Source organism: Podarcis filfolensis (assembly GCF_964270895.1).
Source record: "Podarcis filfolensis genome assembly, chromosome: 11".
NCBI classification, from domain to species: domain Eukaryota; kingdom Metazoa; phylum Chordata; class Lepidosauria; order Squamata; family Lacertidae; genus Podarcis; species Podarcis filfolensis.
In genome coordinates, this window is record NC_139613.1 from 36,396,363 (window position 1) to 36,468,451 (window position 72,089).

Here is a 72,089-nt window from a genome sequence, read left to right on the forward strand (position 1 = left end):
AATAAGATAAAATGCCATGTCTGAGCATGAATCCTGAGCGGAGTGCATTTGCGTTTCTTTCCCTCTTTTTAAGAAGTAATGGTGACCATGATCATGTAGCAGTGAATGTTTACGCTCATGGCAGATGGACGTACTATAAACATTTGATTGATAACTTAAAGCCAATCCATTTTGTTGTTGCTGTTTAGTCGTTTAGTCGTGTCCGACTCTTCGTGACCCCATGGACCCGAGCACGCCAGGCACTTCTGTCTTCCACTGCCTCCTGCAGTTTGGTCAAACTCATGTTCGTAGCTTCGAGAACACTGTCCAACCATCTTGTCCTCTGTCGTCCCCTTCTTGTGCCCTCAATCTTTCCCAACATCAGGGTCTTTTCCAGGGAGTCTTCTCTTCTCATGAGGTGGCCAAAGTATTGGAGCTTCAGCTTCAGGATCTGTCCTTCCAGTGAGCACTGAGGGCTGATATTACATGGACAAATTGGGAACTCCTGGCCATCTCTTGCCTAGTCTGTTGTCTCATCTGGCTCCCTTCATGTCTATCTAGCACTCTGCTTACCAAATGAGCCACTTCTAATGTCTCTATGATTAAGTGACACCCTTCCTGAAATCCCTACGCTGATTTCCTGCCTGCTCCTGGATTCAGCATAATTTTTTTGTCCTTACCTTCAAAGTCCTTCATGGCTTTTCCTGCCCTCCAGCCTGTTATCTCTCTGCTCCTTTATCTCTCTGCCCATGTTCTTTGACCTTCCAGCTCCATCACCTTCAGCCGTCCAAAGGTGTTTTGCTTCCTCAAAAGATGGCACCAGTTCTCCCTTATTACACCATTTGCTTTCACCTACTTCTTAAAGCATCTCTGTGGACCTATCTCTCTTAGGAGCCATCCACACTATACATTTAAAGCAGTATCATACTTTAAGCAGTCATTGGTTCCCCCAGAGAATTCTGGGAACTGTGACCTGTTCAGGGTGCTGAGAGCTGTTCAGAGACCCCCTTCCCCCCTTGCAGAGCTACAATTCCCTGGGAACAAATTCCACAGTTTAAGAAGAAATGCCATGGTGTACCTGTAGCAGCACAACCAGATGTCTCCAGCTGCCCCAGCTGCAACAAAACATATCTCTCCCATATCAGTCCCCACAGCCAAAGCAGGTGCTGTAACCTTCCAACAGTTTGACTTCACCCCAAGGGGCACTTCTCCATTGTTTTCCAAGACAGACAGATGCCAATAGCTTCTGTGAGAAGCAGTCTTTCTTTTTGTCTAGACTGAATTGCTAAACAATGTAACTTAAACAAACACAGCATCCTTCCCTTTTCTACCCTTGCCTTCATCTTTCTACCCATCTACTTGTTTTTGTTTGTTTGTTTGCTTGCTTGCTTGCTTTGTGTCTATTTTCAGATTGCATGCTTCTCAGGGCAGAGATTTGTCCTATAATGTGTAAAATGCTAGGCACACCAGTGACATTACAACTACTACTATAATAATGGTTACAGATAGGTAGCCGTGTTGGTCTGCCATAGTCAAAACAAAAAAATTTTTCCCCTTCCAGTAGCACCTTAAAGACCAACTAAGTTAGTTCTTGGTATGAGCTTTCGTGTGCATGCACACTTCTTCAGATACTATAATAATGATAACAAAGGAACAAAGGAACAAAACAGCAGAATAAGAAGGAATGGGAATTTGAGTAGAAATGTGTATGTTGATATCTTAGTTGATAGCCTTTAATGGCATCTTGTGGAATGAAGCCACGTTAGTATTTCCTTTTCTTTCTTCTGAATTTCTTCCATTTGTTTCTGGTCCACTTTTCAGTGATGCTACTGATTCGTATCTGGTGAGCCGAACATGAAAGCAGATCAGTCATAAAAGTTAACAAGTGCATAGCAGGTTCAGCTGGTTATATGCCCCAAACTGGTTTTCAGAAATATATGCAACATAGTGAAGTATATAGTCTTTCTCTTACTTTTTAAATAGTTGCTCCTTTAGCTGAGTTGGCCCCATCTGTTGATCCTAGGAAAATGGATTGTGAATGTGGCCATTATTTATCATCTCCTATAGCAGAAGCCACAGACTGTTGGCCTGTAGAGATCCATCATCACTGCATTAATCTAAGACAAATTGTGCAGTTATAGCACCACTTGACCTGAAGCATTGAGCTGGGCACTACTTGTGCAAGTGCTTACCGGAGAATTTGAGGTGCATTGATTTATCACTGGGATTGACATGTGACAAGCTGGTGTGCAGTGGTAAATAAAAGTCTGTTTTGTGAGTTTATGAGTGGGGGGGAGTTGAGAGCATGCAGCGCAAAAGTAGTTACAAAGACTAGAATATTATCAGTCTCCTGCCACAGAAAGTTGAGAAATTATGGTTACATGAGAAAAAAAAATGCTTAAAATGTTTATGTTTGATATTTTCTTGTGCCCCAAGGTCCCAGTGTTGCTTCCTGCCACACTTCCTCTCTCTCTCTCTCTCTCTCTCTCTCTCTCTCTCTCTCTCTCTTCTTTCCTGACTGTGCAGTCAGAATTGAGTTTGGTTCACCTGGCGGGGAGGTTAGAACACTGAATGTGCACAAGCAGAAGTGCTGGGTTGGCTCTGGCAGTGCACCAGGGCTGCCCCAACCTCACCACCTCCCTGTCCTTCCCCATCCTGATAAGCGACAAGAGGGCTGGTCCACACATTAGGCAAGGTGAGGCAATTGCCTCAGACAGCAGGATGCACAGGGGCAGCAAATCCCAAGGTAGATCTTTTTTCCTCCTTGTTCCTAATCTACTTCCTGCTTTATCCCAACCCTTCCTATGAGCAGAAGAAAAAGGAGCTAGTGCTTTAGTAACCCAACAATACAAAACATTAATCTCTACCAAAAGAATAAAAAAAAAATGAAAAACATGTTAAAGTTCATGCTATTATAGTAATTTATTTATTTTTTAAAATGGAAGGATACCATACAGGAGCATAGATAACAATCCTTAATAAATGACCCAGTCTGTTAATAAATTAAATGTGTAAGGATGGAAAGAAGATTGACATTATATTACCTAATCTGCTTCAATAGTGGAGTTCTAGCCTTCTCCACCGAGAGACTGAAATACTATTTTTGTTTCATCAGGAATATGAACGCTGCTTGTGAAAATAATAATGATGATGATGAAGATGATGATGTTAATACCCCACCCACCTGACTGGGTGGCCCTCATCACTCTGGGCAGCTTTCAGCATATATAAAAACATAATAAAACATTAAACATTAAAACTTCCCTATACAAGGCTGCCTTCAGATATCCTCTAAAAGTCAGATGGTTGTTTATTTCCTTGACATCTGACGGGAGGGTGTTCTACAGGGCAGGTATGACTACCAGGAAGGCTCTTTGCCTGGTTCCCTGTAACTTTGGGGCCCTCAGGGTGGAGATGCTCCTTCAGGTATACAGGGTCAAGGCTATTTAGGGCTTTAAAGGTCAGCACCAATGCTTCAAATTGTGCTTGGAAATGTACTGGGAGCTAATGTAGGTCTTTCAGGACCGGTGTTATATGGTCCCAGCGGCAGTTCCCAGTCACCAGTTTAGCTGCCGCATTCTGGATTAGTTGTAGCTTCTGAGTCACTTTCAAAGGCAGCCCCAGGCAGAGTGCATTGCAGTAGTCCAAGTGGGAGATAACCAGGGGATGTACCACTCTGGCGAGACAGTGTGCAGGCAGGCAGGGTATCAGCCAATGTATCAGATGGAGCTTGTGGACAGCTGGCCTGGACACAGAATTAACCTGTGCCCCCATGGACAACTGTGAGTACAAAATGACCCCAAGGCTGAGCACTGTGTGAGGTTTAAGGTGTCTGGTACAAGAAGGCCACAAAGTGTTTAATCAATGCATATGCCTCATTAGACACTGTCTAAAAGCCAGTTTTCTTTTCTGGGTTTCATCTTAACTAAAGGTGTAATTAAATAAGAGATTGTTTTTACAGGCACATATTTTAACCCAAACCTTTAATCATTATCCTTATTGGAAATAATTTTGATTCCAGGTAGGACTTGCTTATTGCAGAAAAAACCCTTTTGATAGAGCCTCACAAGAAATAGCCTTGCACTCTCCGAGACCAGGGAGAAGAGATGGTGGAAGAAGATTGGAAGAAATTTAAAGACTATCTACAGAAATATTGTAAAATTGATGAATGTTAGAATGATGTTGGATAGAAATTAAGTGGTTTCCAGCTGTAATGCTTTAAGAATATGGAAGAAGGGTATAAATAGGTAAAAAAATAACTAAAAAGGTGTTGGATTGGAAATAAGTGGTATTAGCAACAAAGTTAATAAGAATATGCAAAAATGAATTGATAATGGATGAAAATATTGAGTTATAAAATGTTAAGTTATAGAGATAAGATAAATGAAAGAGGGTAAGGATTTGCTGATTTGATTATTTAAATGGGAATACAAGAAGGGGAGGTGTGAGGAAGTCAAAGAAACAAGCAAATGAGTTTTAAGTTAGGAAAAATAATTGTTTTTAATTTTTCTTATTTTTTCTGTATGTTTACTTATTTTTTTATTATGTGTTTTTGTATATTTGTCTTTGTAAAATCTTAATAAATATTTCTTAAAAAAAAAAAAGAAATAGCCTTGCACTCAACGTGATGAAGCATCTCTGCTTGGGAATACAGATGCTTAGTAATGTTCCATAAAGGCTTCCAACCTGTAACAATAAAGGCTTTCCAATAAATGAGACAGCATTGCCTGATTTCCTATGAACTTACAAAACAGCTATAAAGGATTTGCAGTCTGCAAAGCACTTACAATTAACTTGTCCAAGGAACAAAACAAAAAGAGAAAAGTGAGAGTCTTCTAGCTGAATCCTAAGAGATCAGAGCTATGCAGCATGCTATAAACAGCTCGATGGTATGACTGCTTACTTATGCCTTGCTGCCTCAGTTTCCCTTATTGAGTAATGCAAACTTCTGAAATGATGACGGGGAATACTTTTGGGGCATTGTAGTCTGCTTTTGCAATGTCTGATGTGAAGTAGATTACTAGATCATTTGGTCAATTACTGAGTAACAGATTGATTGACTCCATGGAGAAATGCCTTGGGAAAACAAAGAGGGTTTTCCTCTTGGATAAAAGTAAAGGTAAAGGGACCCCTGACCATTAGGTCCAGTCGTGACCGACTCTGGGGTTGCGGCGCTCATCTCGCTTTATTGGCCGAGGGAGCCGGCGTACAGGTTCCGGGTCATGTGGCCAGCATGACTAAGCTGCTTCTGGAGAACCAGAGCAGCGCATGGAAACACTGTTTACCTTCCCGCCGGAGCGGTACCTATTTATCTATTTGCACTTTGACGTGCTTTCGAACTGCTAGGTTGGCAGGAGCAGGGACCGAGCAACGGGAGCTCACCCCGTCGCGTGGATTCGAACCGCTGACCTTCTGATCGGCAAGTCCTAGGCTCTGTGGTTTAACCCACAGCGCCACCCGCATCCCTCTTGGATAGAACTGGCTAAAGTCAACTGAAGACTGGTGAAGGGACCACTGTAAGAGCCCATTGTGCTATCCTGGAATAACTATGAAGATTTGCCCATAGAAGAGCAGTTGTCAGCCCTCTGTGGTGAATTGTGGAGATCGCTAAACTGAGGGTGTGCTCAGATAGGAGCTTCCCATATTCATGACAGGGTTTAGTTCAGGGGTCGGCAAAGTTTTTGAGGCTTGGGTCAGTTTATTGTCCCGCAGATGCTGCGGTGGGCCGGAGTGCGTTTGTGCGTGCATGTGCACACATGCGCAAATGCTATTTTTGGCACTCCTTCTGGCGCGGAGGAGGCGTGCGCAGCTTCCCATTGACTGCAGGAACTTGAAGTTGCTTCCACCAATGCCCTTCCTGTGTTCTCTCAGCTTGAATCTCCTGTTCCTGCACCAGTCTGACAAATGAAATTGTTAGACAATACCTGTATACCTCACAGTTTTGTTGCACAAAGTTGGGCAATTCATATCAATAGGCACAATGGAAAGTATGGAATGGTTAAGCGGTGAGGCCCATAAATGAGAAAAGAGCTATCCTATGTCGCAGAATGGATTGTAGAAGAAGAAGAGAAGAGTTTGGATTTGATATCCCGCCTTTCACTCCCTTTAAGGAGTCTCAAAGCGGCTAACATTCTCCTTTCCCTTCCTCCCCCACAACAAACACTCTGTGAGGTGAGTGGGGCTGAGAGACTTCACAGAAGTGTGACTAGCCCAAGGTCACCCAGCAGCTGCATGTGGAGGAGCGGAGACGCGAACCTGGTCCCCCAGATTATGAGTCTACCGCTCTTAACCACTGCACCACACTGGCTCTCAATTGTGCACTGATATTCATTTTTGAAAACCATGCTAGAAATAGAAACAGCTAATTTGTTAACCCTCAAAAAATGTGAAGTAGCTGGATTTCATCTTATAGAACGTACATTGTTTCCTTCCTCTGCTTTATATAGGGAAATGTGTCCAACAATAGAATAATTGTGCTTAATACACGCCCCCCGCCCTGCCTCGGACTGAAGTGCTTGTTAACAGAGGGGTTACAATAGTACATGGGTTTAATTATTATTCATTCATTATTATTCATTCAGCTGCATAGTCCAGCCCTGCCATCTCAAAGGAAAGCAACAATCAAACAACCACAAATAATATAGCCAGTTAGCTTTAGGGAAACAAGAAAAATAAAACTTCAGTCTTTATTAAAAGCCAACCGAAACAGAATGATTTCACATTATTTTTAAAACTCCAGGTTTTGTGAGACTCCAGGTGTAGGAAACGTAACAGTCGCTGAGCTGCTACAGAGGATACTTTTGTGTTTCACCTGGAAGTGCATACAAAAGAGATGCACAAATGATTTGTACAGCTCCTAAATTTGCTTCTAGGTTGTGTGTGAAGCAGGAAATAGCAGGTGTTCCTTGTTGCAGACTTGCATGTTCTTCCAGAAGCACTGTGTGTGTCCCCCTTTTTCAGGACATGTAGGGAAGTGTGTTTAATTAAGTGTACAGCACCTGAAGATTTTTGCATTCTTTGAGGGGCTTGGGCAAAACCATAATATTTTTCATGGTTGGACTAGCTCATCATGAAGGAGAAGAGGTGACACAGGATGGCTGCATTATTATTTATTTTTATTTTGCAGGGGGCGGGGAAATGTCACCACTTTAAGCAGTGACAGAGCTGCAATAGCAACCCAGCGGTGTTTCTCGCTGAATCACAAACAGAATGGCCAAATGGGAGGGATACTATTCTGAGGAAAGCACCTATGAGAATACTTGGGAGGAGGGGGAAGTCTGTGCAGGTGCCTGCCTGGATCAGGGCTCAGCTGAGAGCCAGGAAGTGGAGGACCTCTGCCTCCCATTTAGCCTCTTGTCCTGAGTCAGATCATCACTGGAGCAACAGCTCCCTTGGGACTCTAAGCTCCTGTTTATTGCCGGCCAGCTGCCTGTCTCTCCAGAACTGGGCAAATGCATACTGACTAGGTCATTCCATGCTCTGAGCCCCTAAGCAGCAAGGGCCTTTCATTCCTGCTAAATGAATGTCTGTCAGCATGCGGGCCGCAGGAAAGATAACCTCTAGGAGCACAAAAATGTGATTTATTAGGCCCAACACTTTTTGGTCAAGTTCTTCAACCTTGACACTATAAAATATATAAAAAAATACCTTGCCATTTGAATAGTTTTATTGATAAAACGTAGGTAAAATACTGCCAAGTATTACAAAGACAACGGTTGTCAATGAGATTTACCTCTTAAGATTCTGCAACAAGATGGAATCTAGGATTTCCTGATTTCCTCATGAATTGCACATAACTTGAGCTGTGACTGATACTTCTATAACTGCAAGGCTTTAATCTTCGCATGGTTCTCCAACTTGCCAACATGCATTTTGTGCAGAGTTAGTGTTGCTCGCCTCCCGAAATGCTCCAGATGTCAGTGTGGAAAATTAGTTTCAGGGTCTCTTTGTTTTCTTGCTAGAGGACCCATTGATCCTGCTCTCTAGTTGAGATGGACTTCGCTTCTTACAAAGCGAACGCAACCACTTCACCATACCCCAGATTCTGTGAGACAACACGTAACAATCTGAGCCTAAACAACAATGCAACAGAGTACTGAGAAACAAAAATAATTATTTTTGAATCCAGTTGAACTGTGTGTTGAATTGGTTTGGGTGTTAATTAAATTCAAAAAACACCCAAAGGCATCATAACTAATTTACATTAAAGGCTCTTTTATATCAATGGAGTAAACACAGGCAGCTTGGTCTACACACCCAGAGGTGCATTTTAAAACAACTGTTCTTTAATCACTTCAGACGCCTCCAAGGACTCACTTGGTGCTTAAAACTGGCTCATTCAGGTCAAAACTTTAAACCAGCAATGCTTTGCAAGTATCACTGCTCTAGTGCACACCTGGAGCTCCTCTGGTACATTTATTTATATCTCTGTGTATTTATCTAATTAAGGTCTATACTATTGTTTGTAATAAATAATTTCAAGGCAGTTTACACATGTAATGTTGTTAAAATTAAAACTATTATAAAATGATTAAATATAATAAAAAGGTGAGCCATCTACCGACAGCACTTCAATCCCCCCTCCAGATTCAGTCTTAAGTTTATTGCCCATGAACTTGCACACCTTCTTTTTTGAGCTTCTGAGTAACAGCTGAAGCTGCCCATGGTTATTGTTCTTTCTGCATATTGAAGTTTGTGTGTGCAGAAAAGTGAAAATGGTTTTAGGGCCTCCCGGTTTATGGCATCATGGTTTTCCAGCATAAATGCCATTGAAGGTCTGGTTCAATGAGGCCAGCATGCCACCTTAAAATATTCTTAGTGCAAAACCATTAGAGAGTCTCTTCTGCTCTGCCTGCACAGTCAGATGCACAATGCAAAAGGTTTTCCAGCATGTGTGCATTAGTATTCTTCATGCTCATACACAGCATGATATTCCCCACTCAGTCTGCTGTTCTGTGAAAGCACATTTAAAGTCACACAGACCATACTACGGATCCAAAAACTAACTGCCAGGAAGAAATGAACTTACAATTTTAGGTGGTCAAATCTGTCCATTTTAATGCTAATTTTAGGCACAATCCATGCCCCCTTGAAATATCGCTTTCTCCCCAGTCCCTATCCCTATCTGTCTCTCAGTTGGTAACAAGTATAGCTGAGCAAAAAACCTCCCACAGCTCCCATACAGAGATCATGAGCTGACAGTGTGGTCAGACTCACCTGACATCTCTCTGGTTGCATTTGTTGCATATTGAGATGGACAGGGGGCAGTAAGAGGAGGTGATGAGGTTGATACAGTGCAACTGCACCAGCAGAGCCAATACAGTGCACTTGCTGGCGTGTTTGTACCTCACCACCCTCACCGCCCTCTCCCACTCTCCATCCTGGTATGCAGCAGCGACTTAGCCCAAAGGAGATCAGGTGAGCAGTGTGGTTCCACCACGCCACCCACTACTGACTGATGCAGATTCAGTGGTTTGACTGTTCTCCAGGACTATGCATGCAGGCTACTGTACTTAACGGTGTGAGCATGTCTAGGCTGTATGAATGGCCCCAGGAAGGAGCAAGATAGTAGAATCTGCATGTGGGTGGTGTGCATGGGCCTTCCTGTTCCAGGAAATGACCAGGTGCATTGCAATGTGTCCAGCAGGAAGTGATGTCAACAAAGGAGGAATAGTTAGAGCCACATGAGGATCCTGTGCATTTTGCTGCGTGAGCATGGGAGAATCTGGATTGTGGCCTTTCTTTGGGGATAATTTTGTTTTAGTCCCTGTGGAGAAGTCATATTTTAAAATGTGTCTAATGAGACGGTGTTTGCGTTATATATGCAATGTCTAGGAGTTCACTATGTGTGTGTAGTTATGTGATGGATTAAGTTTAAAATACAAAGGATCCACTGGTGGCTGGCAGTTAGTTGGTACTGAGTTATATTCTTCTTTCTTTGGCAATCACTCGTAGCTGAGTAAGATTGTCTTCCATGAACACAGTCTTAACAGTGAGTCGTAAGTGACTGTGGAGGCCAATTCTGGCTCTACACGTCCTTCCACAGTGGGGACATAGGTTTCCAGGCAGGAGTTCATCACAGTGAGGGTTTGCCAAACATGCCTTCCTCTTAGCTCATTTCTCCTTTTCGCCCTGAGTTTGTGCTTCTTCAAAGTCCGTGACACCTTTGGTAAAGGCTGTTCTCCAGTTGGAGCACTCGAAGGCCAGTGTTTCCCAGTTACCAGTGCTTATGTTACTTTTAAGTTTTTTTTAATTTGCCTTGAGACCGTCTTTAAACCTCTTTTGTTGTCCCCTGCTATTTTGCTTTCCATTCTTGTGTTGGGAATAGAGTAGTTGCTTTGGAAGACGATAATCAGGCACCCGAACAACAGGACCAGTCCAATGAAGTTGATGTTGAAAAATCATTGCTTTGACACTGGTGATCTTTGCTTCAAAATGTACATTGACATTCGTTCACCTGTCTTTCCAAGTGATGTATATTTTTTTCTGGAGACAACATTGATGGAATCTTTTGAGGAGTTGGAGATGGCGTTTATAAATGGTCCATGTTTCACAAGCATATAGTAAAGTTGGTAGGACGATAGCTTTGTAAACGAGCATTTTGGTTTCCCTGCAAATCTTTACTGAGTTATATAAGACTGGTCTGGGAACAGCAAGGTTCTTTTTATACTGAGTTAGAGAATGGTAAAATTGCACTTCTGATTGGCTCGTTGGATTGAAATTCTTGGTCACTCATAGGACAGGATTCTCTGCCACTGAAATCTGATTGGTCAAAGGGTAGGCTGGCTGGAATATAAATAGGCTAGTTCAGGGAAGCAGCATGACAGATTGAGACTGCTGACAAAAAGCGGAAGCAGAGGAAGAACCTGGAAGAGATGGCTGAAGGCAGGAATCTTACATCTGCTGCTGGAGCTGAAACAAGACAGGCAAGAGGCTATTGAGATTAGGGAAAGCCTGGTAATATTGTCTGTCCCCCCAGATGCTAAATCATTGACTTAAGCCAAATATTGGCAGAGAGGCCATCTAAGAGTGGTGAGCAGTGAGGAAGAATTTTACAAGGACCTTCTGGAGCAGACCAGAGAAAAGAACTGCCTGCGAGACTGAATTATAAGACAACTAGCAGAAATCCTTAGTACTAAGAGGGACTAAGGGTAATTGGCATATACATTAACTTTAGGCTAAGAACAGAGCTTTGCAAATCTGTCTCATGTAGGTGTCTGTATTTGAAAGCAGCTATCATTTAAAATATCAACCTCCTTTTAAAAGCCAGCATAACCCTTAAAGAGACAGCAACCAATTAAGTATAGTATTTATGTTACCTTATAGCTAATAATAAAGAAAGAACATCTCTTTTTTTTTTTTACTTATGAAGTGTGTCTGGCTGGTTTTGCACCATATCTAAAGTACCACAGCTACTGGGTTATACATTAAATGCACAGTATAACTATTTGATGGCAGTGCTTTGAAGATGAATCAGCAGCAGTAAATAAAAGCTGATTCTCCACACATTAAAGAAAACTAAATTTCTACAGTCCCAAGGTGCATATTACAATCCATGTGTGCCTAACTCTAGGGATGGGTGGATCTGTCAGTTTTGGTTTCTCTCAGCTTCTCATTTCCTTTACGTTCAGTTCTCCACGATTCCGCATCACTTTGCTATTTTTGTTGTTGATGCATTTGCTCTTCAGGTAGAGCTACAACATACATTTAAACCATATGAGTCTTGCAAAGAATAATGGAATAATGGGAACTATAGTTGCTGCCTCATGGAGCTACAATTCCCAGCATCCTTAAACTACAGGTCCCAAAATTCCTTGAGAAATCATATGCTTTATATGTACATTGGATGTGCTTTCTGTTGTGTAAGTGGTCTCCTCCTCCTCCTCCTTCACAATCCATAGGCAACCACTTTAAAGGCTTCTCTTGAAATTCAAATAGTTCCAGAGAGGTGTGGCTAGTTTGGCCCATGTAGCCACTGCAACTCAAAAAGAAAGCAAATATAAAATATGTTTTTATTATCATTTCCACCATCGGCCCCCACCTGCAGCTACTGTGCCCAGTCATTTCTGCCTTTCATCACTTGCATCATTGATGCCTATAGGATCTCAGTGCCAAACACCAAGTAAGTCTCTATATATTTGAAGTCAACTTTGCTCTATATTTAGAGAGAAGCTTATGTTTCACTCACACCACAACTCCTAAGAAAAGATACTGTCTGGATGGGACGCAAATGGAACATAGCATACCCTCAGTCAGGTATCTCATTGTCTCCTAAAATAAAGTTGACTACCCCTTCGACTGGATATCATTCTCAACTAAGGTGAGTCACAAACTGGGATATCTGGAATAAAGATGAAGCCTCCCTGAAACATATGTTTATATACTGTTCTATACTTCCTAAATTTTGGGAGAAAGTGCTGGATTGTATAACTATGACTGTTCAGAAAAAAACTAAAATTTTCAGCAGAGAATATTTTTCTGAACCATAAACCTACTATATGGAAGTTAACCACGGGACAACAAAAAATGGATTTTACGTGCTCTAATCGTAGCCAAGAGGCTGTTATTGATGAACTGGAAGAATTAAGACATGATCTCCTTCAATCTGTGGATTGATAATATGAAAACACTTGCAACCTACAAACAGACTGCTTACAGACATAGACTTTGCTTGGATAAATACGACAATATTTGGAATGAATTTATGCAAAATGAAGTAGGCTATGAATATTTATATTAGTATTAGGAGAATAATACCAACTTTATAAAATAATGTATGGATTAGGGTATTTTTATATATATTCATATAATTTTTTCCCTTTACACAGTTGTGTGTTTTGTTCTGTTTTTCTTTTTCTTTTCTTTTTGTATCGTTTTATTGCTTTATTATTGAAAAAGATTCAATAAAGTATCAATTTTTTTTTTAAAAAAAGATGGATCCAGGAAACAAACAAACAAACAAACAAACAATCCACAATCCAGCTGTTTCGTGTTATTAGTGTTCAGTCACCCCTAAAACAAATGCCAAGTTCTCCGGAGTTGAGTCAGGCCGCTGAAATTAGAACTAAGCAAAAGTTATGCTTACATAATCAGGCAATGTGCAAAGAATATGACCTAGCATGCTGAGAATCTGTAGCATTCAAAGCTGCCAATGAGATGAAGCTCAGGGGAAACACAGCATTCGGGGACACCTTCTATTTTTACTGGTTGTGTTTTGAGAATAAAAGGGAGTTTTTAGCCACGGGAATGTATGCCTTTAAGAAGATTGTCCCAGAACTGAAGGCAGGAGTTTGCATCCTTTCATATCCCCCTAATACTTTTTATCCCCATTCCCAACACAGTAGCTAATCTTACAGCCTCTTTAGAGAGGCCTTTCCCAGTAAACTCCCTGTTCTCATCCCTCAGTGTCCCAAACCACGGAAATAGGATTATTCTATCTTCTAGACATGCCAACTCTGGGAGGAAGTGGAGAGTGGGTGAATTAAAAACAGCCTTTGAAGCCGCTGCCAGTGCAAAATGTAGTAGCCCATCTTTCAACAGGAGCAGAGAGTATAAAACTCGGATCTTGGCACGACTTCGCTGCTTGCCTGTTACGGGCGCAGCTCAAAAGTGCTGCTTTTTGACAGCTTCAAGGGCTCTAAGCAGCCAGGGACCTGCATGCTGGCTCCCATATGTTCTTCCCTGACCTTCAGTGAGGATGCCTGTGTAAAATAACCTTTCTTAAATCAGCTTACTTTGGCCAGAACATGGTGTCCCAGGACAGAAGCCAGACATAGTTGTTTGCTGAATTTGGCAACTAGTAATCATCATGATCTTGCAAGAAGGGAAGAATGGGTGTGTGGTTAAGGCATAGGACAGGGTATCTGGGTTTGCATCCTCGCTCTCCAGCAGATTGTATGTCTGGTTTCAGGCCTCGGTTGCCCCACATGCAATTATTATGATTAACAAACAAATCACTTGATCATATCAAGATCCAATATATTCGTATTAGGTTGCATAGCTGATAGTCATAAAATGTAAAATAGTAGCAGCGCATGAAAGCTTTTGCAGTAGCAACTTTCCCCTGCATCAAGACTAAACTGCCTTCTAACTGCTCCAATTAAAAAGGATATATGCCGATTTCCTGAACTTCTGTTTCAGAAAACTCTGAGCAAATGAAAACATGACTAGTGCCATCTAGTGTATCTGATGTTAGACACAATTCCAGCTTTTATTGTTAAAGTGAACGTCTGTAATTTGAGGAGTGTCACCGTCATCTTATTGTTGTTAGCATTAGTTAGTCACTCGATCAAAATAAAAAGTCTCAAAGTGAGTGGGCAACAAGATAAAATACAAACAGATAAAGCACAACAATGCAAGGGGCGTAAGTCCTACATCTCCCCACTAAAAAATGAGTGCCATGGTAGAATTTAGCTTAGCCACCAAAAGTCTAAGTAAAAAAGAATGTCTGAGGCTGGTGTCTAAATAATGACAATGACAAGGCCAAGCACATTTTCCTGAGGAGAGCAGAAATGGGAAGGAGGAAATCACTGAGAAAGTTTGTTCAATGTGCTTATTGTGAGCATTGGCACCAGCTTGTGCCCACGATTGTGGAGGCCGACATCCCTCATGTGACGTCCTGCAGCGCGATGTCATGCAATGTTGCCTGACGTCGTGCTGCTTCCGCTGAATATTGAGGGGGCTCATACCCTCCTTAAAAACTGGAGGGGGAGGGGGAGTGCCTTCCTGCCAGGAGCTGGCGCCCCTGATTGTGAGTCTCTGAAAACACTATTTTGAGAGAAAGACAAAAACCTCTCTCTGCCCCTTTTCTCTACACCAATATTGGATGTATAGCATACATTTTCCACAGGTGGCAAATCGTGGTTTTGTGTGACCTGCTTCTGTAAACAGAATGTAATACCTGTATGAACTAGAAAGTGTATTTGAGTTACAGTGGTACCTCAGGTTAAGAACTTACCGTAATTCGTTCTGGAGGTCCGTTCTTAACCTGAAACTGTTCTTAACCTGAGGTACCACTTTAGCTTATTGGGGCCTCCTGCTGTCGCTGCGCCGCTGGAGCACGATTTCTGTTCTCATCCTGAAGCAAAGTTCTTAACCTGAGGTACTACCGTATTTTTCGCCCTATAGGACGCACTTTTTCCCCTCCAAAAATGAAGGGGAAATGTGTGTGCATCCTATGGGGCGAATGCAGGCTTTCGCTGAAGCCTGGAGAGTGAGAGGGGTCGGTGTGCACCGACCCCTCTCGCTCTCCAGGCTTCAGGAAGCTCTGCGCAACCCACGGGAGACCGGCACCACTTCGCGCCCGCCTCCCGATGGCTGAGCAGAGCTGCCTGCATTCCGAAGCCTGGGGAGACCTGCGCGACTTACCGCTGGCCTCCCTAGGCTTGCGGATAGCAGGCTGTTCTCGGGGCTGGAATTGGGGGAAGCTCGGGCTTCCCCCGCGCCAGCCCCGTGCCTGGGGGGGAAATAATTTTTTTTCTTTATTTCCCCCCCAAAAAACTAGGTGCGTCCTATGGGGCGGTGTGCCCTATAGGGCGAAAAATACGGTATTTTTGGGTTAGCGGAGTCTGTAACCTGAAGCATCTGTAAGCTGAGGTACCACTGTAATACATCTCAGGTTCTGTTCTACATTGAATGGGTGCATTCAAATTGAGGGAGACATTCTGGCACTTTTAAAATACAAATTAGGCTTATTAAATGTATTGTTGTGAGGTTGGGGTTTTGGGGGGGTGGGTGGGGAGTAGGCTGTATGCCTGAGTCCCTTCTAATTCCTGGATCCACCAATGATTCAATTGTTGGAATAGCCAGGACAGCTTCTTGGTAATGCCCCCGCTAAGTATGGGTTGTTAAGGTGACAAAGGAAGTGGCTGTGTGCCAGAGGAAAAATGGGTGGGCCTCTTTCCTTGACTGGCTGGGCGTTAGATGGACAAAAGTCAGAGTATTGTGGGAGAGCTGGGCAAGAAGCAGGCTACAGGCAGAAGTCTGAGAGGAAGAGACATGCTTGAATCCAAGGCTGTGGCTATGGGAGAAGCAAGAGCTTCTTGGTGTGTTAAAACTGTGAGCCCCTCCACCATAGGTTCAGGTTGTATATGTGTGTAAATAAACCATATATCATAAAGACACCACAGTCTCCACTGTCCCGCATTCCAAGGTAACCTGAAACCTTGCACCACTGGGATATTGGGGTGGCATGCAACTGTATGAATTGCTTCCAACTGAAAGAAGTCCTGAAGCAATTTACTAGCATGTTAAAGAAAAAACCCAATGATAATAAAATAACATAAACATATTAAACACAGATTCAACAATATTATATCGCTGATGCTGAAACATTGACAAGGTTGGTGCCAGGCAGGCCTTTCTGAGGAGCGAATCCCATAAATCCCATGGGTAGTGTATCAATAAATTACTACTACTACTACAAAAACAAAATAAAATACCCATTGTCTTGTGGCCACCCTTGGACTCAGCATGTAGAGCGGGGCCTTAGGTGATGATCTCAGGAATTTCAAACTATAAAAGGGCCTTCTTGATGGTGGTGTCCGCCCTGTGGAAGACCCTCCCATCAGATGTCAAGAAAATTAACAACTATCCGACTTTTAGAAGACATCTGAAGGCAGCCCTGTTTAGGGAAGTTTTTAATGTTTGATGTTTTATCATGTTTTTAATATTCTGTTGGGAGCCGCCCAGAGTGGCTGGGGAAACCCAGCGAGATGGGTAGGGTATAAATAATGACAAGCAGCATTCTGCACTATCTGTAGTTTCTGAACTTTCTTCAAAGGCAACCCCACATACAACACATTGTAGTTGTCCAACCTGGACTTTACTAGAGCACAGCCAAAACAACACAGGCTATACACAGGCTAAAGTCGAAGAAAATGTTCATTTCTGTTTTGATGTAATTTTTGTTGTAAAAACATTGTAAGATGAAAAATTGGAAAAATAATATATATATATATATATATATATATATATATATATATATATATATATAAAGACAACACAGGCCATCTCTAGATAGACAGTCACAAAGATATTCCGTCACCCTACTTGTAGCCAATGCCCCATCTCTGAACCTGCTTTCATGCATCTGCTCACACAAGCATGTTTAAGTCAGAGGAGAAAACTCATGTGAGATTGTGACTTCTCTCCTTTGTATAAGGGGGAGCGGGGATGCAATTTGCTTAGTGTGAGCTGTAGACAAGCATTTAGGTAACTATAAAACACTGAATGTGTTGGTTTTTCAATAATAATAATAATAATAATAATAATAATAATAATAATAATAATAATATCTAAGCATACAGTGCCCTCTAGAGTTGATTTTTGGAGAACATTGTTATTTCACCACAGTTAAAATTTAATTATCACTATCTGTACTTTTCTGCATTGCATTTCACTGATGATAATTCCCACTCCCAAATATCTACATATTCCTGGAACTCAGGATATCACTTCATGCATCTGCTTAAGTGGTCTGAGCTTATGTCATAATACATTTCTTAGTCTCTAAGGTTCTTTGCTCTTTTTACTGCAATGGACCACACAGATACCAGCCTGCCCCCAAATTGCTAAAAAACATATTACCGCTTTCCAATCAATATAAATTGTTTGAAACGCTTTATCGCATGATCATCTTATTCATCCCCTCAGTTCCTGCTTCCTCCATCCTTTTCTCAGCTGTTGTCCTTTCACTTTCAGCGCTCTGTAATATTTATGAAATGAACTTTATAATCCCTGTTAATGTATGTGTTGCCTATGATAGTGTAGATGGAAACCTTTGCGCCCATTCATCAGGTGAATTTTTGCCTTATATCCTGTTCTCAAGTCCCCCTAGATATAAATGCATGTGGAGGATGCCTTCTATGAACCAGAATCAGTTCTGGCATTTGACTTGCCATTTTGGTGAATGGCTGTGAGAACATATTTTATGGCATCTTTTGCTACTGATGTCCAAAGCCAGCAGGAAGCAGTGGATCCAAAGACTGTTTAGATCGCATCACATCACACTTCTAAGGACAGATGAATGCAACTGATCATTTGGGTTTTTAATTAATTAATTAATTAATATTTTATTAAGTCCGCTCGCCTCTCTTGATGAGGCAGTGTTGCTGGATGGAAGGGGCTTCACTGGGGTTCCGACAGTGGAATTCAAACAGTAGTGCCCTTCCTATGGGCGGTGGGGGCCAGTGGCGTAGCGTGGGTTGTCAGCACCCAGGGCAAGGCAAGTAATTTGCGCCCCCTAACCCGTGGATTTGCGCCCCCTAACCCGTGGATTTGTGCCCCCTAACCCTAACTCCCAGATGTTGCGCCCGGTGCGGCCGGCCCCCCCTGCACCCCCACGCTACGCCACTGGTGGGGGCATATGCGCCTCCATTCCCTTCCATTTGCCTGCACCCTGCATTGGCGAATGAGGGTGCAGGCTGGGACATGGGCTGTCTGTGCCAGGGGCTGTCTGCCCATTTAAGCAGCCCACACTGGGGCACGGCCTGTTTGTTTCTGTGCTGGGTTCCCCCCCCCATCCCCTCCACCCACGGTTTACACTGATAGGCAATGACTTTGCTGCGGCTACTGTAGTCACCTTTCTTTACAGGGCCAGGTAGGAATTTGCCCACCGGGCTAATTGGCACTGACCCGGTGGTTTTGCCTACCTCATAGCAATTTCTCACAACTGGTTGAGCATGGGGGCAGTCCCAAGTGATAATCTCTGCTGGGAACTGTACATTCATAAATAAGAGTTTTTATCCCATAGGTTTTTGAATAAATGCTTAGGTGTTCCATTCAGCAGGACTACTGAAGATGAATTTTGTCACAAAGCAGAGCAGTATTTCTCATGCTGCATTTTTACATTCATAAAGATACATGCCATTAATATCCTCAAATACTTCTCAAAGTTATAGAATTTTAATGCTGTCCTAATGTAACTAAAAATAATAATCATACAATGTGATAGGAATATAAAAATGTGATTTGAATATAAAAAATGGCAAGACTGAATGTCCTGTGTTGGATTCTAAGTAAACTAACATAGGACCAGATTGTAAAATGCATACTAATTTGTATGTAAATTTAGAGCTGGGTCTTTATTTCAATATCTTTGTCATGAGGGCATAGAATTTTGAGGATCTGCAGTTGTTTAGCAAATTTGCTTTTTCTTGCATTGGAACAGAAACAGCTGACAACAGCTTCCAGGGAAAATCAAAGGCTGAAACTGTTCTAAAGTAATATTATATGGTGCTGTGCCATTTTTTCCCTTCAAAATGTGTACTGCGAAACTTTCCAATATCTTTCTTGTGTGTTTCCCAAGCATTTTGATAAATGGAAGACTTTGAATTACACAGTAAAATCAATATTCTACAGCGTTAATGATGGTTCAACCAACTTTGACATAATAATTTCACTCAGGCTGTTTATTTAAGGAATATGTTTATTATAAGTAGGTAATGGTAAGTCTGTGACATTAATGGTTCGTAGACACATTCTTGGGTTTGGTTATATATTGGTAAAGTGTTATATAGGTTTAAGGTTGGTTCTGTGAATATTATTGTTTCCTTATTCATTTCTTTAAAGCCCCACATAGAAATGACACACAGCCTAGTATGGAAGACAGTCAGGGGAAGACAGGGGAGGATTAGAGTATGCATTTGAAATACTTATGTAGTACTAATACTATTAACAACCACTAGATGAATAATATTGATAATAACCGCTAGATGGAGCTCCACACTCTAAACTTGCTAATAGAAATCCCTGCTTGCTATTACAGTGAGTCTCAGTGTCCTGTAGCATATCAGTTTGGCATGATAAACATATTATTTAAATAATGCTCCCATTGGCCCAGAGATCTTATCTACAGGATATAGAGAAGTAGCCATGATAGTTACCATAGTTTCTTGCAGCAAAACCAATACAGAGTTTTGTGACGCATTAAAGGACTACTGTAATCCTAGCCATGTCTAAAGGTAAAGGGACCCCTGACCATTAGGTCCAGTCGTGGCCGACTCTGGGGTTGCGGCACTCATCTTGCTTTATTGGCCGAGGGAGCCAGCGTACAGCTTCCGGGTCATGTGGCCAGCATGACTAAGCTGCTTCTGGCGAACCCGTTTACCTTCCCGACGGAGCAGTACCTATTTTATCTACTTGCATTTTGATGTGCTTTCAAACTGCTAGGTTGGCAGGAGCAGGGACCGAGCAATGGGAGCTCACCCCATCGCGGGGATTCGAACTGCCGACCTTCTGATCGGCAAGTCCTAGGCTCTGTGGTTTAACCCACAGCACCACCCTTAGGTCCAACTGAATTTCATGAGGGTTACTCCATGTGAGTGGCGTTAGGATTACAGCCTAATACATGTAGCTTAGGTCCACTGATTTCAGCAGCCTACTCTGAGTCAGGCTAACATTGGCTATCATCATTGACTTTCGTGGGCTAGAATACACTTCATCAGATGGGTAAATGTCAACAGGGGATTTATACAGGGTCATGAAATACAAAAAGTGTGCTCTGTGACCATTCCATGCAAAATAAGCAGAGCGGCCATTCACAACAGGCTGTAATTGGTGATAACATGATCACCGTTGATTTGGGATATCAATAGAATCTAGGATAACGGATTCGATTCCAGGATGTTTGTGTTTTCAGTACTGATTTGTGAAGAATCTGCAATAACTTTACATTTAAGCTTTAATTTAAAGGTCGGTACATTTTGCGTTATTTCCCTCTCTAATCTCACAATCTTCCCACCTGCATCTATCTATCATCTATCTATCTATCTATCTATCTATCTATCTATCTATCTATCTATCTATCATCTATCTATCTATCATCTATCTATCTATCTATCTATCTATCTATCTATCTATCATCTATCATCTATCTATCTAGGTAAAAAAGGTAAAGGACCCCTGGACGGTTAAATCCAGTCAAAGGCGACTATGGGGTTGTGGCATTCATCTCACTTTGAGACCGAGGGAGCTGGTGTTTGTCCACAGACAGCTTTCTGGGTCCTGTGGCCAGCATAACTAAACTGCTTCTGGCACAAAGGAAACCAGAGCGCACGGAAATGCTGTTTACTTTCCTGCTGTAGTGGTACCTATTTATCTACATGCACTGGTGTGCTTTCGAACTGCTAGGTTGGCAGGAGCTGGGACAGAGCAATGGGAGCTCACCCCATCATGGGAATTCAAACCGCCGACCTTCTGACTGGCAAGCACAAGAGGCTCAGTGGTCTATCATCTATCTATCATCTATCATCTATCTATCATCTATCTATCTATCTATCTATCTATCATCTATCTATCATCTATCTATCTATCTATCATCTATCTATCATCTATCTATCTATCTATCTATCTATCTATCTATCTATCTATCATCTATCATCTATCTAATCTATCATCTATCTATCCTATCTATCTACCTACCTACCTACCTACCTACCTACCTACCTGCCAACTTCAGATAATGCTTCATGCATCACTGAAGTGGATTGTTGTCCATGAAAGTTTATGCCGCAATAAATGTGTTCAGTTTTAAGGTGCTACAAGCGTCTTTGTTGTTTTTGCTGTGATAGATGAAAGGCAGCAACCTTTCTGGAAATGATTATGTTAAGAAGACAATCAATAGGAAGTGAAATTGACAAATGCAAGAACAGCAGATGGTGCTCTGAGTAACAGAAATCTGATATTTGTCTGGAGATGACTAATCTTTCCATAGTTAGAGAGTTAACAAAAGTTAATCTTGGCTGTGACGCATTATTTGCTCACTCAATGAAGAGTTGGCACCACTCTTTCTGCTATTGGTCTCAGCCAGTCTGGTAAAAGGCAAGAGAAGCGGCAACTGTGATGGGATGAAAGCTGCTCTCTGAGTCCCTGGAGAGCTGCTGCCAGACAATGCTGGGTTAAATGGGCAAATAGTTTAACCTGATAAAAAGAAGCATCCTATGAAAATCCAGATAGTGTTTAATTCAAATCCAAAAGATAAAGGTGTTATGGTGCTCTTTTTTTTGCCCAAGTTAGAATTGAGGGGTGGAATTCAGTGTTGCACCATTAGTCCATCTGTGCAACAACCAAACCAGGGGAGAGAGGGAACTTTTCACTTTGTTGTTCAAAGTACCAGACAGAGAATCCAGGACCATGTCAAAACTTTATGGAGGAAGATTATTGGCCCCTTTACTCACCTGATCCCTGTTCAGATGTTAGCTGCAATACCCATGTCTGGTGCTACTGCTTCCTTTGATAGAAAGCTACCATGGAGGAGCAACGAGCAAGTTGTCAAGACCCCAAGTCTCTGCGTTAAGTCAGCTCTCCCTTCTTAGACTAGAAGAAACAGATAGTTGGTCTTCTTCTTCTTCATTGTCATAAATGGTTGGTAGGGGTGAGATGGTCTAGTACAGCCTCCTCCATCCTGGAGACCTCCAGACTTTTGGGACTACAACTCCCATCATCCTTTACTATTGACCATCCTGGCTGGGGCTGATGGGGTTTGGAGTCCACAACATCTGGCTAACACCAGGTTGAGAAAGGCTGGTCTGGTGAGACTGATATCACTATTCTGCTGCACAGAATAAGAATTTAAATGCACATAAGCTACATGGATAACCCAAGAGTGTGGGTGACATGGGCCTTTGTTTTGAAGCATGGTTAAAATACGGGGGATCCCTAACAACAGCTCATTTTTCCTAAATGGGAAAACTCTCATAGCAGTCATTTTTGTGTGTCTTTGTTTTCTAGAGTTAGAGGCATATTCTAGCCAGAGCAACAGACCACCCTTAATTTTAGCACCAAAATATGTTGGTGCCCTTTTATCATGATTCATTTCTTTCCAGTGGTTTCACTGACAACAGTGCCAGCCATGTGAAAAGCAATTAGGAATAGTAGATCAGCTCCTTGGGTGACCTAGAAAATAGTAGGCAGCAAAGGCAAATGGAACGGACCCAATAACAGCCTCTGTGTGTGCAACATGAAATGCCATAATTAACTACTTTTCTCGGAGCCTGAACATCACACCCTCCCACACACTGCAGAGGTAAGTAAACAGGAAAGATCTTTGCCTCTGCAGGCTACATTTCAGTTCTGTTTCAGGTGAAATTATACGTGCCAACATTGCACTCTGTGGCAAAAAATAATGACGGGTCGTAGTTCAGTGGTTGAGCTTCTGCTTTGCAGGGCGAAAAGAGGGGAGGAAAGCCCCATTGAGCAAGCAGAAGTCTTGCACAAGGCTGATGGGACATTTGTGTTGAATCCTGAGAGATTGAGAATGCTGTGTATGTCCTGCATCCTAGGAGTGGCAGGAAGTTTTTTCCAGCAAAGCAAAAGTGGTGATTGGCTAAGCATCCCTTGTATTTCCTCCTATTATCTTGCATCTCTTTTATATAAATTTGTCACTGAGCCATGCACTATTTGACTTGGCTTTTGGAATACAGATGATGGAACATTCCCTTCTTTCTTAGCAAGAATATTTGCCATGCTATGCGTTAAGAGACTTCATGATCCTCAAAGGAAAGGATTCTGCCCTGGCTTACTGCCTTTAATGGGACTGACATATGGCATTGACTTTATAACTAGCCGAGCTTTTATTGCTTTATTCCACAGAGGAACTCTGGACTTCATTAATAAACCTGCAAATCTTTCATTCTAAGTGCACTTCCTTATCAGGCTGTACAGGCCTGCATTACTGCATGTTTTAGCATTCAGAACATTTTACTGATAAGAAGTATTGTTAAACAAAACATTAGTAGATAAAACAAGAGCAAACCCATTTATTCTTGGCTACCGATATCACAGCAAGGGAAAAGAAATCACTCTCTGCTGCGTATTCTTAGATATCTAAATAGCTGAAGTAGCTTCACCATTAAGAGCTATTTCCCCGATAATCGTTTGGCTACAGAGGCCTTGTTCTTGTCTAGTATCATAAGAGGAAGATAACACTTGTCTCCATCAAAAGGCAATTTGCCTGGCTGCATCTTAGGGAGAGATGAGAGGGCAAGGCCCACCTCCTGGGCCTGGCTGGGACCAGGTGGCATCTTGCTCCTCCTTTCTCCACCCCCCCCCACCAGAACTGTCTCCCCTCTTGGCCATTCCACCATTATAACATTATGTACGTAATCATTGGTACATGAATTTATTGGGCTTCCTCTTTCCTTCCTAGCTTCCCCCCTCTACCACTTTTGTCACTGAATCTATTACATCACACATCCTTGTTTTAAAATTTTAAAATGCCTCAAGTGAATGATCAGAAAGGCAGTGTTTTAACTGCAGAAAATAAGTAATAAAATAAATAGCTTGATAAGAGTAACAAGCATATTATTTACAGAAACATCAGCAAAGCTACTGTGACATGAGCATACAGACTGTCTTTCAAACACATATAGAACAGTGCTTTTTTGCTGGGGGTACGCAGGGGGTACGCATACCTCTAAACATTTTGTGAATCTTTGTACTTTTATCCATTTACTGTATTTATTTTCCCTGATTTGAACTATAAAATGGTGATTTTTCTTGAGTCAAAATGAGAGTACCCCTAAACATTTTATTTTATTTTTAGAAAAAGAGCACTGGGTTTGAAACAGACAAACTGTGCAATCCCTAAACAGCCCCCCTGAACACTGCAATCTGAGGCATGTCTCTTCATTGAGTTCAATGGGGCTTATGGCCAGATAAACCTATGTAGGATTGCAACCCAAGTCCCTGTCTTGTTACACACACGCACATGCTTACATACACACACAATACACACATAAACACAGGTCAGTTGCCATGAACGTTTTGAAGGAAGGGTAAGATAAAAACATGATAATTAATCAGGAAGGGAGCAGAGCTGGCCCGCATGAGGGTGAGGCAACTGCCTCAGGAAGCACCCTTGCCAATGGGCGGCACACTTGTTCTACCACCCAGCTCTATTGCCTGTTTCCCTGCCCTCTAGGGGCAGAGAGTGGCTAAATCTACACATACATTAAAAAACGCTTTGAAAATGCTTTTAAAAAAAACATTTAAAAATATCTATGGAAATTGCCATTGGTTCAGCAGCGCCATCTAGTGTCAGATTTGTATAATGCACTTAAAATTCCCTTAAAACGTCATATTTGCAGCTCTATAGCCGAGTCCAGTGACTGTTGGCAACCTCTGTGGAACACTGTGTTCCACCATGCAGCTTTGCTGCTGGTGGTGCTGCTGGTGTGTGTGTGTGTGTGTGTAGATTTCCCCCCACCCCCAGCCTGGTGGTGTGGCAGGGCTTTGCATCGACTACAACTCCCATCATCCCTAGCTAGCAGGACCGGTGGTAAGGGGTCGTGGGAATTGTAGTCCAAAAACAGCTGGAGACAATTTGCATCGGCAAATTTGCATCGGCAAACAGCTGGAGACAATTTGCATCGGCAAATGTGTGTTTAGGTTGTCTAGTACACCTGACTGCCATCACAGTAGTTCTTGCATAATGCTGGTATCCCATGTTGTCTCTGAATGTCATCTTGTCCCAACTGCTTAAGTTGGTGCTGTTGCACTGGAATAGCCACCACTGTCAAATTCATTACAACAGCTTTCCGTTTAGCAGTAGTGCTGTTAGGTGATTTTAGACTCAAGACTCAATGGTTTCAACACCCCAGGATCTAATAGTCTTAGATGTCTTCATATTGCATAGGTAAAAAGGTAAAGGTAAAGGACCCCTGAATGGTTAAGTCCATTCAAAGGCGACTCTGGGGTGTGGCACTGATCTTGCTTTCAGGCCAAGGGAGCGGGTGTTTGTCCACAGACAGCTTTCCGGATCAAGTGGCCAGCATGACCAAAGTCACTAAACCACATCTGGTGCAACGGAACACTGTGACGGAAACCAGAGCACATGGAAATGCCATTTACCTTCCCGTCACCTATTTATCTACTTGCACTGGTGTGCTTTCAAACTGCTAGGTTAGCAGGAACTGGGACAGAGCAACGGGAGCTCACCCCGTCACGGGGATTCAAACCTCCAACCTTCTGATCAGCAAGCCCAAGAGGCTCAGTGGTTTAGAGTCTTTAGACCACAGTGCCACCCGCTCCCCTATCCTGCATGACTAACCTGTGACCCTCCGGATATTGAGATTATGGAAGTTGTAGTCTAGCAACACCTGTAAGGCCAGAGGTTCAGCACCCCTCCTTTAGATGGCAATTTGCACGACTTCACTTGCTTCAAGCACTTGCTTACATTGAAGGGACTTCTTGCTCATTCTGCTGTGTGGGGCCCTATACCTCTGCCCCCAAAGTCCTGCTCTGAGAGCGCCATGACACTTTGAGGCAGTCCTTCTGTGCTTTTCTTCAGATTCAACCCTTCATGGCACTGCCTCGTATTTGCAAGCAAATGTATTTCACGTGATGTCTCTGTGTTGTGCTTCTTTACAAATGTTAAGACCACACACTCTGGGCTCTGCTATCACATTACGTTGTATTATGCTATGATTAAACAAATGTAAATTTTAACATCACATCACATCATATACATATGGCTGTTGTCAACCCAACAAGCCATCAAAAATACTTTATTGGACGAAGTTGTTTTGCTCAAATAAAAAAAATGGTTTGCTGTCATTTATTATTTTTAAAGTTTGTAATAATTTATTGTTTTCAAATTGTGTCTGATAAAAGCTTTATGTTATAAATAGCTGTAAAGAAAATATAATTCCCCCTTGAGATAAGACATTCTTTATCTTTCATTTTACTTTTTCACAAAACACAGACTGGCACCAAGAAAAGACTAACAAAAATAATTTAACGTCTATATAATGCACTCTAGGTTGGAAGCATTCAAGCAACAGAATTTGTATCAGAGGACTTTAAATATAGGTCTTATGTAATTTTAGTTACAATACGGGTTACTGATCTTAAATGAACAAAGCTAAACAAAACCAGGTATTCAGAAAGGGTTACAATCATATATTGGCCATCACTGATGTTAATTAAGGTGTGCAGTGGTAATTTTCACATAATGAATAATTACTTGTTCTGCTGCTCCCTAAAGGAAGCAGCCAGTAATTATCACAATCTAAGCTAGATGCTAATGAGGGCTAGAAGCACTGCATTATGTACAGTGTGGCTCCCAGGTTCTGATAACTTAGCAGAGGGAGGAAGTTAGCATTGGTTTTCCAATTTCCCATTAATCATCCCATCTTTACTTCAACTGTTACATTCAATTAGGTTATTATATCATTGAACTTTCTGTTCCCTACCAGGGTTTCCCAAAGTTGGGTCTCCAGCTGTTTTTGGACCACAGTTCCCATCATCCATGACCACTGGTTCTGCTAGCTAGGGTTGATGGGAGTTGTAGTCCAAAAGCAGCTGGAGACCCAAGTTTGGGAAACATTGATCTAAATGTTATTTGAGCTAGGGAACTTTATAGAAAACTCGCATCAAATCTGCCACTAGTTTTCAGTGTAAAGTTCATGGCATATGTTGAGGGGCAAGTAGAAGGAGAAGAGGAAGGTTGAGAAGGAACTAAACTCATGAAGGGTGAAGCCCCTAACAGCCAATTTTTCACCTCATGCAGAAACTCATTGCTACTAGAGGGATGTTCTCAAAAGGCAAGTGAGCATGCCTCGTGGTGACAACCAATGTGATTAGCACCAAGGAGGGGGAAAAAGATAAATACTTGCTGTAATCAAGACCACATTTTTGCATGCTTTGAAGTTCAATGGGTGCGAACCAACGTCATCATGCACAGCTGGTTGGCACTACAGTTTGATTTGAAATTAGCATTACATAGGTAGCTGCCTCATATTGAGTCAGCTCCTTAGTCCACCTGAGCTCACTGAGCCAGTTCATTGGTCAGTATTGTCTCCAGGAGGCATAGGCAAACTCCGGCCCTCCAGATGTTTGGGACTACAATTCCCATCATCCCTGACCACTGGTCCTGTTAGCCTGGTCTGCAGTGACTGACAACAACTCTCCAGAATTCCAGGCAGGACTTTTGCCCAGTCCTATCTGGAGGTGCTGTGGCTTGAAGTTGGGACCTTCTCCATGCAAGGAAGATGGTCTGCCAGTGAGCTATGGCCCTTCCCCATGACTGTATTGTATAGAGGAAAGAGAGGGGTAGAGTGGGGAGATGCTGATCGTCACTATTTATTCACCTAGCTATTCACCTTACATTAGTTTCATCTTAATGCGCTCGTTTACATTTTCTAAACTGTTGATACAACAGTGTATTTTCTCCTTTGGGATGCATCTTTAACATAATAGATTATGGCCTTATTCTACACAAAAAATGTGCACATGGGGAAAAGGTACCATTCTGCTTAACACCCTGCAATTTATACTTTCTTTTGAACCTTACCTGATGATTTAGCATTTCCCCTGGCAGTCACCATACCTGTAGCTAGATGCTGTGCGAGTGATGCTTTCTGCCACAGCCCTTTCCCACATTTTCTCTCCTGTCCTCTTGATTTCCTTTTCACTGCTCCTGCGGCCTCTGTGCCTGCATTTTGTTTCACTAGTTATTTCCTTGATGTCCTCTTTTTCTTTTTCTTTCTTTCTTACCTCTTTCAGCCGTGACCATGGTTCAGGCTAAGGTGCCCCCCTACAGACACTGCCTCACTTAATAAAGCAGCCAAGCCAGTCTAGGTATCTTTCATTGAAATGTTTCTTCTGCATTCAATTTCCATTTGTTCTTAAAAGCCCTTGTGCCTCTCTTCCCCGGTTTTTCATTTCTGACAAAATAGCCTCTCTGCTAGATGTTGACAAATGTGTCATACAGCAAGAAAATCACCATAATAATGCCAGATCTGGTTAGATTCAGCATTTGCTATTTATATTTAGTACTCTCGGGTCATATTAGGGCTTTCCCCCAGGAAGCCTGTCTCTTGAAATGTATGGACTTAGTTTTGATATTGGGGGGGGGGGGAGTAAAATTAGCACATTCAGAGCCTAACAGGGCTATAGAGTTTTAACACCAGCAAAAGGGCCTTACTGGACTCATTCGATCCTGATGCCCAGGTTTTGGCATGGTGCTGTTCACATCTGCATTTCTTCCTGTGCCTTATTAAAGAAGACTGGTGCTGGTAGTATCCTATTTACATTTCCCAGGTTCTATATAATCCATGTAGATCCAAGCATGGTATAGGTGTCGTATAGGATTCTCCTAATAAGTGGATCAGGGCTAAGAGGTTCTGCATACAAAGTAGATAGTCAGCTGATTGTCAGTGCTTGGGCCCAGCTACATTTTTTACTTATACAGGTAGGTGGGTGTGGCTTGTTCCAAATGGTCTGGCAGGCATATTTAGGCATGTGGACCAGAGATGCCTCACTGCTCTTCTTGAACCACAGCGGTAGAAACTGATTGGCTGTACGGAAGAAATTTTTTTGAAGGAGCGTTTTTACATGTGCATCTAAACTAGGGCAGGGTGGGGGGTTGGGTCCACAGACAACCTTCAGTATTTGGGGTTGAAAGGAGTTGGCTGGATTTTGTGACAATACTGCCTTATTCCTTCTGAAAGGAAATCTTCTCTATGGGTTGAAGAACTCACTTAAATTAAGGAGACGTTAGATAATCGCTGGCTTTTCTGCTTGAAACAATATCCCTAACTGCGATTGGTAACATAATTTTTGGGACAGGGCCTGCTGCATTCAATCTCTAGTGTTTTCTCAAGTTGGTGAATTTGTCTCATTCCTGAAGGAAGCTGCCTGTTCTCAGGATTACTGAAAGCGTTTCATAAAGTTGTGATTTCCTCACATCTAACAAGCAGCCCAGTCTCTTTCTCCTAAAGAAGATAGTTGGCATGCAGAAAGCCATAAAAGTGATGATGATGCAGATTGAATAAGTGGGAGCCAGTCTGGAATGATGAGTATTAAGAAGATGGGGTGGCTGTGAATGTTTCCAACCTAGTGCCTTATTCTATATATGTATATCTTAATCTTTTTCTTTCAGAATGTCAACCAAGGCTTGGAGTAGTCTGTCATCCCGATGCTTGTATGGTTTGGCAGTGTAAAAAAGGTCAACATAGTCACTATACAGAGACTCCTCTGAGTCTTTCAGCTGAGGGGCTTGGTTTAGTTTCTCAAGAGCTTGATAGTAATGTTCATAGGGAATATTTGAGTTTTCACTTAGCACCTTTTTTGGTACTTGATTCCCACCCATCTGGTCACGAAAGGCATTTTGCAGTAGCCGGAGCATTGCATCTGATGAGGCCACTTCCTGTAATTTATCTTTGCCAGTGGTACTTTCTGTCACCTTCCTTTTTCCACTCAGGTTCTCCAGTGTGGTGTGATCCTGAAATATATATATATATATATGTATGAGTGTGCCAAATGTCAGGAGCCATTGAATATTAGCAAAAGGAAGAAGAACTCCACATGTTTAAAGCAAATGCTGAGCAGACTGGAAACCCCAAGTCAAAAGTTCAATGTTGCCTGTGGCGGTTGAACTCATACAACCAGCTGTTCATGGGCTGGGGGCCAGCACACTCAAGCTTTCCTCACAGCTATTATGTGCAAAGGGGATATAAAACAGAATGCTCCATGCAGTGTGATGTGAGCTATCAAAGTTCATTTGTGTTCAGGTCTGGTGCCAGTGGTCAGCCAGGTCAGGCATTGTCTAAGAGCCTGAAAAGGGTTCCTCATTGCTCTGACCCAGCAATGCTTCCATTAATGGTGACCACCTGTCATCTAAATGTACCCAAAATGCAAGGTCTATGCTTCTATAAAATGTACAGAACCCATTCTATGGATCTATGGAATCTATATATTTCATATCTATATATTGCTGGGGCACTGCGTTTTGGCAGATGGCCACCATGGTTGGAAGCTGAGCTTCACTTCCATTCAAAAGAGGAACCACCAGGGACACCTAAAGGTCATCAGGTTGGCAAACGTTGCATTAAGCTATCATGACTATCAGTCGCTGTTGCATCCTTCATGAATTTATCTAGTCCCTTTTTAAGCCATCTAAGCTACATAATAGCCATTGCCACATATTTTTGCCTGCGAATTCTGTACATTAATTAGATATACATAGACCCAATAATGGAGGAATTCCAGAAAGACAAAAACATTTTAAAAGGGGAAATTTCCTCCTGTTTGATTCTAATGCTACAAGGATGCTTCAAAGATGGGTATGATGAGAATAGATTGATACCTCTACAAAATCCGTCATCTTTTCCGCACCTCTCCTGTCATTTTGGACAGTATTGTATGATGTGTAGATGCGAGGTTTCTTCATGTGCTCAGGTCGAGCTGAAGTGCCATGCAAAATCAGCTTCCAGTTCACAATTCTTCCTTCATTTTGCAGTCGTCTAGACTGAGGGGGTCATAGCAGAATAATTAGTCTTTTACATTGTACAGGTGGGTGACAGAGGAGAATAAACTGGTGGTGGCAGTGACTCCAAGTGCAACACAAATGGAGTGTAGGCCGGCTGAATAAACATTTTAACCATTCTACACACTGTTTGTGTTACTCTTTGAAATCTATACATTGTCCTGTTGCATTTATTTCTCAGTACCCCAATTGCTTCAAAATAAATACATGCCTGCTCTTTAAAGCAATCTCATGAATCATTCTGTCACAATGTGCAAAAATAAAGCATTGATCTTTTATTAGAAACCCTGATGTCTTCTTATCTCAGCTGAACTCCTGGACGATAATTTCCAACCAAACTAATGTGATAGGTATTTGCGGCGCTGATTATATTTCCTCGCTTCTGGCAGGAAGGGGCTTACACCCCTCCTATCATTTCACTCATGCACTTGACTGCTTCAGTAGCTTCCCCTGCTTACCGTATCAACAACTTTTAAAGTCCATGTGCCTGTTGGATTCTCTCCCCAAGTGTGAACTGACATAAAATCCCAGTCTTTAAAGCCATTGGGTGACTTATCTCTTTGCCGTTCAGCTAGTAAGACTGTGGTGGTCCCTGTATTAGAGGAAAGGAATAAGAATCCCAGGATAAGGTCACACGAGGAAAACTGATGAGGCTTAGCAGACAGTGATAAATACAGTGTCAGCTCTGGAGACACAGAACGACCTTGAGTTTCACAGTCTGTACCACTTAGGTTCACTGAGGAATAAAGGAATAGCTTGTTGTCTCTCAAGAGCTATAGTAATATGTGGATTTGGGAATACTGAGTTCCTGTAGATCATAATGCACTGCCAAAATGATTCAGCACATTGAACAAATAAAATCAATGACTGAATACATTGTATACTTTCCTGGAAGTTTAGAAATTAGGTATTGAGATCCGTCACTTACAAAATCCACAACTTCTGACTGAACAGCCCCCCGCACTGCTTGACAAGCTGCTCATAAAGTGGGATGTGAGGAGGGACCTCAGCTTGTTATGCAGATATCCTTGGGCCAGAAGACATAAATAGGGATTCTCCAGTGATTGTTTAGAAACAAATGTTTGCCCAAGGACTTCCATGGATCCCTGCCATTATCTGCACCTTTCCACATCATTGCAAAACTCATCAAAACGAGTTAAACATTAGCTCCCTGCATGTGTTGAAAGAGATACTTGGGCCACACTACCAGCACCATCCCTGACATTGGAAGTCTTCTCCTGCTCCACTACCAAAACCCACACATTGGACACAGACATCTCAGCAGTGGAAGCCAGGTCTAAGCAGTATGCAAAGAGGTTTCCACAGAAGCTGTAGTCTTGATCACCCAGGGTTCCAGCTCCTGTGAAATCCTATACACCGAATTCCATTGCTTAGATGTCCATGCCTAAGAGTAGGGCCAGGTAGACACATAAACTCAAGGATGGGGATAGTAGCATGGCTCTGCTTCTCCTTCAATATATAGTTGTTGTGCAAGATTGTAGGTTTTGCATATGTTGAATGGAACTAACAACATGTCCATTAATGTGTCGATATACTGCACAGGCAAAAGGAAAAAAGAAACTGCCATGAGCAGGGTAAATGGCCCTTAAAGACCTGAAAGTCTTGGCTTTGGCTTAGTTTTTCAGTAATTGGTTCAGATTTTATGATTGGGGAGTAAGATTCAGAATATAGTATTGGTAGGAGTACATGGGCTATGATCAGTGCCTTTGTCATTGATTTTAATGTACATAATAACATGCCTTATACTAAGTCATACCAATGGTCCATCTAGCTTAGTGTACTGGTGGGTAGCAGCTCTAAATTGATTGACAGCAGGTTCAGAAACAGGTTTCCTCCAGTCCTCCTTGGGGATGCTAGGAATTGAAACGGGGGGTCTTCTGCATACAAACCATGTGCTCTATCATTGAGCTATGACCCTTCATGTTTTCTCTTCTCTCAATTTGCTTTCTGCAACACATTTTTTTAGAGTAGTCCTGGCTGATGACAATTGACATGCTCTGGAGCAAGCAACTTAGAGATTACAACCTAAAGGAGTAGATAAGGGAGGTGGCATCCCTATTTTGCAAATTGACAGGTTTTGTGATCTCTCACACTATTATTTTCTTTATGGATGAAGCTCCAGAAAGCTCACTTCTAATTTTAATGAGAGCTTGAAGGGCCCTGAGGATTGGTCATGAGAAATAATAAGAATTTTTAAAAGATGCCTAGAAGCTATAAAATGGAAGCTATAAAATAGGAGAGCTCTGTTGTAGATGAATTCTGTTGCTAAGACAACAATGGCTGGTTGCAGATAGATTAAACTCCACATGCCCTCAATAAGGGAGAGTTATATTTCAATTTTAACACTGCTGGACCTCTCTACTTTACATTATTGGCCTTAGCAGGGATTTACGCACACAATCTAACTAAGGTGGAGCCAAGGAAGTATCCCCGCATCTTAGTGAAAGTGGTGAAGGACCTTTTCTGAGACTTTCTGCAACAAGAAGCAACATCTCAGTAGGTGCTACTCTTTGAGAAAGCCCCAATGGGGACGGTGCTAGACCATGATGTGCAGTCTCATTCCCAGGGTACTCTGGGTTTTAAAAAGGAGATGGTTGCCTCCATTGGCTTCCTCCACTTTTTCTTTACCCCTTTTTCTTAATCCCCTTAAATCACTGAAAAAGTGTTCCACATATACCTACTTTCAGCAAGGTGATGCTACCAAAGAGCCCAGGTACAACAATGGCCTTTAGCCATTGTTTTTCCCTTGCCTAATTTGCTAGAGGGAACATGAATCATGGCCATCTCCAAGAAAACCATGGAGTAAATGAATTTTCCAGGAAGTGAGAGCTGGAGGCAGGTACACAGTATATAGATTGGGGAAGATGTTTCGTTTCCTTTTTAATTTCCTTTGTGCTTTCATTTCTTTTTCCATTATTTTGGTTTTTCCCCTTGAAACATGTGCCAGGAGCATGGTGGTGGCTGGCTCACCCCTCGCCAAACCCAGGAAAATCTCTGGATCAAATACCTGCTCAGTTCTGGTAGGTTTGTTAGAAGATATGCATGTTGACATGCCGTTGTGCTTGCTACTGGCAAACAATGCTTTGCCATCCAAAAGTGCCCTCATTGATACACGTTTTTAGTTTGACATTTCAGGGTTTTTTGGTGTGGTGATACTAGCATCCCACTTCTAGCATCCCCTAAGCAAAGGGATGCTTAATCCTGACAGCTCCCCAAACATTACAAAACAGCAAAAAGAAAAGAGAAACTGGTTGTGTCTAGGGTACAATTACTAGACATAGCAGTACTAGGTAGTTTGTCTCCTATACCTGATGGAGAAGTCAGGGTCACATGAAGATCACCTCTGCGGGAATATTCAATCGTTGCTTCAAATTGTACATGTTCCAGGGATTTAATGGCATTTTCTTGACCTTCACAAGCTGTTGTGGGAATTTCAATGGTAACTTCACCACTAGATCTTAATAACCTGGCAATGTTACAAGAAAATTATCAAGTTATTTCCCCCCCCAATGTCAATTTATTCTCTTCATTTATTCAGTGAGGTTCTGTTGCCTTTTTACACTTGTGATATTAATAGTCTCAAGGTAAGATATGGACATTTTGCTTCATTTATTGTTCCTGTAAAGCTCCTTTGAAATAAATTCTGGATGAACGAGCAGGAATGTGTATAATGGTTTTTTCATCCTACTGTATGGGGGACCCTTAGTATTTCACAGGTCCAGCATCAGCACTTGAACTGACAACCTAAGCCAGGTTCAAGGATCCACTGGTCTTTGATGCTTACTCTGTACCAGGCAGCTATGGGCTAAATTTCCCACAATGCCCAAGATTACAATGCTACAGACACCTGTGAGAACCATGGGGAAGTTTTCAAAGGAGCCTGGTATTGGGGTGGTGGTGGCAAAGAGCAGATATAATTTTTGTCTTCTCTGGCAGCAGCAATCCAGGGCCAATCCATTGCCCTGAAAGACTTTTGACTGGATTGAACCTGGAACCATTTACATGCAAAGCCAGATGCTCTGCTACCAATGAATAGTGTTCCTGGTCTACTGGACCAATTCTTCACCTTCTTCTTGTTCTAATGCACATGAAAGGGAAGCAGTAGACCAGGAACACTGGGATTTTTTTAAAAACTTAAGTGAGTTGCTGACTGGACCAGACCCTCTATGCTAGCTTCCCAGCAGGTGGCTCATTGCTTCTTACATGGAGGGAGCAGGATGAGGTGGCAGGGAGGTAATCACAATGCAAATGCACTGACAGAGCCAACTGGAAGCACCTGCAGTTGTGTTTGCACCACCCTGACCACCCTGCTGCCTCTCTCCTCTCTCCTGGTAAGCAACAGTGACTCACCTTCTAGGCTTTTCAAGTGTCTTTAATGGGATAAAATATTTCCGGTAGACATAGGCTATTAACTAACAATGGAATTCTTACCTTGGTTCAAAGCTGCTGTCCTTAACAATGCACTCTTTCTTTTCGGGTACTTCTTTCCAGATTTTAGGGTCAGCCAAATCTACCAGTGCTTTGGCATTGAGCAATCCAAATCCAAATCTGCTGTTCACCATCAGTCCAGCTCCATTCTTCTTCCATCCCGGATTGTTGGCCAACGGATCGAATTCAGATGTCCAGACTACCAAATGTTGCATATCTCTCCAGGTTAGATTAGGACTATCACAAACAAAATTCTAGTCAATTTCTAAATATCTCACCCAATGGTATTTGGCCACAATCCACTGGAATTTTCTTCCACACACTTAGTACATTCTTTCCAGTGGGTGGGGCTATGCTCATGAATTTTGGCATTCTTAGCAAAATATCCTGGGGCTTTCATGCTGTCCATTGTTCTTCACATAGTTCCATCAGTCAGCAGATCCCTACTAGGTTCCCCAGCCATGTTTTGGCAGGGACTTTTATAGAGAAAGAGATTATGTTGTGTTGGCTGGAATAGTAGGTTCATTATATAACATTTGTTAAGTCGATTTACTATTGTGTCATAATACTATTCCCCATTATATATATCTGCAGCCTTCACTGTAAACATTTATGAAGGCAATTTCGGGGTTGAACAAGGAAGATCATAATGATTTATGGATGAAAGCTTTGTCCTTTCTCTCCCGCCCTGCTTTCATTCAGCCTCTGAGAAACACCACCACCTTGAAACTTGCAGGGCGTCTAATCCCTAGGATCTAAATCAATAATGGGTTGGATCCATATTTAGTCATGCCTGGAACCAGGGAGATGTAAGTTACAGAACAGTTCTAACCATGTCTACTCAGAAGTAAAGTCCTGTTTAATTCAGTGGGGTTTACTCACAGGTAAGTGGGGTTAGGATTGCAGACTACCTGTATGTCCCATTGATCTACTCTAAACATGATTAAGTCTGGAGACGAGCCTATATGTTAAACAGTGTGAGGAACAGTGAGAGCCGATTAAAAACAATCCAGCTAACTTTAAAGACCTGAACTGCTGGAGGGTTTTTGCCATAATTTTCACAGTGGTGATAACAAGAAAGAAAGATATGGGTACTAAAAGGGAGTTTAAGAAGACTTACTTGGCCTCCAGTGCCAGAGCAAAGATCCCTGCAGCTAAAGGAGCAGAAGCAGATGTCCCAGTGTGTGTGGAAGTGCATTCATTATGAAGGTCAGCACTTATCTGAAGGAGATAAACATCATAAATTGCAGAATTTGAGTTTACTGTCTCCATGCACTAAAACACTCTTGTCTATGGGTGGAATCCAGAATGAGTTATGCTTAGAACAAACCCAATAATCATGTCTGATTGTTGAGCCTGGATCTAGTTCCCATTTTTGTAATGAGTCCAACCTGAGGGCACATTTGACTATTTCTAATAAAATAACGTGGGTGAGATTGGAAGACTCTTCTTTGCTGCATGCATTTTAATTCTAGTTTTTGTAATCAAAGAAAAATTGCACTGAAGGAAAATATGTCCAAGTCAAGCAACTTGCCTTATTCTGAGATCTCAAGGAGCGTACAAGTTAGCTTTCCATGTTTACCAATGAATCATAAAGCACATTGCTATGTTGGGCTTAGGAATTTTTAAAGAGCTTTCTGGCTTTAAAATCACAGAGTTTGAGACTGAATGCTGTTCTTCCCCTCCAACAGAAGCAGAACACGGTCATTCAGAAAATGAAGTGGATGATTTATTAGAAAATGAAGTTTCCCACTTAGATAAAATACCTAACATGTCAGCAAGGAAAGGTACAATGTGTGCAAGTGAAGAACTAATGACAGGGCATATTCCTATTTGCACTTACGGGAAGCTTTGTAAGTCAACCCCAAACTGGAAGTATTTCTGACCAATCACACTTCAGATATTTTAACCCCCATCTCTGTTTCACAATCAGACCAAGGTCCCCCCCCTTCCATGCTATAGGAGCAATAGGATTGCTACTTCCATGTGGTTTTCTGATAGGGTTGTAGTCGGTTTGCATACTACCTCCTGTTTTAGACACATGACAAGAAGGGTGATCTGTTCGCTGCAAGATTAAATCTATCAGTTGGTCTATGAGCAGAGATGTTCTCTGCCATGAAAGGGATAGGAAACCCACAAATTTTCTACCCAAACACTGAAAGCAAATTCAATCCAATTCCCTGTCCAAGAAGCACAATTCAAAGTCTTACTGCTGACCTTTAAAGCCCTAAACGGCCTCGGTCCTGTATACCTGAAGGAGAGTCTCCACCCCTATCGTTCACTGAGATCCAGCGCCGAGGGCCTTCTGGCAGTTCCCTCATTGCGAGAAGTGAGGTTACAGGGAACCAGACAGAGGGCCTTCTCAGTAGTGGCGGCTGCCCTGTGGAACACCCTCCCTTCAGATGTGAAGGAAATAAGCAGCTATTCTATCTTTAAAAGACATCTGAAGGCAGCCCTGTTTAGGGAAGTTTTTAATATTTAATGCTGTATTGTTTTTAACACTTAATTGGGAGCCGCCCAGAGTGGCTGGGGAAACTCAGCCAGATGGGCGGGGTATAAATAATAAATTATTATTATTATTATTATTATTATTATTATTATTATTATTATTATATAAGTGATACAGAGGCAGTTTGGTCCTTCAGGGTGACAGATTTGAGAGAGCCTCCTCTCACCCATAAGTGACATTCTTTTTTTCCAGCAATCAACACCATGATCACCATGATCCAAACTATGGATCACTTTTTCCCTTAAGTGAAAGGTTGTTTTGTCTTATCATTAGGGAACTGCAGTATTTTACATCCCACTACAGAAGGATTTGGCATATTAGAACATAAAACATGGATAAGGCGATTTCCTCCCCTCCCCTCAAAAATGAAAGCTTGTTAAATCTGGTAAAAACAACCTACAATTTTCTGGTCAGTATAATCCCCACTGCTGTATGCTGTGGCCATTGTTGAAGAGCACTTCTCTGCATACCAGGGAGAATGGCCTTGCTGAGAAGCACTGCTGATGGAGATCGTGTAGATGCTATCTGTGTAGCCATCGCAGTCACAGTTGTCTCCTTGGCGGCCGCCATTCCCAGAAGCCCAGACGAAAATAGAACCTTTCCCCTTTCGCCCCTATAGCAAACGAAAGGAACAGCATGGTTATCACAAGGGTAGAAGCCCCAATGCTGTAAGGTAAAGGGACCCCTGACCATTACGTCCAGTTGCGGACGACTCTGGAGTTGTGGCACTCATCTCACATTACTGGCTGAGGGAGCCGGCATACAGCTTCCGGGTCATGTGGCCAGCATGACTAAGCCGCTTCTGGCAAACCAGAGCAGCGCATGGAAACGCCGTTTACCTTCCTGCCAGAGCGGTACCTCTTTATCTACTTGCACTTTGATGTGCTTTCAAACTGCTAGGTTGGCAGGAGCAGGGAGTGAGCAACGGGAGCTCACCCCGCCACGGGGATTCGAACTGCCGACCTTCTGATCGGCAAGTCCTAGGCTCTGTAGTTTAACCCAAAGCGCCACCCGCGTCCCCCCAATGCTGTACGTTCCCGCAAAAAATCATTGTTGCAGCCATTTCGTAGGCTGAACTGAACACATAAGCAATAAGTGAGCTATATAAATCGATTGAGAAAAGTTTATCCCCTTTTTATGGAATAATACAATATAACAATATATAACCATTTGTAATTGGTGCAAGAGTACAGCACTCCATTCACTGCATGGCTATAAGGTCTCTGGAGAGTTGCAGCCATACAGAGTAGACAATACTAAGTAGATGAACATTCACTGAGTAGCTATAAGAACAGTCTGAAGTGGGACACAGGGGTTTTCAAAGGCTTGACCCCTTAAGGCTAAGGGGATGAGACAGGAGGAATATGCGGTGAAAACTTCACACTGGGGGACAAAGTGGTTTTTAGTGATGGAGAGGTATGAGAGGTGCTTGGTTGAATAGCATGGCTGTGTGAGTGATGAATGGCTGAGGCTCCATACTAAAGAATGTGGTTTGCACGTAGAAGGCTCCAGTTTCAGTTCCTGAAATCTCTAGTTAAAAAGATCAAATAGAAGGTGATGAGGAAGCTCTCTGCTTGAGACTCTGGAGAGTCGCAGCCGTTCAGAGAAGACAATACTGAGTATATGAACATTTCTTTTTTAAAAAAGAAACATTCAGAATTCTCCTTAGCTATGTAGAACAACAACTTCTAAAGCTTTAGCAGTATCTAACCCCACTTTTTACAATAGGGGTGGTGGTAGCAGCTGCATCTGAATTTCTCGCGATTTGCCCAGCTGAACAATATATAGTCAATATACACAGAAAAACAAAACGTAACCAACAGAAATAATTGCTCTGAGGGAACATCACTGATTCCAGGTATAAATATTTAAAACAACACTTAAATAGATGCTAAGAATTCTTTTCATTTCCATGAATTTCACGTATAATATTGCTGATTTATTACCCATGTGACTAGTGTATGATTCACACAAGTGCATTGGCATTTCAAGTGTTCTATGTTTGGCGTGTACTTTCATGGCAGTGGAATAGCAAAATATATAATCTGTGCCTTCCTGTTGTTTCAAAATCCATGACTCTCCATTAGTTATAGTCAGGAACCAATCGCCCCCGTTGCCTTTTGAGTCTTGGGTGATGAGTGAGAGGCAGCTATAAAAATGCAAACACTCAGAGCTAGAGCAGCATGAAAAAATATATTGGCTAGATCTTGTAGTAGCTTGCTGGTGACCTTTCAGCAGATAGTTTATGTTGAGTCTTTTTTTAAAAAAAGGAATTAATGAACTTACACTCACTATAAAGAACAGTGTGGTCCACTATTAATCTGCTTGGGTGAATTTCCAAAGAGGGCAAAGAGTAGTAAGAAAGAAATTATTGCTGGTAATGTTTGTAAGGAATGCATTTGATTAACTGGAGTGGGGGTGGGCAACTTCAGGTCCAGGAGCAAATTTGGCACTCCAGGACTCTTTATCTGACCCATAGGATTCTCCCCAAACACATCCCTCCCCAGTCCTGCTCCATGCTCTTCCTGACTGCCTTTGCTTGGCAAGAATTTGTCATTGGACCGTGACAAAGCCTCTTTGCTTGCCTGGATGAAAAAGTGTCTGTGTCAAAAGTCAGAAACCTTTGATTTTCCATGGGTGGGATAAATGGATGTGGCTAAGTTATGTCCATTAATTTCAATGGGTTTACTCTACATATAACTTAGATAGATATAACTAAAAGCTCACAATCTGTTCCATCACCCACTGCTGCCTTTGGACCCATCCACCACTTGAATGGGGGCCCCAGAAGGTTGTCCCCAGGCCCTCAGGCTGAAAAAGGCTCCCCATGCCTGAGTCGGAGCAACAAGCAAACATGTGATGAATAAAATGCAACATTGTGCTGGGTCTCCAGCTACAAAGATGAATCCAAGAGCACCCCTAGACTATGTACCTGCTCTTTCAGGGGGAATTCAACCCCACCCAAAGCAGGCCATTGGTCAGTTAACCTGACTCAGGAGCCACCCACTCACAATGCTTCCATCTTGCCAGGATTCAGAATCAGTTTACTCACCCTCATATAGGCCACAACAGAGGCCATGCAGTAGTCCAGGGCTGACATGGCACAATTACTTAAGAAGGATAAGGCAGGGAAGAAAACTCCTTATCCACTTTTTCACCTTCTAAGCAAAAGCAAAAACAAAACAACCCCACCAATTCAAAAGGGAGTAGCTCCAACTTCTTGGTCACTTTGGTTGCCTGTTTTGCAACATTTCCCAGTACTAAAGATAACCTTCTTGAGGTGAAAACTATGAAAAATATAAGTGAAGCACTAGAAAGGAGGCTGGTCTTCTAAACTGCCTTGCAGCCAAGTTGCTTTCTGTACATTTGTTGATGGATCGCTTTCATAACTATGTCTATACAAGTTGTTACTGCCAGCAAAAATGGGGCTCCCTGTGGTGCGATCTATGTGGGCCAACAGGAAAACTACAAAAATGGAGCAATATATTAAAAGCAAATACAATTAACTTCCAATGGATTTATACACAGGCCCTTATTCAAACTCAGGCCTTTTTGTTTTTCAGCTGGAAGTCGCTGGAACTCAGTTCCGACATCTCTCAGATGGGCCCCATTGCCATTATAAGAGAACAAGGGAGGCTTTCATGGTGAGTTCCAGCACCTCTTTTTCTAGAAAAATTAGCATTGTTCAGATCTAATCCCAGACAGCTGATTTATTATTGCAAGTGCTACTAGGACGTGGCTGAGTATTCCCATTGACATCAAAAGATGCATCCTATTTGTTCAACTGGGCCCAGATGGGCACCATTATGTGGGTATAATGCATAGGTGTCAAATCTATGGGGCTGAGGCCTCCCTGCAACAGCAGAGGACCTTGCCAGGCCTCCCCACAATGGTGGAGGGCCCCCCTGGACTACCCTCGGTGGCAAAGGGCCTCATTGGGCTTTGTGGCCTCCTCCCAATGATCATGATGTCACATGTGTGTGTTGCATGTGTGACATCACGTGCACACGATGACCCCCCCGCCATGTCATGCGGAACTCAGCACCTTTGGTACAATGCAAACAGATCTTCCTTCCTGGATCAGGCAAACAGCATCGTTACCTACAGAATCTATAGCATTTTCCTTTATTACATATACAGGCCAACAAGCTAATGACCAATCCCATCCAACAGCATACAAATTGATATTGTTAATTTGACTCAGCAACACCCCCCTCCCCAACACACACACACAAACAAAACATACCACACTGCAACCAAGCATGCCCTGGGCCCTCTGATCTCCCAGCGCTGGCATGGTACACGTGTATTTCATAGGTAGGCATGATTAAAAATATGCCAATAAAGGCCTGCATGATCTTTAGCTAGACTAAAGAGCTAGCATGACGGAATTTCTCCCCGCTCAAAGTGCATTCACACCATCTTAATTATAATTGGATTGAGTTACTCCATGGGCTTACAAAATAATGCATAAAATCTTGGCATGCTAAAGAGAGACAAATGCAATATTCATGAAGCAGAAAGTTTCCATCAATATTTTATAGCACCTCTTTGCACACACAAGGCCCCCATTAGTATTGGAAGCAAAACAGGCAGTCAAGCTGAAAGACAACGTGGGCTGCTGCTATCTAGATCTTGAGCTGAGCCCTAGAGTCTAAAAGCATATCCCCCAAGTGCCCTGATTTTCCAGGGACATCCTGGCTTCTGATTTGATCCTGGAATGTACTTATTTTTCTCACCGCTGCTGCCACCGCTTGGGGAGGAAGATGAGCTGGTGTTTGTCCTGAGTGGCAGCAGTGGCGGAGGCTGCGGCGGCTGCAGCAGTGGCTCTGAGGGAGCATCCTGTTGCCTCTCTATGGCCACTGCCGCTGGCCTCCTCCCTTGGACAGCTCATAGCAGCTGCTGGAGAGCAAGCCAGGATAAAGCTGCTACCACTAAGGTCCAGCCCCACATACTGCGGTGGCTCTGAGGGGCAGGCAGAGGGCAGGGCTGCCCTGGGTGGGAAGAAAGAAGGAGCGGAGCAAAGTGCAAGGAGTCTTGATTTATTTATTTTTAAATGGTGTGTCTAATCTTGTGCCTCTCTAAAATTTATTTATTGGTGTGTGTTTTTCTTTTTGTAAATCTACGAAAGAAAATGATAAAATAGAATCGGGATTAAGGGGTTTTCTCAAGATGGTGGAGGGCATGTGTGTTGTGTCCCATTGGTTTAGCAGTGGTGACACTCGCCCTTTTTCAGATAGGAAATGCTGGGGGGCTGGGTGGACAAAAAAATAGGGAGTTGAGGTGGGTCAGTTGGGGGTGGGGAGGGTGAGAAATGTCCCTATTTTCATCTGAGGAAAGTTGGAGGATATGTAAAAGCATTCAGCCACTCTTGTTCAACTTTTCTCTAGAATAGTTCCAGTTTTTCTAAAACAGCATCTCTAAAACAGCAGAATGAGGGAACAAGTCACATAAATACTGAGCCAGTGTGGTGTAGTGGTTCAGAGCGGTGGACTCGTAATCTGGGGAACTGGGTTTGCATCTCCGCTCCTCCACATGCAGCTGCTGGGTGACCTTGGGCTAGTCACACTTCTCTGAAGTCTCTCAGCCTCACTCACCTCACAGAGTGTTTGTTGTGGGGGAGGAAGGGAAAGGAGATTGTTAGTCGCTTTGATAACTACCCGCTTAGGGTAGTGATAGAGCGGGATATCAAATCCAAACTCTTCTTCTTCCTTGGAGTGAAGCAAGCTCCCAGGCCCTATACCCTGGCATGTATGAACTGCTTAAAAATACTGCCAAATTTCTCGGTTAAGAGGCCTCACCTTTTTGATGCCGTATTCAAAAGCCTTCTGTGCCAGCCGGCCAGGTCCCTCAACAGTTTTCCCATCATCATTTGGGCCCCAGCTGGCACTATAAATATCCACATGATCTGGGCTGAAACCGATTGAACTTGCTTCTATGGCGTCTGTGACTATTCCGTCCAGCATTCTTATGCCTTAATGTGAGAAAGCAGAGAGACAGACAGAGACAGAGACAGAGACAAACTAGTGGTTATTTCATGCTTTCTCAACGTTAGTATTATGAAACATTTCTTGTCGCTATAGAATAGAAATATATTATTATCCAATATAAGCTGCCAGGGCTTTAAAATACAATTGACAGTGAAGAATTGGAAGAAACAAGATTTACCAACTATTGAAGAATGGCAGATGAAGATGATGGACTATATGGAACTTGCCAAACTGACTGGGAGACTCCGAGACCAGAGAGAAGAGACGGTGGAAGAAGACCAGAGAGAAGAGACGGTGGAAGATAAACTTGGAAGAAGTTTAAAGAATATTTGAAAAAAATATGTTAATATTTAAATCCTAGAATAGTTTTGGAAGTGGATATAGGCTGCAGGGTTAGAAGTAGAAGATAGTGTATTTTAAAATAGTATTATTTGTAAGTGATAAAATGTGAAGATTTTTATGGTAAAAGTAAGTGTGATAAAAAAATGGTTAAAAATTATGATGCTGTATATGTAAACTGCTAAAGATGAGGTAAAATGAAAATCAGATAGGGGGGACTTGGGGAAGCTCACCTAACAATGTTTAGAAAAAATAAGGAGAAGACAAGAATTTGTTTGCATTGTCTGTTTTTCTGCTTGTGTTGTTTAGCTGTGTTATAAAATGAATAAATTTTTTTTTGGGGGGGGGAACAAACTAAAATACAATTGACATGGGCTAATGGGAGTTGTGGTCCAAAACTTCCAGAGGGCACCAGGTTGGGGAAGACTGATCCAGGACTTTATTTGACGCAGGGGATTCAATTCCATACTCTCCAACATTTCTTCATTGAAAATAGGGACACCCTATTCCTACCATTTTCATCAGCAGCCTCACATTCTGAGGACTGGGCCAGTTCTGTCTTGAGAGGCAGTTGCTTCATTTAGGATGTTAGAAAGGTGTGAAGCAGGTTGACGAAGTCAGATTGGAATGTAGCATGATTGATACCTTGCAAGGCAGGAGAGGAGAAGGCTGTTAACTCAGAGGAATTCAAATGTGACAGCAGCCAGCACAGTTGTCTGCTCCACTTACAGCTGTTCCATTTTCATTTTATATATATATGTGTAAAAAGAGCAATGTTTCTGCCCCCTTTAGTACTGCTTCAGAATCCTCTGTTAATTGAGATTTCTAAAATTCGTGTGGGTGGGGGCTGTACAACATTAGCATACAATTTGAGTATAAGACAAGCAAATGACCTGGACACCACCAAGGTAATTGGGAAATTTGATTGATGACACTGTGAGAAAAGCTGTGTAGGAAAAAAAAAATCTTTCACTTTGCAGGCTACATTACTCTTGACAAGGCATTTGAACTACATGCCTGTCATTCTCAGATTTAAAAAGCAAAACATAAACAAGCTCCTATCTATTTCCATATTACTCTCTCACTCAGACATAAACAAATGACACTTAGGAGTTTTGGACAGCATACCTAGATTTGTTTGGGGTTTTTTTTTTTGCATTTTTATATTTCTTTAACATGACTAGACTGACTACTATTTTTTCTTTTTTGTATCTTTTAAATATCCACAATGGGTTTTTTTTTTTAAAAAATAGTATTTCCACCAATTTTCCCATTAGTAAGCCACTTTCAGAATCATTAGAGAAGCATTTTCCATTAGAAAGCCTATTATTTTCCATTAGAGGGGGGGAATGAGATCTTTTTCTTTCAAGTTGCGCCTGGTACTGGGAGTCCTAACTGTGACCTTTCCTCTTTGGCATAGGAGCCGAGTTCTTGGCTGTGCAGAGAAGCATTTACATGGCCCCTTCCACATTTGTGAAAGTGCATTGTATAGCCTCACAACTGAATTTTAGCCCATTTTAAAGGGAGATAGGAAGAAGCCCGTATTAGCAGCCTAATTCTTGCACAGGCAGAAAAAACATAAGGGTTAAGTGAATATATTATTTTCTGTTAAAATAAAATAGAGCAATGACGCTGGGGAGAAGTTATAAGCCTTCTATATAGCATGCAACTTTTGTAGCAATACTTTCTGCATGACCATTGCATATAACAGAAATGGAAGACTTCCTCTAATAATACATTCTCGCCAGTGCAAGTTGCCCCATTTACTATTCCTTTGCTCAGACCTCAAGCACATCAGGGGCCGGAAACACTATTAAAATTGAATTGCTATGTTGGATTCTTACCCCCAACTTTGGAATTGTATGCAACTCCTACTCCACATTTCAAGTTGTTGGCTTGCATGGCGATCTCTCCTGCACACCGTGTTCCATGTCTGCAACAAAACCCACAAGTCCATACCGATCATTTACAACTATTATTATGAATGATTATTCATTTGAATGTATCAGATTCAAATGGAGCCCACAGGGATCAGATTGCAGTATACTGCCATTGCCATTCATTTGAATGATAAGTCAATTTTAATGAATTAATTCCAAGGGCAAACCTAGTTTCTCAAGTGAAAAAATGGAAATACTATAAAGCAAAGACTGCCTTGTTTCCAGTACACAAGATACTAAGGTATCTAGGAGAAAGAAAACAGAATTTATATGTATGGCTTGTCCTTGTTGCCAGTCCCAGGGTAAATGGTAACATGTTTTCTATGATGTGTTCTATATGATTGCTCACCTTCCGTAGATGAAAAGCTGCCTTATTTAGTAGTACAGCTTTGTATGCAGTTGAGCTGTTGAACGCTGCCAGTCTGAATTCCATTTACATATTAATAAAGAGCTGATGTTATGCAGAAATGGTAGATTTTAGAGATAATGCCATTTGAATTGGAGGATAATGGTCTCCCATTGCCGATAACTGCTGCAGAGAAGCCGAGTGATGGATTTTCAAAAGGCTTGAAACATTAATCCGTTGAAAACCTTCTACTCCGGTGATATTATTTCTGTTATAAGAGCATCCATGTAGTAAATGAAATATCATTTTTGCCTGATAGAGGCTGGCGAACCATCGGGTAAGTTCCTTATTGTGTCACTGCAAACTGGCCTTCTAATTGGCTTGGAACAACTACTTGAGCTGGACTCCATGTTTGAAATGAGCCAATTCTCCTTGCCCTGGACTTCTCAAACCATCGTTCAAGGCCCAGCCTGCCGAAAAACCATATTGTACTATTTGATTGGCTAGAACAGAGGTGGGGAACCTGTGGCCCGCAACTGGATGATGTTAGACTACATTTCTCATCAGCCCCAGATAGCAGGGCCAATAGCCAGGGATTATGGGTATTGTAGTCCAGCAACAAACAAAAACTATAACTCCCCCCACCCAAACACAGAGAGTTTAAAGGCTATAGATTGTTTAATTAGCCAAAGGCCTGGGGCAAATGGAATGGTTTTGCCTGGCACCTAAAGATATGTAGTGAAGGTACCAGGTGAACCTTCCTGGGGAGAGTATTCCACAAGTGGGGAGCCATCACAGAAAAGGCCCGTTCTCGTGTTGCCACCTTCCAGACCTCTCACGGAGGAGGCATATGAAGAAGGGCCTTGGATGATGATTGCAGGTTCCAGGTTGGTTCATATGGAGAAAAAGGGAGAACAAGGGGTGTAGCAACCCACCTTTGGATCTGCTCACACTCACTTTTGGCTCAATCCCTGCTGACAGCCATCATGCAGTCCTCAGCAGAAAAATGGTTTCCCACCCCTGTGCTGGCTCATTTAAATAGCACCGTACATATTATGAAAGTGGCCAAAGTTCACCAAGGGTCAACTACCAAGATTTGTTTGGCAGAGATTATCGGCAGCATACATTAAAGAGAGAAACAGCAAGTCGTTACTCACTTGTTTTCATTTGTTGGGTCATATCTAGGAAATGGGTCGTGATCGTTGTCATTGAAATCATAACTTGCCTCAGGATCCTAAGTTGAAACAAAGGAAGAGGATGGATAAAGAACACTTCTGAAATTGCTGAGGCAGCAGAGATAAATTAATTCAAACTTTTTGAAAACACCCCCATTTATTTATTTATTTATTTATTTATTTATTTATTTATTTAGCAATTGCAGCAGCATGATAATATACAGGGCTTTTCTTCAGCTGGAAGTTGCCGGAACTCAGTTATGGCACCTGTCAGGTAGATGCCATTGCCATTCTAAGAGAACAAGGGAGGTGTTCATGGTGAGTTCCAGCACCTCTTTTTCTAGAAAAATAGCACTGATGTTATATTTTAGTGACTACTCCTGTTAGTTTTTTCTAACAGCTTTTTTATATTTACACACACACACACACAAGCTCATGAGAGACACTTGAACTATTGTTCAGTATTAATTTGTTTAACTTTATTTGTCATCTTTGTAATCTCCTAGCCTTTATTGAAGGATTCCATTTTTATCCTCACAGTACCTACGTGAGGCAGTGTTCAGGCAGACAGAGAGTGACTGGAAGGTCACCCAGTGAGCCTCATTGCTGAGCAGGGAGATAAAACTCATTTTCCACATCCAAGCCCCAAGAGTCTAGCCACTCCATTGGATTGATAACTGATAACTGATTGATTGCTGAAGTATAAAACTCACATAGTTAATATAAATGTCGGTGTGGTTCCACTCCAAGCCATCATCAAGCACTGTTACGACAACACCTTTCCCAGTAATCCCCTTTTGCCACACAGGGATAACATGGAGATCCAATTTTGGCAGAGATGGAGTCATTCTTGTGTCTTGCTAGGAAAAATAAAGGATAATACATTTATACATATTCCTGGAGAAGGTGGGGACTGAACCTGGGAGTTTGTGCTTGCAAAGCATGTGCTCTCCTCCTCTCCAGTCAGATCAGCAGGGCTGAACTTTGGATTATGCCCAATAATTCTTGCAATGTACTTCCCAATCTTAAGCAAAAACAAGTCATATCATACTTAATGGGATTTGGTTCCCAGTAAGCATGCTGTAAATGGTAGCCTGGTAGCCTGATCTTCTTTCCTCATAAATAATGTCTGTTGGGTCGGAACCATGCTCACTTGTGGGATGGGATTTCCCCTTCTCTGTGTCACAGTAGCAAACACAGAGTGTGGGGTATGGCACAATGGGCTGCTGATGGAGTTGGCAGAAATTGCGCCCCCCAATGTGTGAGTGGAAGTGCCTTCCTGCTCCCTTAGTTTGCTTCTGATTGCAACTTCAACGCATTTTATTCTAACAATTGCAGTCGAGAGTTTATTCCAAACCACCAGTCTGTTCTTTGATAGCTGTTGAATTTTCCATTTTCAGAACCTGAATGTGTGTGTGTGTGGGGGGGGGGGGTAGTTGGTAGCCAGTGGCCAGTGACATGAGCAATAAGAGACTTATTAGAGAAAAGAAAAATCCATCTCAAAAGGTGAAAACATTTTGCAAAAGTTCTTGTGCCCTATGCTCTTAATTTTATAATTTGGAAGCCGAGAGTATAAGGAGTAGAAAATTGCTTGTCAAGAGTTGAATACCTTGCATGTCTCATACAGTACAATCCTATGGATTGTTACTCAAAAGTAAGTACCACTTGGTTCAGTGCAATGGCACTTGCTTCCTATGAAGGGTGTTTAGGATTGCAGCCTAAATGGTTGCACTGCAGTTCATAGATGACTTCTGACTTTTCTTAAGACATGTAGAGTCTACATATAAATGCAAGCTCTTACCAGATACCATTGTTGATTCCACATGGGGTCATTGAAAAGATTTTCTGCTGAGTCCCGCAATACTGAACGCTTACTTCTCTTCTTTTCATACTGTTGTTCTGCCCAAGACACCTGGAATATATTTGCCAATAACAACATCTATAAAGAACCTTGAATTGTTTATTATTTTTATTATTATTATTATTATTATTATTATTATTATTATTATTATTAGTGCACCAAACTATTTTTATTGCATTTTTATCCCACCCCTTTTCTAAGAATCTCAGAGGTGCATTTTAGACTCACAACATTTATGTCTTTTTTTAATTGTAGAGAAATCACTGTGGATATATATATATTTTAAGGTAAAAGGAAGAACTTCCCTTAAAAACAACATCAACAAGCACACTGATGTCCACAGCCTCTCCAGCTTCCCAACTTTAATTAAAATCCAGGGATGATGTCCATGGGACTTTTCTAGACCTGGAAGTGCAAACCACTGGGGAGGCTGCTGAGAACTGGAGAAATATTTAATGGGAAAAAAAGTACCCAGATCAACCTTGCAATGATAACACAGCTGCTGAAATTCTAAAGCACTCCAAAAGTGAAGTAGAAAAACAGAATCCTCTTTCACAGGGGAAGAAAGCTTTTTTTCTTTTTTCTTTTTGAGAAACAGGCATACAGGTTTTTGGCACATCAGTAACAGAAAATGATTTCTCTCCTTTTTTTAAGCAACAAGACTCACTCATATGTATAAAAAAACCTTATCCATGAGCTACAGTTTAACATTTAGCTGTGTGAACTAAAAACAATTATAGCAGTGAATGTGGGAGATATACTCTCTTGTTATACCAGTATCAAAGTTGTTTATTCACAGTCCATATGCTCTTCCACCTGGCCCTGTAACTACATCTCATTGCAAATCTCCATATTAAGAAAACTGTTACTATTAGATCACATCTAATAATGATATATAATAGAATAAGAGCATTAATGACAGAGGACTACACCCTATTTAATTTAGCATGTCTGTCTATGGAAGCATTAAGAGCATCCTACTTACTGGAAGATAGGTATAATTATTATTATTTTTTTTAGGTTGCTGGGTTGTTGTTGTTTAGTCTTGGCATATGGTGATTTATTACTTTAGGAAATTATATTAAATGATTCTAACTCAACATACTGTATTTTCTTTCTAAAAGGTAATTCAAGCCTGCTCTACCAACTGAACTATCCCAGCAAAGGGTATTTGCATTAAATCGCAAGACAGGCATGCTCTATTTCATGTTGTAATATATCTTTGCAGATTAGGCATAACCCTGTTTGCAAAAGGTTGTAGCAAGAGCCAGGAAGCTGGCCTTCTTCAGCAGCTGCTGCTAGTGCAAATGTAATTAATATTGCACTGCACACATGTCAGAGTTGACCTCTAATACTGAAAACAAATTCTGCAACCAAGCCTTTGATTTACAAAGCCTGGAGGACCACATTCAGAAAAGTGCTCAATTTCAACAGATAGTAGTTTGAGGGGCAGAGGGCAGGTTACTTAACTGACACCCATTCCCAATATGCAGAGTGGATCTCCCTGCTGATTATTTCATGTGTAGCACCAAATTTCACATGGAAAACATTGATGCCACTGAACTTTGCAATGATCCAGTTTGGAAGGCAAATCTGCCATGCTTGTAAAGCACACTAGAATATACTGAACTGAACCCCATAGTTCTTTGGCGGCTCAGGTTACAATCCAAGCTGAAAAAGAACTTCTCTTCCTACCTATATATCTGGCTGTGGCTGCAGTGATGGCAGCAAGGGTAGTCTTACTCCCTTTCATTTCCTTTCACCTTCGTACTTGAAATGCTAGCACAGGGATGTCACAAAATCTGCATTTCCCGGCATTCCTAGGGCCTACAATTTGCCATAGTGGTATTTCAAGGAGCAAAGACGAAGGAGTGGGCAGGAGAGAAAGTGGGGAGAGAGGAGGCAGAGATCTCATTCCATCTCTGCCACTGACTCAGCAAACAGAAACAGCAGACTTCTGCATTAGTCAGGCAATTAGGAGGGGATTCAGACCCAGTTGGGCTGCTGGTGATGTAATTGGGAGCACAGTTGGGCTCAAAGTGGGCATAGGATAGAATCCAGTATACACAAAGCTTCTCCCCCTCACCCCAACATGAGAGAACTCAGTTGGCTGAATCCAGTTCTGAATTGAACTGGGAAGGGGGAAAGAGTTGCTGAGAATGCCCAAAATGTAAGCGATTGCCATAATGTCTGATGAAGATGTCACCAAGACATCTGGCGTGGTGTGAACACTCTCCACTTTATAGGCTGTTGCAGGTTACACCCCCGGTGTGGAGAGACACGACAGAGAAGCTGCTGTGGTGTGAACAAAATAACACACACCCAATTGATTTCCCAGTGGCTATACCAAGAACTAAGATATCAACAATCAGCTGGTCTATGTTGCCCTTTGTTATCTGACACACATCTGCTTTTCGTCTTGTTTCCTAAGTGCATAATTCCAGTAGCCAAATGTCAAACTGCTGGCCAAGATTCTACATCTGGACCTTCTCATTTGCTAACACTTTGCTTCTTAGAATTTGCACTGTCATCACAACTTCCCTCTTACCTCTTCCTTCACCTTTTGTTTTCTTTAAAAAGCAAGGAATCTGTTGCATTTTAAGTAGGGTTGCCATATTTCAAAAATGACAACCCAGACACAAAGGTTGTTGTTTTTTGGCAAGTTGTTGAGCTTTGCCAATTTTCACAGACTCCCCTTGGGCTAGTTCCTCAATGAATCCCAAAATTTCTGATGATTATATTTTTCACCCTTTTGTGGGGCAAATCTTGACATTGACACCATGAGGCAACAATAGCCCTACTATGCAAACATTATCTACTTGCCATAAATTTCAGCAGTCTGCTTCACTCTCCTACGTTCAGGGCTGGCCCTACCATTAGGCAGCAGATACCAGGAGGAAGCAGCTCCCCTGAGCCACCTGGTCACTTCCACCTGTCGGAAATCAGAGGTGTATGTGCCACGCAGCCTGTTGGGCATCTGCTAAGCAAGCCTGCTGCCCTCAAGTGCTGTGGAGGATAACATCCCATTGCCAGAGCTGAAATATGGCCCTATCTGCAACATTTAAAGGAGTTTCATGTCACTTTAAACACTCATGGCTTCCTCCATAGAATCCTAGGAACTGTGGTTTTTTAAGAGTTCCGCGATTTGTTAGACTTATATTCCCACCACAGAGCTGCACTTTCTAGAGTAGTTCAACAAGCAATCACTCTTCCCATGTAACTCTGGGAACTGAAGCTATATGAGTGGAATAGAGGTCTCCTAACAATTCTCAGGACACATAACAAACTACAATTCCTGGGGTTCTTTGGGAGAAACCATGACTGTTTAAAGTGGTATCATGGTAAACTTGGGGCCTAAGATTCAACTGCTGGTCCAGTCAGCTTCTGTACCTTAAACGGAGGGTGGGTGACCATTTGACACCAACAGAGCAAACTCTGACAGCTGTGGACCTCCCCATGTAACTTTGAGCCAGACAGTGTTTCTCAGCCTAACCTACCTCACAAGATTGTTGTAGGGATAAAAATGGTTGAAGAGAACCATGGGCAATCCCTTAATCTCCTTGAGGAAAGGGGAGATATGAATTTAATAAATAAATTAAAGGCCAGAGGAGACTGCAATCCTGTGTATGTTTGCTCAGAAGTAAGCCCATCTGCGTTCATGGGGGCTTATTCCCTTGTAAGTGTATTCAGTATTGCAGTCTCCGGGAAACTGCAAATGCAATACTTACGCGTTGATCATCCAAGAGTCTTTTTGTGATGTGAGTAGCACTCCTTCGCAACCTTCTAGGATGGCTCTTATGTCTAAATAGATAATGATTTTCAAGTGATCCAATCTGCAATACACAGGATGATTTCTGAGATATTTTCCCACAGGGAGCAAACAGTCAATAGCAACGGATAATTGGAATTTCCCAGAAATGCTTCGAATATAAGAACATTAAATTTTGCTGGATAAAATATTTATTCAAAAGCAGAAGTGCAAAGACTGTGGGAGCAGAACTGTGTCTCCACCAATATTTTCCAAGCAATTAAACACGTGAATAATTGTCAACATACACTGTTTTTAAACTAATAGTAATGTTTCTTGAATAGAGCAATGTGTTGAAAATATGCACAGAGGACAGGATTTTTCTTAGAATTAAAAAAACCAAATAGGTTCCAACTCTATTACCCATCTATGTGTACAGATGATTAACTGTTAGGTGCTTTTTGTTTAGAGCATAGGACTTCTCCATCCTTATCCTCAACCAAAACAAAGGCTGAGGACATGTAAATGCATTTGCCTACCTTCATTTGCCCAGGCTTTTCCTCATCAGACCCTGTTTGAATCTTTTCAGTTCCAGATAGACAGATTAGATAGATGATAGATAGATGATAGATAGATAGATAGATGATAGATAGATATAGATAGATATAGATAGATATAGATAGATATAGATAGATATAGATATACATAGATAGATATAGATAGATATAGATATACATAGATAGATGATAGATTTGGAACTGAAAGGATTCAAACACAAAGGAGTCCCAGGTGTCAAAAAAGCTTATTTATGTATGCTACTACTGCGGCCTGTGTTTTGCTAGCCCCAAAATGGAAAACAAGCGAGGTCCTAACCAAAGAAGAATGGCAACTTAGCTGATGGAATACGCACAGCTTGCAGATTTAACAAGAAGAACATATGTTTAAAGAAGACTGGAAAATGTTTACTGAATATGTGGGTGAAAATTGTGTTCATTTAAAAATGCTGGTAGCGTTAAGATAAATTCAGCAGTGTAAATAAGTTTTGATGGATGTAGCAATGGATTACTGAATGGTTTAGTTCATGCAAAATATGCAGGGGTGTGTGGTATGCAAAATGAACCACGGAAAGAAAAGAAGGGAAGTCATTGATTTAAGGTTGTCTAAATAAATATTTTGAAATGTAAATTAGAATATATAAATATCACATAAAACAGGATGCAGGCCCCCTCTAGCCCAGCGTCCTGTCCCACCATGGCTCCTAGATGCCTGTGGGAAACCCAGAAGCAGGACATGAGTAAAAGAACACCCTCCCCTTCTGGGGTTTGCAGCTGCTGGTAAAGGTAAAGGGACCCCTGACCGTTAGGTTCAGTCGCAGACGACTCTGAAGTTGTGGCGCTCATCTCACTTTATTGGCCAAGGGAGCCGACGTACTGCTTCCGGGTCATGTGGCCAGCATGACTAAGCCGCTTCTGGCAAACCAGAGCAGCGCACGGAAATTCCGTTTACCTTCCCGCCGGAGTGGTACCTATTTATCTACTTGCACTTTGACCTGCTTTTGAACTGCTAGGCTGGCAGGAGCAGGGATCGAGCAATGGGAGCTCACCCTGTTGTGGGGATTTGAACTGCTGACCTTCTGATTGGCAAGCCCTAGGCTCTGTGGTCTAGACCAGGCTTCCTCAACCTTGGGCCTCCAGATGTTTTTGGCCTACAACTCCCATGATCCCTAGCTAGCAGGACCAGTGGCCAGGAATGATGGGAACTGTAGTCTCAAAACATCTGGAGGCCCAAGGTTGAGGAAGCCTGGTCTAGACCACAGCGCCAACTGTGTCCCTTTTGCAGCAGCTGGTACTCAGAAGCATTGCTGACTCCAACTGTGGAGGCAGAGCACAGCCACCTCATGATGTATTACACTCTGTCTTCCTCGCTTTTCTCTTATCCAATGGCCTTGCTCTGGATTTCATTAGACAGCACTTCTTGGATTCCCCACAGCTCATTTCATCATTTCCCATTCTTTCTCCGTAACATTGATTTTCCCCAGTATATTGTCGTCTTGCTCATCTCTGAGATATTAGAGCGAATGATATATGGAATTGCTGTCGGCCTGAATGCAACATGTTCAGTTCCCTCCACTTCTAATTACCAAGTGATCATCGCTGAAATGATAATTGGTAGAAATGTCTACGGTAGTTTTGTTTGCATTGCTATGCTGAAATAGCCTGCTTCTGCAATGCCACAGTGATCTTGTGCAGCAGCCTTACAAATTCTGGCTTGCTTAGAATCCTCATTTTTCCTACTTTGTGCTCTGGCAGTTGGAACTCATGTTACATGGTATGCAGATTTTTGAGAGGACATTTACTTGGCCAGAAAAGCAGGACTAAATCTTGGAGCTTATTCAAATATGGTCTTTCAGCAGTCAGGACAGGGAGTGGGTTTTATTTTCAGCATGGATGGAGATCTAATTCCCTTTGCTAAGGTGGCACCAGAAACATAACTCCTATTTGTTGGGTTGTAATGGCCTGGCATGCGTGGTTCTGTTTTAAAATTCCTGGCACATTGGCTGCAACAGTAGCAGGTCGTAGACTCCAGCCATTTAATTGCAATTATGAGCAAATGTTAGGAATCATGTGGAAATCTAAATGGAGGAGAGGTGATCAATGCATGCCTAGAAACTACCCAGCTAGTGGCATAATACAGGAAGTGTTAAAACAGAGATAAGAGCTTGAGTGATTCTGCCTTCTGTTAAGCACTAAATGAGCCTAGTTTCAGTTCTGCTCAGCAACAATTCTTACCAGGTTTTTAATTGGGACAGGAAATGTGAGCTCCTAGAGCTACAACTGTTGCCTGTTTCAGGCAGTATGAACACAGGTTGGTTGCCACTGAAATCACTTCTGGGGCTCCAGGTAGCCACTGTAATGTTCTACTCAGCTCCTGCATATAAGTCTGCTTATAGTAAATAGCCATGCTAGGGCTACTGCCCCCAGCGGATCTGGCAAACATTTGCCAGAACCAGTTATAGGTTTTGCGGCTGTGTCGTGGAGCTCCTACCATGTGGAAGTGGTTTACTGCTGATGGCAGCCAGCACCACATTTACAGCGCTCGAACCCGGGCCATATAACATGTCACCCCTGTTAGCTTCATCTCAGAGCAAAATTACCGCCTCCCATTTAATGCAGCAGCAATCTAAGTGCTACACATCTTCATCAGAGTGCTTGCAAATGTCCGCCACTACTTGAATTCCAAATGCATTACAAACAGCAACTCCCATGTATTATCCGTGTTTAGATCTTTGGGAAATTTAGCAAGGCGGAAATATTTAAAATAAACAAATCAAAATTTCTAAAACGAGAGGTGCCAGAGCTGTTCTCGACAGGCTTGGAGCAACACCCTCCAAACTAGAAAGCCTGACTTCCAAATCAAGATACATACGTGGCAAAAGAAAGGCAGACTTTTCTTTATTATTACTTGACAAGCTCCAGGGATGAGCTATGGCTATGGAATCAGAGACACTTGCTGACTCAAATTAAGTTCTGACAGGAGGGGAGTATCGAAGTGCCTATGAATCAGTTGATCTTGTATATAGGAAACCTGGCCATGAGATGTGCATATCTACAAAAATTCGCAGTGGCTTATTCTCAGGTAGAGAGAACCCTCTGCAAAACAAGGGCGGGCATTTAACTCTGCCACGCTCCCTATCAGTTGCAATCTCTTTGCAACAGCTCACTGCACTAGATTGTGCCAAAGTAGCTTACTCAGTTAGGTAAAAAAGCTCATCACATGGTCTCTGGACCTGGACTCAGGGGCAAAGCTAGGCTTTATTTCACCCAGATCAAAGACCCAGTTTGGCACCCCCACACACATTTGTGTATATACACACACACACACACACAGAGAGAGAGAGAGAGAGAGAGAGAGAGAGAGAGAGAGAGAGAGAGAGAGAGAGAGAGGGGCAGGCTGGGAGCCTCAATGGCGCTCCTCTGGAGGTTTCACCAGGGGCAAAAAAACCTGACTAGCCCCCCCCCCCCCAGCTACAGCACTGCCTGGGCTACATTGCCCCTCATTGCTCATCTCTACATTACGCTGTATTCCTGGGTGCCTCTGTTCTGCTTCATTGGGTGGTCTGAGTCGTTGCCAATGCAATATTGTCAACACCCACTGCTGTGTAACAGGCTTGTGTCGCTGACACAAGGGCACAGGATACAGCAGTGAATCAGATCCTATGCACTTCTATTTGCCAGCACAGCAGTTCGTCAGCACTACCTTTATGGGGGCGCGGGGAGTTAAATTTGCTTCCAGCAGTGACAACGGAGCTTGTTTCAAGCATAAGAGGTAAGTGAGGATCATAAAAGAGAAAGCAGATGTTAGACTTTGATCTCCACCCTCTCCGTGCTCTGCATCACTGGACTAACACACAGTCATATTTGGCTGTTTCTTTAGAAACCAGATCAGAGGGGTTTGGTTTCTGCACTACTGGAGTCAACTGCTGGGGTACAGGATACAGGTAGGAAACTCTACAATTAGATAACGGGGCAAGGTTGCTATTACGTAAATGAAGTTACTCATCCCTGACAACAGTGACGTCATGGCATGACAGACGGGGGGAGGAGGTGGGCTGGAGGGAAGGGAAGGGAGAGGAGATTGTGGAAAACACCTGGCGCTGTTAACTTTTAGGATACAGTGTAGGATTGCTCTTGTTCAATCCACATGGCACCTTCACCAAACCACGGAGGCACAAATATGTCCCTAAGAGCAGAGGGTTTGCGGAAAGAAACGGCAAGTGGTTTCAATGCTCTGGGCTGGTAGAACTTTATCAAAGGAGGAGGGAGGGAAGAAAGAAAGACAGAGCTCATTCTTTGTCTGAAAGCTCGCTCCACGGAATGACGGCTTCCTCCTGCATAAACCCAGATGTCTGTGGTTACTCAGAAGGATGGGGGAAGTACTCTGCACACGCATTCTCCTTCTGCATACTGCTTCACCCATCCCTGGGGAATTATGAATTCTCTCGATTGTTGAATTCTCTCTCGTTTCAATCCTGGCAATTGAAACGGATCCTGAGGTTGGAACCCCAGCTAAAGGCATTCCACCTTCGCCTTGGGGAGCTGTAGGGGTTAATGCAAAGCATTCCTCGTTTCCCCTGAGTTGCAATTCCCAGCGCCTGCTGCCGATTCCACTCCGTTTGGTATTGTCCCCGAGAAAGCCACCTCTCGCAGAACGCAAAGGAGTGTGCTATCCCTAAAGTCATTTCCTCAACTCTGTTTAAATTTATTATTATTATTATTATTATTATTATTATTATTATTATTCAGTGGTGTGCATAGAAAAGCAAAGAATCCTGTGGCAGGAGAGAAAGCTTGGGAACTCTGAGGACTTTCCCCGGAGACTGTGTTTGCCATATGGAGGGAGAACTCGCCATCCTGAGCTAGGAAACCCACCTACCACTCCCTAATAATAATAATAATAATAATAATAATAGCATGAGAAGTCCTTGCTTAAGGGAGTCAGTGTCTAGAAAGGAGCACGTGACGTGTGTAGCTCTGTCTCAGCAACAGAGCCATTAGCGCACAGCCACTATCTCCAGCTGCTAGTCAATGGCATCGCTTGTCAATTACGCGCGCCGCCGGGTTCCTATTCGGGAAAGCGGGAGAAACAAACTTGCCTGCTTTGCGCAATGGGGTGGGAGAGGGGTGGAGTGGGGAGGGAAGCGGGGAGCCTTACCTGCCCCAGAAATTCATACTGCAGCTCGTCGGCGATGGCCTGGGCTGCCGCCGGACCTCCCGGGATCTCGGCTGCCCACTCGTTGACGAACTGCCTCTCCGCCCGGGCCAGCAGGACGGCTGAGCTCCAGGCAGCCAGCAAAGCCACGGCCGCGCTGCGCCCTGCCCAGCCTCGCCTCTCCATGGCAGCCGGCGAGGAAGGAGGAGGACCGGGCGCTTTGGAGAGAACGAGGAGAATCGATCAAGGAATCGAGTCAGGCACTGGAGAAGTCAGGATTCGTGCTTCCAAAAAAGGAGGAAGAGTGGAAAACTCCTTCCCCACTCTGGTTGCTATGCGATCAGGAGAAAGGCTGGTGCGGGGCGGGGGGTGGAGAAGGAGCTGGCTGTTCTCAAGAAAGTGCCTGGCTGCGATCACAGGTCGCCCGTTTCTGCCCGGCTCATGCTTGAGCAGGACTCCAACCCGCCACAGCCAGAATGGAAATGAGGGCTTGACACGTCAAAACGACGAAAGCGATCCCTGACGTCAGATCTGCCGGGCTCGGATCGAGATGGTTGTTCCCAAGGGAGAGGAGGAGCTGGAGGCGTTTGCTAATATAGGGGGTGGACTGCAGGATTTATTATTATTATTATTATTATTATTATTATTATTATTATTATTATTATTATTATAACACACACACGCAAGAGGAATGGGAAATTCTCCAGCGTCTCTGTACCAGGAGCTGTCCATGGTACGAAGGCTCCGGCAATCTGTCTCACTGTCGGTCTCTTTCGCCTCTCTGAATGAATTGACAACCCACCGCCGGCTTCCCTACAGATAAGCAAAGCTCTTTCTGTAACATGAAGGTTGCCCGCAAACGGATGGGCATTTCGATCAACATATTGTTCCTGTTGCTTTCCTGATGCGGTGCCTCCGGTCACTGTCTTTCTGAAGCTCTGAAGCTTTGAACACTGCCAAAAGAATCGATAAAGATCTTGGGGGGTAGGTGGGAGAGAGGTTTTAGCTGATGGGCTGCTTGCTTGTAAACAGATTTCAAAGAGGTGGCCGTAAGGAACGTACGTGTGTGTGTGTGTGTGTGTGTGTGTGTGTGTGTGCAGTTGGGGATCATTTCCCTATCTAAAGTTGGGAGGAGGAGTCTGCCCTGTCAACCTAAGCACAGTTATTGTGACCCCACATGCAGGTCTTTTGGGGCAACTTCACAGTTCCTGATGAGAAGATGATTTATTAGGGTTTCATGCCTCGCCTACGCCAAAGCCTAGAGGCAATGTACAAAATGCACAAAATCACAAGCACAGCATTTCGAAACCGCAAGATTTGTCAGGGAAGGGGGTTTCCAGTTCTATACAGGGTGAAAGGCGATCTCCACAAAGTGAGAATGGAGGTTATACATCCAGGCACATTGCATGCAGTGGGAAGAAGGAAGAGAATGTGGTAGAACAAACATGCATCTGTCCACATCTGCAGATTCTCCACCATTGCTACCCCAATATGGCACATATTTTGAATCACAGAGGTTTTTTCCAGGCAGGAAATGTATGAAAAAGCTGGCATTCCTCTCCAGTGTAGAGGAAGGTGGGTTTTTAAAACTTTATTTAGAAACTGATACCCTGCTGTTTGAAACAGGAAAAAAATATTCACAAAGCCATTAGGAACCATATATACTGACAGTCTTTCATTCCAAGTCCAAAATGGCATTGTCCATGCTGCTCTTCTTACCAGATAAGCCTTAGACTCCTGGGATTCACTTGGCTTCGACAACATTATTGTCATGGCATTATCAAGCCATTTCTAGCGACCCCTCCCATGTTCCCTACCTGTTTCTCCAACCAAACTCCGGCATGAGTCAACGCCAACATATGCCTCTTAAGAGCTTAGAGCTTGCAAGTCAGGATGATGATTTTAATGTTTCCAATTCCCCATAGCATATGCCTTTCCTATGTGTCATATGGACCTTATAATCCCTTTAAGAATATAAGAAGAGTCTTGCTGGATCAGGCCCACTTGCCCATCTAGTCTAGCATCCTGATCCTAGAATGGCCAACCAGATGTCTGTGGGAAGCCCACAAGCAGGATCAGAGTGCAGCAGCAGTCTTGTGATTCCTAGCAATTGGCATTTAGAGACATGCGGCCTCCAACAATGGTTCCATGGGAGCCATGATGCTGCCCAATTGTGTGAGATGGTGGTGGGTGCAAAAATGTCTACAAGTCATCAACATCTACAAAGATGGCTACAAGTCACTGGAGAGAGGAAGTGGGCAGCAGTATCTCCTGCAAACGCACTGACAGTGCAATCCTCTGCATGTCTGCTCCAAGGTAAGTACTATTCAGGAGGAGCGGGTGGAGATGTGGTCTAAACCACTGAGTCTCTTCGGCTTGCCGATCAGAAGGTTAGCGGTTCGAATCCCCACAACAGAGTGAGCTCCCATTGCTCCCAGCTCTTGCCAACCTAGCAGTTTGAAAGCATGCCAGTGCAAGTAGATAAATAGGTACCACTGCGACAGGAAGGTAAATGGCGTATCCGTGCGCTCTGGTTTCCGTCACGGTGTCTCGTTGTGCCAGAAGTGGTTTAGTTCTGCTGGCCACATGACCTGGAAAGCTGTTTGTGGACAAACACCGGCTTCCTCAGCCTGACGCAAGATGAGTACCATAACCCCATAGTCGCCTTTGACTGGACTTAACCGTCCATGGGTCCTTTACCTTCTTTTTTTTAACATTTAAAGTCCTATTCAATGGAGCTTACTCACACTTACTTATAACTGTGTCTAGTAGGAAGCAGTCACTTTTGACCTTCCAAATGTTGTTGTACTTAAAGTCCCAGCCACCATGGCCAATGGTAAAGGATGATGGAAGCTGCTGTCCAAGAACCCTAGGTAGACCACAGTTCCCCATCCCTGGTGTATAGGACTGCAGTCTGCATTTTGTTTAATGCACAAAATTTATTATGCAGTTCCTTTTGTTTCACCATTTCTGCTATCTTCTCCTTGGCTCCCACAGTTACCATTATCATGTTCCTTTGCACTGTCGCTCTTTCTCATAAGTCCCCAATGACCTTCCTTCCTGATTCTTTCTCAAACACCGACTTCACTTTTTGTAAGCACTGGTTAGTTGCCTGTCTTTATCCCCCCTCTGAACCCCCTCTTCTCTTGCAATCACTTTCCTTTATCTATCTTGTGAAAATTGCTTCTTTCCTTGACCTTAGTTGTTTCAGTTACACGTAGGTAGCCGTGTTGGTCTGCCATAGTGGAAACAAAACAATTCCTTCCAGTAGCACCTTAGAGACCAACTAAGTTTGTTGTTGGTATGAGCTTTCATGTGCATGCAAGTGTATCTGAAGAAGTGTGCATGCACATGAAAGCTCATACCAACAACAAACTTAGTTGGTCTCTAAGGTGCTACCGGAAGGAATTTTTTGTTTCAGTTATCACAGCCCCAGTTTACCTCCAACTTCTATATCCCTTCCTTAAATTTCAAGAGGAGATGGTGGTTGAAATCAGAGTTTGTTCCATCCTCATCACCCGCTTTGGGTGTTTGCTTATCAGGATGACTCGAGGTTTGCCTTAAGTAGTGGGACAACTGAGAATTCTTTTCTTTGTTTTGCTGTGCTATTGTTTTACATTGGCCTGCACAGATTTCTAGATGGGTCTTTCAGTTGTCCTCCACGATTCTGAAGATCAATAAAACAAATAAACCTAAACTTTAATTTTAGGTTTAGCTGTGGTGGTGGCGGTAGTGATGAACTGTCACCCTTTTGGCCTAGGAGTAGGATGAAACATGGCGCCACTTAATGCAAATTAGTTCATCCTAAAGGGTGCAATCCTATCCTCACTGGTTCATGGGTCAAGGGGAGTTGAAGTGAAATGGAGGCTGCCAATTCCTGTTGAAAGCCTGCAGAAATGCCCCTGTATGCTGTACAAAAAGTCCACAGAGCCCCTCCACTGGGAAAATTATTTCCCTGAATCCTAGGCTGAAAGTGGGCAGCATGAATGGAGGAACCCAACTACACCAGATCCTAGTCTCTCCATCCCATGAACTTGCCTGTGAACACAAAAGAAATGCTAGGACAGGGCCTGGAGAAATTAATTTCCCACCCGTTGACTCTGATGGGAAGGGACAAGGTTGGAAGAAGATTGCAGCACCCACCAAACTTTTCTGATGGTTCCCCCAATGGTAGTCAGAATGGTTTGGACTTGGGATGGAGTTCTGGGCCTGTGGATACTCAGCCATTGGATTTCTCAGAAAAGCCTATTTGGTAATGTAGTTTTGTACCATTTACTATTTGCAGTTGTGGTGATTAAATGATTAAAATGTGTGTGGGGGGTGTATTAAAGGGATTCAAATCACCATTTAGGATTGTTAGTCAGGGTAGTGGTTATTCTGTTAGAGAGAGAGAGAGAGAGAGAGAGAGAGAGAGAGGGAGGGAGGGAGAGAAGCTCACGCATGGACAAGACAGGCAGTAGTTTCTGGGCATATCAGAAAATCAGCTAGTAATAGGGAATATATATTTGCAGATGAAGTTAGGGGCACTGAGTATTATTTTTCTTCATTTACAACACAATCCTATGCATGCTTACTTAGAAGTAAGTCTCCAGTATATTTCATCGGGAAGCATAAATAAGATTACAGCGTTAGTCACTGCACAAATCCATTATAATAATTTTAAACCTAAAAAATTAAGAAATATGTAATGATGGCCTTTTTCATTAGCATAGAATATTCCATGCAGCATACAAGGGATTTAAGGGTCTTTTTTTATTTTGGTACATTATAGAAGAAAGAAGATTGCCTTACTCATGCAAAACTTCCATGGAAGATTTCAATTCTTGGACATCAGTGGTCCAGAGTACTACTATTGTTACTGTTAGTACTATTCATTTCATTTCTATACTGCTTTATATTTTTAAGAAAAAGATATCCAGTGGTTTGTAACCTACTTTAAAAGAGCAAATAAAACATTCCAGAATAAAACCTTACAAAAATTGAAATATAATCATATATAAATAACAGGAAACTTAAATTACCTGAAAGATTTCAAAATAAAACATTACAAAAGGAGGTCAAATATAGAATACACATTTAAAACAGCATCATTAGCCAGAGAACAAAATATTATCTTAAACATACAACGTAGGTCCATAGTCTAGGACCTTGGTGTTTGAATGAAGCAAAGGAAAACAAATATTCAACATACCAGGGTTAACACATGTCAAGTAATTAAGGTAATCATGTCCACTTTGGAATCAGTTTCCCTCAACGGCTGGTAAATGCTCTCTGCTCAGCAGCTGTATTCTCTGATGGGTAGCAAATCCATCAAAGGTTCTTTGTCAAAGTTCCCTTTCCAACATTATTGATTCCAACTCCTTGTCTCTCACCCATGCTAGAAAGGCAATGCTCACTTTCCTGGGAGGGTAGATTACCGTATTTTTCACTCTATAAGACACACCAGACCACAAGACGCACCTAGTTTTTGGAGAAGGAAAACAAGAAAAGAAATATTCTGAATCTCAGAAGCCAGAACAGCAAGAGGGAAAGTGAAAGCAGCAATCCCTCTTGCTGTTCTGGCTTCTGGGATAGCTGCGCAGCCTGCATTCGCTCCATAAGATGCACACAAATTTCCCCTTACTTTTTAGGAGGGAAAAAGCGAGTCTTATAGAGCAAAAAATACAGTATTTGCTTCCAGTGAGTGTCTAGCCACCACACTGGCAGTGTTCTTGGTCTTGCAATGGAAGTTTAATCTGTGGCCAGAAACTGAACATTCCCTGCTCCTGTTGCTTTTCTTAAAAGCAAAGAGGGCCTCTGGTACTTGTTTCAGTATTACAATGACGGATAGTGGTGGTACCTTTTGTTCTCTCCCATGGGGCAAATAGCAACTTTGGGCATGTGTTGGTAGTGATTTTCATTGGGGAAAACAGCACAAGGGAAAGGGACCACTTCCTCTTGCTGTTTCAATTTCTTATCTGCCATTCATCCAGGGCAGGTTACTGTAATTTTTAAAAAAGCAATATTAAAAACAGTGTAAAACCAATTACAGTCACAAGAAAGTGTGGGTCTTGAAAATGTATCTCCCAGATGTTAAAGGCCAGGGTAAAAAAGTGAGTCTTCAGAATATGTGAGTCATCATAATGATGGTATCAGACGCTGCTCTGTGAAGAGAACCTTTCACAGCTTGGGGCTACCACAAAGAATGTCCTGTCCTAGTCTACCCCCTCAACTTCTGAGGGTAGTGGAACTACCAAGAGAGCCCCCTCTGCTGATGGTAACATCCAAGAGAGGGAAAGAGGCAGGTTCTCAGATATTTGGGGCCTTAGTCATTTAGGAATTTAACCACTAGTGTGAACATCTTAAACTAGACACAATAATGAACTGGCAACTCGTTAGTTACGGTAATTCTCCTTCCAGAAGCACACTGGCCACAATACAATCCCCTCTGCTATTAACCTAAAAACCCCCAAACACCTATGGAATTCCTGATCACAGATTTCCTGTGTCACTGTGAGCGGCACCCTTATTGGATTATATATTTTTGGCTACGCTGACAGTGATTTGTTTTATTTATGCCCACAGATAGATACAGCTGTCACTTCTCTCCCCACTCTCTCACACACAGCTAAATTGAGATGTGCTGGTGGATTCCTGGTGTCACCTCCTCTAGAGGAACTTTCACTTCTGTTTTTTTTAAAAAGTCACAGATGCACCTCAGCTCCATGCTAAAAAAAAAAAAGGGAAACATTTGTTTTCTGAATACAAACAGAATGTTGCAGCATGAGACATGCCTTAAGTTAATGTAGAAAGAGCCTGCAGAGAACTGGAGACTCTTAGACTGCTTACGCATAACATGATGTTCTGCATTCAATGTACTCTGAAATATAGTTTTTTTCTTACTACTTAGTCCCTGAGCCTACTGTATTGCATATCTTATGTTCTTGAAAAGTCCTTTTTCATAAACTGAGCTCCATTCAAAATATGAAAAGCACAATGCAGATTCATCTTGCATTCTTTCCTAGTGTGTCCCATTGAAAAAGTATGGGAGCAGTAACAGGTGTATATATCCATACCTATTTAATGACATTGTGGTTGTGTGTATACCAAGATCACAGTTCTCAAAAACTTCTTCATTCAGCTGCACAGGGGAGAAAAGGCACGGATAACTGGATCAAAGAGAAGCTTTTCAAATGTTTATCCAGTAACTGCGCCCACCCTTTTGGACAGCCGGATCTAGAATAAATCTAGATTGACAGCAGCATGTTGAGGTGGAGCATGCAACATTCTGTGATGAGAAAATCTGCTCAGTTAAATGTGCACACAGCCTTGGAGTAAAGGGACAGAAGCATTATGCACTTCAACTAACACTGTAGTGGATTGGCTCCAAAGTCGCCATGTCACACATGGAAGGAAGGGGCTTGGTTTGGGTGAAGAGTTCTAGGAATGGAGAGGAGGAAGGCAACCCCTCATTCCAACTTTCCCCTGCAGCCTCTCACATTGCCTTCCACACACTCTCAGAGGGTTCTCCTGAGCAAGGAGGCAAGGAGAAGAAGGTTGCAGGGAGAAGACGGGAGAGCCAAGGCCTGAGAGAACGGGGCTTCAGTCACAGAAGCCTGGATCCAATTCAATGCCCAGATCACAGGATTATGTATATAATCAGATGCCTGTCGGTGGGAGCTGGCCAAAGAAAGTACATCATAAATGTGATTAATTAGCGACATTGGCTATTAGCTCCCAACGTTTTTGACCTTTAAAGTTGTAAGAATCCAAGTTATCTCCCCCTGTTAATATGTGAGCCTTTTGCTGTGCTTAGGCTTTGCTCCAAGTAGCATTATTTGTAAACCTCTGCTGGCAGGTCCATGCCTAAGCAGGTACAGGGTCTGGAACAAATCACACTGTGTGATCCTCATTGCTTTCACCTCCCCTTTATCTCTGCATGGGTGGGTTTTGGTCTTTCAAATTTCAGTGGTGTGAGCCCAAAATTTGGCACTCCCTGTCTCTTGGCTTCTGTTCTGCTCAATTTACTATCTCATAATTGTGGCACCCTGCAGCACCCATTGCAGCAGAACCAGTTGTGCTGCCCTAAATCCGCACTGGTCTCTGCCTCCCCCCTCTTGAGGGCAATGGTGGCAGCAGGAACTCCTTTTCTTCCTCAACGACTTTCCTTTTAGCTGTGGGAGGGTCATCGCTTTAGTGGTGGGGGCCTCTTCCCCTCCCCCTTCATCTGTGGTTCCTAACAGGGGGACAATTAAATTTTTAAGGGGGAGCAATTCGATAATGAGTTATTAACAGTTAAAGACCTTTTAGGCTTCCTCCACATGAATAGGAGTTCACTTTTGGAATAATAAAAATTATATGTCACAGGGTGGGGGGGGGATCAGGATTTTAGAGATGGCCAAAAAAAAGGTTGGGAACCACTGCCCTCTATTCTTCCCTGCTTTGCTGCATATTTAGTGCTACCAAAAACCTCTGCTCCCATTGTCTCCCTCCTTGCCTTCCTCTAGGATGGGAGGAGGTGGGGAGGCTTGCCACATGGTGGGGGCAAGGTCATCTGCACAGTGAGGATATTGGTGTGGCTACTGGCACCTGGTTTGGTGCCCCCTCCCAAAACATGGGCTTTGATATTGACTTAGCCCATTGAGCTACGGTTTTGTTCAGCAGTCCATTTTGGTTTCTCTTTTTTCTAATCTTCAGTTCACATCATTTCTCTTTTCTCTTTTTAATGAAAAATAGGCCTTACGGAAATTTATCAGCATTTTAGTGTGAATTGCCCATATTATATATACTTCGTAAGGCAATCTTGCCTAATATACACATTTTTTGCAAAGCAATTTCCCTTTATATAACACATTTTTGTATGCTGTTTTTACTAATATATGCATTTGTGTGCATACAATTACCTTAGTATATGCATTTTTGTATGCATTACTGCATTGCAAAATTTGGAGAAGTGTGAATCTAAAAGGAAGTCTGTGTTTGGTTTCACATATTCTAAAAATACAATTTTGGTAGGCTTGCCTTTAAATTTAAACCAAACTGAATTTCCCTACCACAAACATGGAAAGAAGCCCTTATGCATCGTGTACTAGTAAAGGTAAAGGGACCCCTGACCGTTAAGTCCAGTCACGGACAACTCTGGGGTTGCAGCACTCATCTCGCTTTACTAGCCGAGGGAGCTGGTGTTTGTCCACAGACAGCTTCCGGGTCATGTGGCCAGCATGACTAAGCCGCTTCTGGCGAACCAGAGCAGTGCACGGAAATGACATTTACCTTCCCGCCGGAGCGGTACCTATTTATCTACTTGCACTTTGGCGTGCTTTCGAACTGCTAGGTTGGCAGGAGCAGGGACCAAACAACGGGACCTCACCCTGTTGCGGGGATTCGAACCGCCAACCTTCTGATCAGCAAGCCCTAGGCTCTGTGGTTTAGACCACAGCACCACCCACATCCCTTCGTTTACTAGTACTAAACACCTAAGCTAGCATTTGATTTTTTTTGGTTCATAAATAATGTCCCCAGACTCCTTTCCTGCTGCCTGCTTTATGACTGAATGTATAAACATAACCCACATAGCAGCATCAAGAGATGCATTCCTGTTCCATAAATGTTGCTGCACTGTTCTGAGCAATAGGTTTGTTTATGCTGTGGAATACCCAGTGGTATTGTCACTAAGCATATTCTACTGTAGAGTAACTGATGTTGTGGGTGGGAGGGGAAGGAATAATCACAGCACAATCCTATATATAGTTAGACTCGTCACACTTAGTTCAGTTTGAGCATATTCCCAGGTAAGTAGATATAGGACTGCAGCCTAACGTGATTAGAATCCCAGTTCAATAGTAGAGTAAAATTAGATTCACAAAGGAGATGTTTGTGAGGTTAAAATGGAAGAAACAGGACTATAGTTCCCTGAACTAAGAACTGTGAATCAAACATATTTTCTCCAGGGAGTTGATCCTGCAATATGGATCCAGTCTGCAGCGTACAGTCTAGCTAGACTTTTGTTAGTTGAAAAAAACCTTCAAATATTTTGGAGAGATTTGACTCTCTCGACTTTCCATCACAAACTTGATCCCACCAACAACTTGTTCTAGGGCACAGAAATTTGGGCAGGTGCAGATGGCTTGGCACGGCAGAGGTGCTCACCTGACCTCCCAATAGATAAGCTGCTACTGCTGCTTACTGGGAGGGGCAAGGCAGCAGTGAAGTCAGCATGGTGCAAATGCACCAGCAGAGCAAATTCTGTGTTTCTGCCACTGCAAATGCACCACACCAACCTTCCCACTGTTTTGCCTCACCTCCTCACAGCAAGCAGCAGAAACTCACCAGCAAGTGCTTCATCACTCTGTCCGCTACTGAATTCAAGGTATAGTGGTACCTCGGGTTAAGTACTTAATTCGTTCTGGAGGTCCATACTTAACCTAAAATTGTTCTTAACCTGAAGCACCACTTTAGCTAATGGGGCCTCCTGCTGCTGCCGCACCGCTGGAGCACGATTTCTGTTCTCATCCTGAAGCAAAGTTCTTAACCTGAAGCACTATTTCTGGGTTAGCGGAGTCTGTAACCTGAAGCCTATGTAACCTGAAGCGTATGTAACCTGAGGTACCACTGTATCTAGGTATTTCACCTCATTATATAGGTTTTTTCCCTATGTGGCCAAAGTGGATGAAATTTACAGACACAGGGGCCCTTCCAGAGTGACTTAAGGTTGCTAAATTGTTGGTGGGTACATCCAGATGGTTTCATACAGAACACCTTTAAAGTTTGACCTGTCCATCAAAATGAAAAGCTCCCCCCCCCACTTTATCCATCCATCCCCTCTTGAGCTCTGGGTGTTTCCCCAGTAAGCTTGGTTTTCTTTTAGGCTGGGTGATGTGGGTGGCTATATCTATTTCTAATTATTGAATCATCCACTACCAGGAGCCCTCTGCTCCTCATTCGCATATTCCTTGCATTCACCCCCCTCAAAAATGGGCATTCCTTGGAGTGATGCACTTTTGCTCCATGCAAGTATTGAAGGTGACACCTTGGAAATGGGACATCTCTGTTATGTCCTTGTGCATAGACCTCTCTGCTTCTCTCAGCTTCTCCAGGTCATCTACGCTGTCCTCAAGGCAGTCTTCTTTGACCCACTCCCCATCTTAATCATAGACATATCCCACCCTACCTAGCTCTATCTGGAAAAGCCCTAATATATCAGAGTAGTGTCAGAATTATATAGTATGTTTTCTATGCTGAACACCACTTACTAATGTGGGTGTTTCATTTCATTTTTATTTTTTTTAAAAAACAACCTATGATGCAGCATTTGACTTTAATTTACTAAATCCAGTGAAGAAGTACAGTAGATGAAAAACCTACGGTAATTGGTGATTGAACAGTTTTCAGCAGTTTCTCATTTACTATAACCATTTAAATACCTAAAAGGGCTATTCAGGCTAAATTTAATTCATCTGCACGCTGAAGAACTCTTTAAAAACCTGAGCACTTTTCCTTTTTCTCCCCTTCTAGCACTCGCATTCCCAAGTAATTGAAAGCTAATAAAAGAGAGTTTGTATGTGTAGGCAATCACAAAGAATATAGGAAACACCTGTTTTTACTTCCAATGACTGTCTGCAGGACTAATAGTGAGCGTTTATTTGGAGACGTTACATTAGCTTGTGTAATAGCGCATGACACGCTTTCAGTTTTACTGCAGGCAAACAGCAAACATGGCTAAGAGTATGTGAATAAATGAAACGCAAACATGTCCTCCAAGCCAGCCATGCAAATGAATGGAAGTATAATGACAGCATATATTACCTCCTCTGTCCACCGTGAGTTGGCAGGAAACAGTTGGTGAGTGACCCTCATTTTTCCATTCTTCACACCCTGTCTGCAGCTCTTTACCGAAACTCTCAGGTTAATTCAACCAAAAGGCAGGGATAGTGTGCAGGCAGGACTACATGAAACACACACACACACACACACACACACACACACACACACATCTTTAGGGTAAAGAACAGCAAACTGAAAGGCAGCTGTTCTGCACAATGTTTACCTTGCTCTCCCCCCCCCGCCTTTAAATACAGTTCAATCTACTTTACAGCCATGCTAATGATAGCTGTTTATAATGGACAAAACCTCATGAGCATTTACTTAACCTGGAGCTGATTCATGCATCACAGTGGAATGGCTTGGGGACACTCATAGCAGTTAGCAGCCAGCAGTTCCGGAAAACAATAAACCTGATATTGTCTCTTCCGGTTGTGTGCTGGTGTTGGTCTCTAAGCCACTGATAACAGATAGCACTAAGTACTAAATACACACACACACACACACACACACACACACACACACACGTGTGTTAAAGCTATGGTTTTCCCAGTAGTGATGTATGGAAGTAAGAGCTGGACCATAAAGAAGGCTGATCGCCAAAGAATTGATGCTTTTGAATTATGGTGCTGGAGGAGACTCTTGAGAGTCCCATGGACTGCAAGAAGATCAAACCTACCCCTTCTGAAGGAAATCAGCCCTGAGTGCTCACTGGAAGGACAGATCATTAAGCTGAGGCTCCAATACTTTGGCCACCTCATGAGAAGAGAAGACTCCCTGGAAAAGACCCTGATGCTGGGAAAGATTGAGGCCACAAGGAGAAGGGGACGACAGAGGACGAGATGGTTGGACAGTGTTCTCAAAGCTACCAGCATGAGTTTGACCAAACAGCGGGCGGCAGTGGAAGACAGGAATGCCTGGCATGCTCTGGTCCATGGGGACACAAAGAGTCGGACACGACTGAACGACTAAACAAAA

The 72,089-nt window shown here is 42.7% G+C and overlaps 1 protein-coding gene across 1 annotated transcript; it reads right to left on the reverse strand.

Moving 5' to 3' along the window:
* Positions 1-28,058: 28,058 nt before the first annotated feature.
* Positions 28,059-59,848, reverse strand: PCSK1 (proprotein convertase subtilisin/kexin type 1). Its single transcript, XM_083576806.1, has 14 exons — positions 59,316-59,848; positions 53,584-53,688; positions 49,796-49,906; positions 48,708-48,854; positions 47,977-48,053; positions 46,378-46,466; positions 44,006-44,178; positions 38,605-38,817; positions 36,816-36,916; positions 35,699-35,932; positions 34,576-34,733; positions 31,705-31,838; positions 31,067-31,228; positions 28,059-30,202 (listed from the first exon to the last, which is right to left on the reverse strand). Exons 1-14 carry the CDS (start codon positions 59,496-59,498, stop codon positions 29,843-29,845), a joined length of 2,247 nt encoding a protein of 748 aa, XP_083432932.1. The 5' UTR covers positions 59,499-59,848; the 3' UTR covers positions 28,059-29,842.
* Between the last annotated feature and the right edge of the window lie 12,241 nt (positions 59,849-72,089).

Excerpts from the sequence above, each read along its gene's own strand:
- PCSK1 (XM_083576806.1), bottom strand. The coding sequence starts at position 59,498 with ATGGAGAGGCGAGGCTGGGCAGGGCGCAGCGCGGCCGTGGCTTTGCTG. Across the intron at positions 48,054-48,707 it reads CCGACATTTATATTAACTAT|GATCCTGAGGCAAGTTATGA; the intron begins GTGAGTTTTATA and ends GTTTCAACTTAG. Across the intron at positions 31,839-34,575 it reads GACCCTGACTTCTCCATCAG|GGACCACCACAGTCTTACTA; the intron begins GTATAGGAGACA and ends CCTCTAATACAG.